The following is a 72,089-nucleotide window of genomic DNA, read 5'->3' on the forward strand; positions in this document are numbered from 1 at the left end:
CAGAAGAAATAGGGCCCCATATAAATGTCCTAAGAAGGCATCAAAGGAAGTCCTCATAAGTCCAAATATCCCAGAACCCATCATAGACATAATAATATGTGAAAAGAGGAACATTTTTGTGTCCTTAAACAAGGAGAATCAGGGCATATTATAGATATAAAGGTGCCCATAATCCTTTTTTATGGAAATGATTGCAAAAATAAAGGCACAAAAAAGTGCATCCGATGGGAACAAATCAAAGAAGAACCCTCATGAGCCATAAATCCCCTACAGACCCATAATACACCAAAAACATGTATATACAGCATATGAATAAGGAGAAATGCATATCCCAAAGATCCCTATCCCCTTCAAGGCTAGAAAGATCAACCAGGACAGCAAATAAACCTCTATGCGCCAACCCTACGTAAAGCCCAAATTTCAAGGCCAAAAAAGAAGCCATCACAAAATTAAACCATCATAGCTAATACATTGACCTGTGGTGACAGTTAACTCCACTCCATGGGGTGTGTGTACATATCATATTCCTTAGCAAGCCAAAGATGTATTATATACACTACCATTTAAAAGTTTGGGGTCACCCAGACAATTTTGTGTTTTCCATGAAAATTCATACTTTTATTAATCAAATGAGTTGCTAAACGAATTTAAAACCTAGTCCAGACATTGACAAGGTTAAAAAAAAGATTTTTATTTGAAATAATAATTTTATCCTTCAAACTTTGCTTTCTTCAAAGAATGCTCCCCTTGAAGCAATTCCAGCTTTGCAGACCTTTGGCATTCTAGCAGTTAATTTCCTGAGTTAATCAGGAGAAATTTCACCCCATGCTTCCAGAAGCCGCTCCCACAAGTTGGTTTGGCTTGATGGGCACTTTTTGCGCACCATATGGTCAAGCTGCAACCACAACAGCTCAATGGGGTTGAGATCTGGTGACTGCGCTGGCCACTCCATTACAGATAGAATACCAGTTGCATGATTCTTCCCCTAAATAGTTCTTGCATAATTTGGAGGTGTGCTTTGGGTCATTGTCCTGTTGTAGGATGAAAATGGCTCCAATCAAGCGCTGTCCACAGGGTATGGCATGGCATTGCAAAATGGAGTGATAGCCTTCCTTACTCAAAATCCCTTTTACCTTGAACAAATCTTCTACTTTACCAGCACCAAAGCAACCCCAGACCATCACATTACCTCCACCATGCTTGACAGATGGCTTCAGGCACTCTTCCAGCATCTTTTCAGTTGTTCTGCGTCTCACAAATGTTCTTCTGTGTGATCCTAACACCTCAAACTTGGATTTGTCTGTACATGACACTTTTTTTCAATCTTCCTCTGTCCAATGTCTGTGTGCTTTTGCCCATATTAATCTTTTACTTTTATTATCCAGTCTCAGATATGGCTTTTTCTTTGCCACTCTGCCCTGAAGGCCAGCATCCCAGAGTCGCCTCTTCACTGTAGACGTGGACACTGGCGTTTTGCGTATTTATTTAATGAAGCTGCCAGTTGAGGACCTGTGAGGTGTCGATTTCTCAAACTGCAGACTCTAATGTACTTATCTTGTTGCTCAGTTGTGCAGCGGGGCCTCCCACTTCTCTTTCTACTCAGGTTAGAGCCTGTTTGTGCTCTCCTCTGAAGGGAATAGTACACACTGTTGTAGGAAATCTTCAGTTTCTTGGCAATTTCTCGCATGGAATAGCCTTCATTTCTAAGAACAAGAATAGACTGTCGAGTTTCACATGAAAGTTCTTTTTTTCAGGCCATTTTGAGAGTTTAATGGAACCAACAAATGTAATGCTCCAGATTCTCAACTAGCTCAAAGGAAGGTCAGGTCTATAGCTTCTCTTATCAGCCAAACTGATTTCAGCTGTGCTAAGATACTTGCACAAGGGTTTTCAAGGGTATTCTAATCATCCATTAGCCTTCTTACACAGTTAGCAAACACAAAGTACCATAAGAATACTGGAATGATGATTGTTGGAAATGGGCCTCTCTACAGCTATGAAGATATTGCATTACAAACCAGATGTTTGAAGCTAGAATAGTCATTTACCACATTAACAATGTATAGAGTGTATTTCTGAATCATTTAATATTAGCTTCATTGGAAAAAACTGCTTTTCTTTCAAAACTAAGGAAATTTCTAAGTGACCCTAAATTTTTGAACGGTAGTGTACCATTTTTGTTTATATTTTTATACAACAAGCCCACAAGAGTAGCCCAAATCTTCTCTCAAATAGTAGCCATATAATGCACCAATTTCCAAACATGTATTTATCACAGATTATCTGAGGGCAGATCCTTGAACATCTGGAACTTGTCTTATCTTGGAATCCTTAAAGAGAACCCATTTCTAGAAGTATACCAGTTCCAAAACCGTCACCTAAATGAGGGATGACAGCAATATACAATTAGCCCAAAAATCCATTAAAGAAAAAATCCTCATTCAGCCCGATCTGAGCAGTAGAGCCTAAATTAAAAATCCAACGGGACTCAGCCTGTAACAGTTGTCTTTTGAGAGATCCCCCTATTCGAAATTGAAATATTTTCCAGTCTCACCACCCTCACATTTGTAATCTTAGCCGAGTGGTCGGCCAGAAAATGAGCTGCCACTGAAGTCAAGGTCTTGCCCTTTATTTGATCCGAACTGGCCAAATTGATAGTGGAAAATTGTTTCTGTATTCCTTGTCGTAATTCTTGGGACATCTGACCTACATAGACCTGTTGGCAAGGACAAACCAGGGCATAAACAACACAACTGGTTTTACAGTATTATGTAAGATCTTAATTTATGCCTAGTGCCAATCCTAGGGTTAATAAAATTGTCCATGGTAGGATGCATATGAGGACAAATGGAACAATTGCCAGAAGAAAAGGAACCCCTAAGAGTGATTCCTCAGTTTAATCTAACAGTTGGTCTTGTATAGTGTCTCCTAGTTAGAAGATCCCTAAAATCAGGGGCTCTCCTCGCAGTAAGACTAGGCTGCTCACTCACAATACCCGACGCCTGGAGGTCTGTGGTCAGAATACCCCAGTGCCTTCGAAGTATCCTCATCACCTTTGTCCAATGACAATTGTACTGGGTGATAAATCATGGTTTAGAATCATGTGTTTTGTTCCGTGTAATCAGCAAGGAGTCCTTTGTATGCTCTTTAGCCCGTTGGTAAGCCATGGAGATACTGTTATGTGGATTTAAGTTTATGTTATGCTGCTATTATTCAGTGGTGTTGTGAAGTCTGGCCTAATCCAGCCCTTGTTCATTTATATAAGTCAGCCTGTCAGTATTTTCAGTTGTCAGGCGGATGCACTTATCAGTTATAATTCCACCATCGGCACTAAAAACCCGCTTTGACAAAATGCTAGTGGCAGGGCAAGCCAGGACCTCCAAGGTGTAGCGAGCCAGTTCATGCCACATGTCCAGCTTGGATGCCCAATAATTATAAGGCACAGAGGAATCAAGGAGGATGTTGGTACTGTCAGCAAGGTACTCCCTCAGCATCTTCCAAAACTTTGCACTCCTTGTGAGAGTATCCCGTGCCTCAGGGCCTGTGCGATGGAAGGGTCTGAGAAAACTCTCCCAGAACTTTGCCAGTGTTCCCCTGCCTCTGCTGGATTGGAATTGTGTCTCTCTCGCCTGTACTCCTTGGTTGTCCAACGAACTGTGACCTCTGCTGCCAGCGCTTTCAGATGGGAATTTTTTTTAATAATTCCGCAACAAGGGCCCTCTGGTTCTGCCCCATTTTAGTAGACCTGTCTGCCTCGGCAATAAAAGATAGAAAATTCTCCTTGTAGCATTGGTCTAGAAGTTTCACCAACTAGTAATGACTGTCAGCCAAAATTTGGAGAACGTGAGGGTCATGGGAAAGGCAGCGTAGCATAAACTCAACCATGCATGCAAGACTTCTAACAGGCAAGACTTCTGTGTCCTCACCAGGAGTAAGATTGACCATGCTCTCCTCCTTCTCCCTGTCCTCAGGCCACCCACGCTGAACAGAATGGTATGACAGTTATGCAGGTAGTGCTGTCTATAGAGCATGGAATTATCTCCTGTTCTTCCTCCTCTTCCTCATTATCACCCAATCCATGTTGGGATGAGATGAGGCTGGGCTGTGTGTAATCACCCTGTATGGTTCATTGCTCCATCCCATCATGCTCCACCTGCAATGCCTCCACGCTGGGATGAGATGAGGCTGAGCTGTGTGTAATCACCCTGTATGGTTCCTTGCTCCATCTCATTATGCTCCACCTGCAATGCATCCTCTTTGATTGTGAGCAGAGAGCATTTCAGAACACAGAGAAGCGGGATGGTGATGCTATTTATGGTGTCATCGCCATTCACCATCTTGGTGGACTCCTCAAAGTTTTGGAGAATGCTACATATGTCTAACATCCAGGTTCACTGCTGAGGTCTTATATGTGGAGTCTGAACTGAATACCGATGGCCTTGTTGATGCTGGTAGTCAACAACTGCCATCTTCTGCTCACAAATCCTTTCCAAAATCTGCAGTGTAGACTTCCAATGCATGGGGACATCACACACCATTTGGTGAGCTGGAAGCTGCAAACGCTGCTGAAGAACGGCAAGGACGGTGGAAGCTGAAGCTGACTTTCGAAAATGGGCACACAGGTGGCGTACTTTGACAAGCAGATCCGGCAGCTCAGGTAGGACCATCCATGTGTGCATTCTCTGGCTGCCACTGTGGAAACTATCCTCAAGTTGGGAAGTCCTCTGCAGCTGGTGTATGACTTTCCACATGTTTTCAGGCTTGCAGCCCCTGCCAGGTGCCTTAAGCCTCAGTTCCTGTGCTGGCTATGCTGTAGTGGTTTCTGTCTGTGCTTAGGGTGCGCGCAGCCACACCTTCTGTTCTTTTATTAAGGGCAGTGTGTGTGCTTGAATTGCTGTCCCCAAGCCGATTGCTGAGGGCAGCTCCTATTTAAAGTTCCTCTTCCCTGTTGGGCACTGCCAGAGCTTCTCATTTCTACCATGTGCCTGATCATGCTGGTAGTGGTTAGGCTGGTAGTTTTGCTCCCCCTGCTGATGCTGGCCTGGCAGGTGGTGCTAATGTCCTTTTTGGGGTCATCGGCAGAGTCTTTCAAAAACAACCAGACTCGGGAAGACCTAAGAGTTGGACCGGCAACTTCCGTTGTGTTGGTGTTATAGGGAATAGTTGCCTGTCTTCTGTCTGCGGCCACTACACTGCTTCTTCCTGCCTGTTGGGGTGCAACCCCTGTCTCCCCCTGTGTGCTGCTGTCCTTGATCTGCATATCCTCTTGCCAGGTTGGGTCAGTTACTATATCATCCACCACCTCATCCTACACTCCCACACCCGGGTCCTCCTCTGACTTTCTGGCAATTGTGTCTCATCATCATCCACTTCTTGTGACACTTTCCCACTGTCGCTTTTAGGTGACCGTGGCTGCTCAAGTATTTGGGCATTGCTACATGCGATCTCCTCTTTTTCACTTCAAGTGGACCGGGCGAGAGGCCGGGTGGGATCAATTGTCTCCAGGCACTCGGCATGGTGGGAGGAAGGAGGATCAGGGTGAGGAATATGTGGTCCAGAATCATGGCTACTGAGACTTGACCGTATGGAAGACAGGGTGATGGTGGTGGTGGTGGCAAAGTGACTGGAAATGTGGCGAACCAGGGGTATGGTTGCCACACTGGCTTTGCCAGGGGAGGGTAAATGCCAGGCTTGGAAGCAGTGATGGGTCTCTCCAGCAGTTAACCTAATGCATGCAACACAGTTCCACTTCGGGCCAGCAGGGGAACACTGAACCAGGATTCTGGAGAGGAGTGTCCTCTGAGGGCCAGGAGGAAGAAGGGTCTGTGGAGGGTGAAGTGTGCAGACGGGAGGAACGAAGCTGAGAGGTTGAGCTGCAGAAGGCGAGCTCGCTCAGCTTGAGAACTGGAGCCTGGTCTCCATGGTGGTACGGATACTGACGGTCCTACCACAGAGACCAGAGGAGTAGGAGGCTGTAAATGCCCTGCTCCCAGCAAAGACTTGGTACACAACAGCAATTGAATAGAGAGCCAGGACTCAGGAGAGGAGTCCCCAAGAGAGGCTACAGCTGTCTGTCATACAAGTAAAGTTCTAGGAACATCTGAAGAGAGGCATTTCAGAGTAACTAAGTACTGGAGTGCTTCACACTACAAAGCGCTAGGAAGGAGACTGCACAGCCCTTCTGCTGAGAGAGAATCCTGATCTGCTTCCAGGCTAACCTGCTCCAATACCATCTGTAATCAGGACTCTGGACTGCATATACTCAGTAAAGGTACAGAAACTACAACCACTGTGTCTTGTCTGTTCCCTACGCTTTCTGCACTGCTACATCCCCGTGCCAGCTACATCTACACTGCCCTGGGACTACAGCTCCACCTGTGGGGAGCTTTACCATCTAAGCTGCACATACCATCAGTCCCAGCGGATCTGTATGCAGCATTGGCCTAACACCATATTTGCCAAACACCACGGGTGGCGTCACAAACTATTCTACCATTAACTACATCTCCCATTGCTTGGGCGCCCAGGGCCACGGACCGGGTCACCGCTGCTGTGACACATTCCCCTGACACCGGCCAGATACCGAGTACCCCACAGCCCTGGGAGGGCGACCCAGAAGCATTATCTGGGTTCAAGAGTGGTGTGCTGCAGTCCTCTTGGGACAGGAAGGTGGGGTGAGAAAATGTGGGTGTTTGTTGTCGCACAATTTCAGCTTACCCATGGACTGTCACGCTCCCGGACGAAGCAAAGGACAAAACGCGCATTGGGTCACAGGGTAGAACCACTGGAGCACCCACACTCTTTCTCATGCTTTCTGGGCCAAGGTAATACTACTTTTCCTTCACAGGTGCAATATAACTTCAGGCTGCAATCTGGTGTATCAGTATAAGGTTCTGATAGGGACACTATTATTATTGATGCTTTTGGCACATGTTCATTTACTTTGGTACCTTCCTTCCATTCCTATCAATGACTTTATTTACATTGAGCCATAAATAATGTTGAATGATTGAAGCTCTTATATTTTTCAACCTGCCTAGAAGCTGATTGACACTGTTTTTTTAACTTTGGTGTCGATTTAGTCGTTCCCCCTCTGTTTGGCGTATGTTTTGTGTATTGTGAAAGTGTTTCTTTTAATCATTTTAATATTTTGCCTAATAAATGTTACATTTTAGTTTACTTACAGTCTGGTTTGCTTCATTTACATAGCAGTTTATTTACTGCTTGCTTGGTGTGTAACTATTTTTACCAGCAAACTGGTGTCAATAACTTCGCTTACACACTGCTACAAAATTTAAAGGGAGAGCAGAAATGGCAGAATTTTCAGTGCACTTTTTATCTCTGATCCGTGTGAAGGACAAACCACAGTTTTCAATAGCTGGCCTGTAGGTAACTAATTTTGCCAGCAAACTGGTGTCAATAACTTCATTACACCCTGCAATAAAATTTAAAGGGAGTGCAGAAATGGCAGAATTTGGAGCGTACTTTTTATCTCTCATCCGTGTGATGGGCAAACCACAAATTTCAATATTTGGCCTTTAGGTAACTATTTTTTGCCAGCAAACTGGTGTCAATAACTTCGCTAACACACTGCAACAAAATTTAAAGGGAGAGCAGAAATGGCAGAATTTAGAGCTCTCTTTTTATCTCTGATCTGTGTGATGGACAAACCAGTTTTCAGTAGCTGGCCTGTTAAAAAAATATTTTGGCCCCTGATATCTGGAGCTATGTGTACAAATATCTGTAATAGCAGCAGCAGACAGAACTGGAATGGACCCTCTTGCTATATGCACTGCAGTCTGCCACATACGTACACTGCCTGACTGCCTGCCTAGCATTGATATCTATGCAGCTTTAATAGTCCTCAGAAGGACTTTTAGTTGAGATGGATATGTGTATATTATATGGTAAACCCACACTAAGTAAGAACCAAGCAAATCTCTCCCTAGCTCATCAGCAGCTCTTCCTACACTGCCTGATCAGTAGACTGTGACGAGCATGGCGGCACCAGGTCTGATATAGACCTGATGACGCTGTGCGGCCAGCCAATCACTGTAATGCCACAAGCAACAACAAAGATATTTAAGTGGATCACAGAAAGTTGACTTTAATAAATTTTCAGTATGGAAATTATGGAAATTACAGCTATTATCAATATTTCTTAGTTGTTTTTTTTATCTATATATATAAGAGGCATCGTGATTACTTGCTAATCCCACCCCCTGCACAGTAGATCTGCCCCCCACCACATCACCACACATAACCCGCCCCCCACTCCATTACCACACACAATCCCGCCCCCACCACATTACCACACACAATCCCGCCCCTCACCACATTACCACACACAAGCCCACTCCCTACCACATTACCACACACAATCCGGCCCCCACACCACATCACCACACATAATTAAATAATTTGAGAGTCTAGGCTCACTTAGCAGGATGTTCCAGTTGTTGGAAAGAATTTTGTGGACATTAGTCCACTGATTGTTGTTTGTCGTGATTATAGCAAGATCCCTCCTAGTGTCACGTACCTGTTTCTGTAGTAGAGCTGATCTCTCCACACTACTGGCATGTTGGTAGGCTTTCAATACTACTTTTTTGGGTAGTTCCTATTTGTAAAACGGAAGGAGAGATCCTTAGCATGATGACGATAGTCTTCCAGAGAACTACAATTTCTGCGGAGTCTCAGAAACTGACCTTTTGGAATTCCATCTCTAAGATGTCTTGGGTGAAAACTGTCGTAATGTAGAAGACTGTTGGTTACAGTTGCCTTACGGTAGAGGCAAGAATTGATCTTCTTCCCTTGGACAGTGAGCTTGATGTCGAGGATGTCTATTGAGGTCTCTGAGAACGTAGAAGTTAATTTAATGTTGAGAGAATTGCTGTTTAAATCCCCAACAAACTGTTTACACTCATCCAAAGTACCAGTCCAAAGTAAAAGGACATCATCGATATAACGTCTCCAAGAAAAAACCTTCTCGGAGAAAAATGGATGCTTAACAACTACTAGCTCCTCCCACCAGCCCAAAAATAGGTTCGCATAAGAGGGCGCTCATCTCACCCCCATAGCTGTGAGATCTGCCTATAAAACTTTCTGTCAAAGGTGAAGTAATTTTTGTCTAAGACAAAATATAACAATTCTAAAAGAAATTTGTCATGCTTACCCTCAGCCATAGGTTGTTTTTCGAGAAAAAAGGAAACAGCTTCTATTCCATGGTCATGTGCGATGTTCGTATATAACGACTCCACATCTAGACCAACCAAAATGGTATTCTCCGGAACAATAAGCTCCTCCAAATATGACATAAGATGTGCCGAGTCCCTAATGAAAGAATTCAAGGAAGAGGCCAATGGATGGAGAAAGTGATCAATGTATATACAGGGCCGCTCCATCAAGCCCCCAATACCTGACACTATTGGCCTACCTGGAGGGTTCGTAGGTGACTTGTGCACCTTAGATAGAATATAGAATGTTGGAGTCACCGGATGGAGAGTAGTCAAAAAGTCAGCTTCTTTCTTATTTAAGACATTATTGTCAAACGCTCTCCATATCAATTGATCAATCCTGTCCTTGAAAATGTCGGTGGGGTCTGAGGGTAGAATGAAATAGTGGTTAGTGTTATTAAGATGTTTGAACACCTCGCTAGTGTACATCTCATGGGGCCAGAGCACGATGTTACCGCCCTTATCGGCTTCTCTTATAATGAACTCATTGTTATCCCGTAAATTTCATAGGGCCTTTTTTTCCTCATAGTTTAAATTGTCTTGCCTATTTTTATCCAACTTCAATTTATCTAGATTAGGGATGGGCGAATCTACTCGTTAGGACTCGTTACTCTGCGAGTAGTAGGGGACTCGCAGGAGTCGGTACTCTGCGAGTTTCCAAGCGATTACTCGCACAGTAACGAGTCCAATGCAAATCAATGGCAATCCTAGTTTTTGCAGAGTTTCTTAGCGATTTTGTGTCAGCAGCTGGACACAAAATCGCTAAGAAACTAGGATTGCTTGTATTAAACTGTGAAAAAACTAGCTAGGAGTTCTCTCCCCAGCACAGGAATCGCTGCAATACTCGCATCCCCATTCTCCTCCTCCCCAGCACAGGAATCGCTGCAATACTCGCATCCCCATTCTCCTCCTCCCCAGCACAGGAATCGCTGCAATACTCGCATCCCCATTTAACATTGGACTCGCTAGACTTGCAATGAATAGCGAGTTTCCCAGTCGGACTCGTTACAGCCTAGCGATTCCGAATATTTCAGGATTCGCCCATCCCTAATCTAGATCTCTACAGACACTGTTGAAATAAATATGTATTACCAGAAACAATGACAGCGAAGTAGATGCCTGTGAGGGGGATCTTCTGGTAAATCTTCTATCATCAGAAGGGCATTCATTCTCTTGCAAACGTTCAAGTAAATCTCTAAATACTTGCTTTTCATTATCTGGAAAGGAGTCCACCAAAGATGGCTGATGGTAGAGGAGTTTAAAAGTCATCTGTCGGCAAAATAAATAGAGATCTTTCACCAAAATGAATTTATTCAAAGTATTTGTGGGGGCAAAAGTGAGGCCTCTGGAAAGTACAGATATTTCAATGTCTGAAAGGACATAGGAGGAAAGCTTTAAAATTTGAAGATTACCTGAAGGGGGCGGACTATCACCACACATAATCCCACCCCCCACCACATCATCACACATAATCCCGCCCCAACCACATCACCACACATAATCCCACCCCCCCACCACATTACCACACATAATCCCGCCCCCCACATTACCACACAAGGCTCCTTTCCCCTCACATTACCACACGAGTCTCCATCCCCACACATTACCACATGAGGCTCCGTCCCCACACATTACCACAGGAGGCTCCATCCCCTCACATTACCACATGAGGCTCCGTCCCCACACATTACCACACGAGGCTCCGTCCCCACTCATTACCACACGAGGCTCCGCCCCCCCACGTTACCACACGCAGCACTTCCTTTTCATTATCTGGAAAGGAGTCCACCAAAGAAGGCTGATGGTAGAGGAGTTTAAAAGTCATCTGTTGGCAAAACAAATAGAGATCTTTCACCAAAATAAATTTATTCAAAGTATTTGTGGGGGCAAAAGGATTGACCAAAGTTTCCATATCAAATTTCTTGATCTTATCCTTACAAATTTTGATATTTTCCTTAATTTTGCCCAAGAGAGCTTGATCATGTTCAATGAGCAGATCCATCAAAATTGTTGAGCATTTTAATAAGCCAGTCTCCCAAGTTTTACGGAAATCTCCCGAGACCTCCCAAGCTGGGAAGATCTGGACCCGTAGGCCCCTAGGTACCAGACCCGCCTTTTTATATCCCTCCAGACTCCTAACGCTCCACCAAACCCTAGTTAGGGATTTATGCAGGTTTATAGCTTCTAAAGACAATGTTTGAAAATCTGGATTACTATCAGTAATGCCATCACTAGCAGAGGGTCCAGATTCAAAAACACCCTCTGCGCTTTTACTCCATGCTGATTCCCTCGCTGCAAAATCCATACTCAAAATAGAGAGATAATAAACAATAAAAGACTATGTAAATCTGTAGTCACAGTGAGTAGATGTGCCGTGCCAACACTCCAGAAACAATGGTCTATAAGGAGACACTTGACATATATACACTTTTTACACAAAATCCTGCTCCCACCACATCACCACACATAATCCTGCCCCCCACCAGATTACCACACATAATCCTGCCCCCCCACCACATCACGACACATAATCCCGCCCCCCACCTCATCACCACACCTAATCCCGCCCCCCACCACATCACCACACAATCCCGCCCCCCCACCACATTACCACACATAATCCTGCCCACCTACCTCATCACCACACATAATCCTGTCCCCCCACCACATCACCACACAATCCCGCCCCTCATCACATTACCACACCTAATACCGCCCCCCACCTCATCACCACACATAATCCCGCCCCCTCACCACATCAACACACATAATCCCGCCCCCCCACCACATCGCCACACATAATCCGGCCCCCTCACCACATTACCACACACAATCCCGCCCCCACCACATCACCACACATAATCCCGCCCCCCACCACATCACCACACATAATCCCGTCCCCCCACCACATCACCACACATAATCCTGGCCCCCACCACATCACCACACATAATCCCGCACCCTCACCACTTCACCACACATAATCCCACCCCCCACCACATCACCACACATAATCCCGCCCCCCACCACATCACCACACATAATCCCGCCCCCCACCACATCACCACACATAATCCCGCCCCCCCACCACATCACCACACATAATCCCGCCCCCCACCACATCACCACCCATAATCCTGCCCCCCACCACATCACCACACATAATCCCGGCCCCCCACCACATCACCAAACATAATCCCGGCCCCCACCACATTACCATACATAATCGCTCCCCCCACCATATCACCACATATAATATTGCCCCCACCACATCACCACACATAATCTCGCCCCCCCACCACATCACCACACATAATCCCACCCCCACCACATCACCACACATAATCCCACCCCCCACCACATCACCACACATAAACCCTCCCCCCACCACATCACCACACATAATCCCACCCCCCACCACATCATCACACATAATCCCGCCCCCACCACATCACCACACATAATCCCGCCCCAACCACATCACCACACATAATCCCACCCCCCCACCACATTACCACACATAATCCCACCCCCCACATTACCACACGAGGCTCCTTTCCCCTCACATTACCACATGAGTCTCCGTCCCCACACATTACCACATGAGGCTCCGTCCCCACACATTACCACAGGAGGCTCCATCCCCTCACATTACCACATGAGGCTCCGTCCCCACACATTACCACACGAGGCTCCGTCCCCACTCATTACCACACGAGGCTCCGCCCCCCCACATTACCACACGCAGCACTTCCTTTTCATTATCTGGAAAGGAGTCCACCAAAGAAGGCTGATGGTAGAGGAGTTTAAAAGTCATCTGTTGGCAAAATAAATAGAGATCTTTCACCAAAATAAATTTATTCAAAGTATTTGTGGGGGCAAAAGTGAGGCCTCTGGAAAGTACAGATATTTCAATGTCTCAAAGGACATAGGAGGAAAGCTTTAATATTTGAAGATTACCTGAAGGGGGTGGACTATCAGAGAGATGATATGGATTTAACGCCTCCGATTGTACCTGGTTACCCTCTGATGTAGTGGGGACCAGTTCTTGTAGTTTCTGCCTTTTCTCTTTAGAGTTGTACTTTTTCCATCTCCCCCTCCTCCCCTTCTACATCGCTGGGTTCTGAGGACAAAAAATCACTTGACGATAATTCATATCTTGATGTAGATTCACTAGTGCCAATATTGGTACTAGTATTTTTGGATTCCATCCTGGTATACCGTCTATTCCCATGATGGGTCCATTTGTATGCCTGATTTTTATTAAAGTCTGATAGGTCACGATGAAATTTCCTTTCCTTCCCATTAATAATCTCTTTTTCAAATTGATCTATAATACCCTTCAGTTTTTGGTAGAAAGGATTGACCAAAGTTTCCATATCAAATTTCTTGATCTTATCCTCACAAATTTTGATATGTTCCTTAATTTTGCCCAAGAGAGCTTGATCATGTTCAATGAGCAGATCCATCAAAATTGTTGAGCATTTTAATAAGCCAGTCTCCAAGTTTTACGGAAATCTCCCGAGACCTCCCAAGCTGGGAAGATCTGGACCCGTAGGCCCCTAGGTACCAGACCCGCCTTTTTATATCCCTCCAGACTCCTAACGCTCCACCAAACCCTAGTTAGAGATTTATGCAGGTTTACAGCTTTTAAAGACAATGTCTGAAAATCTGGATTACTATCAGTAATGCCATCACTAGCAGAGGGTCCAGATTCAAAAACACCCTCTGCGCTTTTACTCCATGCTGATTCCCTCGCTGCAAAATCCATACTCAAAATAGAGAGATAATAAACAATAAAAGACTATGTAAATCTGTAGTCAGTGAGTAGATGTGCCAACACTCCAGAAACAATGGTCTATAAGGAGACCCTTGACATATATTAACTTTTTACACATAATCCCGCCCCCACCACATCACCACACATAATCTTGCCCCCCACCAGATTACCACACATAATCCCGCCCCCCCACCACATCACCACCACACATAATCCCGCCCCCCCACCTCATCATCACACATAATCCCGCCCCACCACATCACCACACAATCCCGCCCCACCACATTACCACACATAATTCCGCCCCCCCACCTCATCACCACACATAATCCTGTCCCCCACTACATCACCACACAATCCCGCCCCTCATCACATTACCACACATAATCCTGCCCCCCCACCACATCACCACACATAATCCTGGCCCCCCACCACATCACCACACATAATTCTGCCCTCATCACATCACAACACATAATCCCGCCCCCCACCACATTACCACACACAATCCCGCCCCCACCACATCACCACACATAATCCCGACCCCCACAACATCACCACACATAATACCGCCGTCCCACCACATTACCACACATAATCCTGCCCCCCCACCACACATAATCCTGGCCCCCCACCACATCACCCCACATAATCCCGAACCCCCACCACATCACCACACATAATCTCGCCCCCACCACATCATCACACATAATCTCGCCCCCCTCCACATCACCACACATAATCCCGCCCCCCCACCACATCACCACACATAATCCCGGCCCCCCACCACATCACCACACATAATCCCGGCCCCCACCACATTACCATACATAATCGCGCCCCTCCACCATATCACCACACATAATATTGCCCCCACCACGTCACCACACATAATCACGCCCCCCCACCACAACACCACACATAATCCCACCCCCCAACACGTCACCACACATAATCCCACCCCCCACCACATCACCACACATAAACCCTCCCCCCACCACATCACCACACATAATCCCACTCCCCACCACATCATCACACATAATCCCGCCCCCCCACCACATTACCACACATAATTCCGCCCCCCCACCTCATCACCACACATAATCCTGTCCCCCACTAGATCACCACACAATCCCGCCCCTCATCACATTACCACACATAATCCTGCCCCCCCACCACATCACCACACATAATCCTGGCCCCCCACCACATCACCACACATAATTCTGCCCTCATCACATCACAACACATAATCCCGCCCCCCACCACATTACCACACACAATCCTGCCCCCACCACATCACCACACATAATCCCGACCCCCACAACATCACCACACATAATCCCGCCTCCCCACCACATTACCACACATAATCCTGCCCCCCACCACATCACCACACATAATCCTGGCCCCCCACCACATCACCACACATAATCCCGAACCCCCACCACATCACCACACATAATCTCGCCCCCCACCACATCATCACACATAATCTCGCCCCCCTCCACATCACCACACATAATCCCACCCCCCACCACATCACCACACATAATCCCGGCCCTCCACCACATCACCACACATAATCCCGGCCCCCACCACATTACCATACATAATCGCGCCCCCCCACCATATCACCACACATAATATTGCCCCCACCATGTCACCACACATAATCCCGCCCCCCCACCACAACACCACACATAATCCCACACCCAACACATCACCACACATAATCCCACCCCCCACCACATCACCACACATAAACCCTCCCCCCACCACATCACCACACATAATCCCACCCCCCACCATATCATCACACATAATCCCGCCCCCCACCACATCATCACACATAATCCCGCCCCCCACCACATCACCACACATAATCCTGCCCCAACCACATCACCACACATAATCCCACCCCCCACCACATTACCACACATAATCCTACCCCCCACATTACCACACGAGGCTCCTTTCCCCTCACATTACCACACGAGTCTCCATCCTCACACATTACCACATGAGGCTCCGTCCCCACACATTACCACACGAGGCTCCGTCCCCCCACATTACCACATGAGGCTCTGTCCCCACACATTACCACACGAGGCTCCGTACCCACACATTACCACACGAGGCTCCGCCCCCCCACATTACCACACGCAGCACTTCCTTTTCATTATCTGGAAAGGAGTCAACCAAAGATGGCTGATGGTAGAGGAGTTTAAAAGTCATCTGTCGGCAAAATAAATAGAGATCTTTCACCAAAACGAATTTATTCAAAGTATTTGTAGGGGCAAAAGTGAGGCCTCTGGAAAGTACAGATATTTCAATGTCTGAAAGGACATAGGAGGAAAGCTTTAAAATTTGAAGATTACCTGAAGGGGGCGGACTATCAGAGAGATGATATGCATTTAACGCCTCTGATTGTACCTGGTTACCCTCTGATGTAGTGGGGACCAGTTCTTGTAGTTCCTGCCTTTTCTCTTTAGAGTTGTACTTTTTCCATCTCCCCCTCCTCCCCCTTCTGCATCGCTGAGTTCTGAGGACAAAAAATCACTTGACGATAATTCATATCTTAAAACAATTAGAAATAAAGCAAGAATTTGCGCTAATAATACCCACATAAGACCACTCTCTATAGGGAAAGCAAAAATTGATGCCAGAAAATTTTTGATATGCGTCTATGTAATATTAACACCCCTTAGTACTGTGGGGGTGTGCTATAAATAAGTCGCTGTAAAAAGTGAGTGGCAGTCTAAAAAATATAACCAGTCTCACTACCCAATAAACATAAATGAGTCTGTCACTAAAGAGAAAAAAACATACTAACCGTCCAGGTTACTGTTCATAGCATGGGCGATAATAGCAATCTTGAGTTCAGAACATAGCAACTCCTCTCCTGATGGGCTTTGATGAATTCCAGTGGTGGTGTAATGTTCAGTCCAAAAAAAAAAAAAAATGCAGGCTAATAGTGGGTAGAATCCAAAAAGGTCACCTCTGCTATAATCGCGGGCGATGCTCCGGCCGGTAGCAATCGCCCAATTCCCCCGATGTTGCACTGCCCGTTATCAGTGGGACATGCAGCGGGAGACGCGGTTAGTGCCGGCAAGGTACAGGACCTTGCGTGACGTCACAGTCATGTGTTGAAACACGTGACCGGCTTAGAAAGAATGACAGGATCAACAACCAATCCTACGCGTTTCGGAGGCTTACTGCTTCCTTCCTATACCCCCACACAGCGCCATTGGTTGTCAAAAATTATTTTTTTCATTTATGATAATTCATATCTTGATGTAGATTCACTAGTGCCAATATTGGTAATAGTATTTCTGGATTCCATCCTGGTATACCATCTATTCCCATGATGGGTCCATTTGTATGCCTGATTTTTATTAAAGTCTGATAGGTCACGATGAAATTTCCTTTCCTTCCCATTAATAATCTCTTTTTCAAATTGATCTATAATACCCTTCAGTTTTTGGTAAAAGGATTGACCAAAGTTTCCATATCAAATTTCTTGATCTTATCCTCACAAATTTTGATATTTTCCTTAATTTTGCCCAAGAGAGCTTGATCATGTTCAATGAGCAGATCAATCAAAATTGTTGAGCATTTTAATAAGCCAGTCTCCAAGTTTTACGGAAATCTCCCGAGACCTCCCAAGCTGGGAAGATCTGGACCCGTAGGCCCCTAGGTACCAGACCCGCCTTTTTATATCCCTCCAGACTCCTAACGCTCCACCAAACCCTAGTTAGAGATTTATGCAGGTTTATAGCTTCTAAAGACAATGTCTGAAAATCTGGATTACTAACAGTAATACGATCACTAGCAGAGGGTCCAGATTCAAAAACACCCTCTGCGCTTTTACTCCATGCTGATTCCCTCGCTGCAAAATCCATACTCAAAATAGAGAGATAATAAACAATAAAAGACTATGTAAATCTGTAGTCACAGTGAGTAGATGTGTCAACACTCCAGAAACAATGGTCTATAAGGAGACCCTTGACATATATACACTTTTTACACTTAATCCCGCCCCCACCACATCACCACTCATAATCCTGCCCCCCACCAGATTACTACACATAATCCCGCCCCCCACCACATCACCACACATAATCCCGCCCCCCACCTCATCACCACACATAATCCCGCCCCCACCACATCACCACACAATCCCACCCCCCATCACATTACCACACATAATCCCGCCCCCCACCTCATCACCACACATAATCCTGTCCCCCCATCACAACACCACAAAATCCCGTCCCCCCACCACATCACCACACATAATCCCGCCCCCCACCACATCACCACACATAATCCTGGCCCCCCACCACATTACCACACACAATCCCGCCCCCACCACATCACCACACATAATCCCGCCCCCCACCACATCACCACACATAATCCTGGCCCCCCACCACATCACCACACATAATCCCGCCCCCACACCACATCACCACACATAATCCCGCCCCCCCACCACATCACCACACATAATCCCGCCCTCCACCACATCACCACACATAATCCCGCCCCCCCACCACATCACCACACATAATCCTGCCCCCCACCACATCACCACACATAATCCCACCCCCCCACCACATCACCACACATAATCCTGGCCCCCCACCACATCACCACACATAGTCCCGGCCCCCACCACATTACCATACATAATCGCACCCCTCCACCATATCACCACACATAATATTGCCCCCCACCACATCACCACACATAAACCCTCCCCCCACCACATCACCACACATAATCCCGCCCCCCCACCACATCATCACACATAATCCCACCCCCCCACCACATCATCACACATAAACCCGCCCCACCACATCACCACACATAATCCCGCCCCAACCACATCACCACACATAATCCCACCCCCCCACCACATTACCACACATAATCCCACCCCCCACATTACCACACGAGGCCCCTTTCCCCTCACATTGCCACACGAGTCTCCGTCCCCACACATTACCACATGAGGCTCCGTCCCCACACATTACCATACGAGACTCTATCCCCCCACATTACCACACGAGGCTCCGTCCCTGCACATTACCACACAAGGCTCCGTCCCCACACATTACCACAGGAGGCTCCGTCCCCCCACATTACCACACGAGGCTGCGTCCCCACACATTACCACACGAGGCTCTGTCCCCACACATTACCACACGAGGCTCTGTCCTCACACATTAACACGCAAGGCTCCGTCCCCCCACATTACCACATGAGGCTCCGTCCCCACATATTACCACATGAGGCTCCGTCTCCACACATTACCACATGAGGCTCCGTCCTCATATATTAACACACGAGGCTCCATCCCCCCACATTACCACACGAGGCTCTGTCCCCACACATTACCACACGAGGCTCCGTCCCCCCACATTGCCACATGAGGCTCCGTCCCCACACATTACCACATGAGGCTCCGTCCCCACACTTTACCACACGAGGCTCCGCCCCCCCACATTACCACACGCAGCACTTCCTTTCTATGTAATTCAACCACTTCAGCCAAGGTAAACGTACATTTAATTGTGCTTACAGAGAAATTTTAACTTAATTTATGTTTCGTCACGAAATTTGATGCTGGAATGAATAAAAATGCACATCTTACTGAATCCAGTTTGTTTTTGATTTTACACTGTGAATAAAATGTATCATTAGTATTATTCAGATTTTTAATGATTATTATTGTTATTAACTTCATTTTAATTTACTTTACCACATGCATAAGCGCTATTGAATGTTGTCATTATTTACTTTAGTTTAATCACCAGCAGCGTTGCTTAGATAGCAATGAGCGTGCCGAGCGTTAGCTGGCTGGAAACAGCTAGTTTATATATAAATGGAATGTCACAAGTTGAGATGAGCAGATATTTTGAAATTCAAATTCAAGAAATTTTCCCGAAAAATTTGATTTCCTGCAAATAAATTCACAAATCTCAATACTGGAAATCTTGTGATTGCTCAGAAAATACACATGGAGGGGAGAAGAGACAGAGACTCTGCTGAGCATAAAAGCTTGCACTCTACAGGAGAGAAAACCTCACTAACCATAATAGCTTGCAGTCTACAAAAACGAGAAAGGACCCTGCTCATCATAAGAACCTATACACTACAGAAGAGACAGGATATTGCTGGCCATAAGAACTTTCACTCTACAAGAGTGAGAGACATACCCAATAACTCTGAGGATGGAAAACAACTCCGCAGTACAAACTGTGCTGCATGGGGAACTGCTGATCTGTGATGTCCCAGGTACTGAGCACCACTGTACAAGATATCATAATTCATAAGATGTCCTATCTGCAGGGCATTATAGGGCGGCTTGAGCAGCAATGCAAAATGGCATTAGCATTATCTCTGTGTGAAAAATGGTGCCGGTCCAGTATTTCTTTTTTTTTTTTTTTTTTTTACAAACCACAAATCAAATTTCATTTCAGGAGATTCTACTTAGGCTCAATCCTCCGTGGATCAATCCACTCATCTCCAGCCACAAGCCTCAACATTCATTGCCTTTTAATAAATAGATACCTGTCATTTGCAAATTTAGTGATACTAAAATGTCAATACAGAAAGAAATCAACAGAAATTATGGTTATTTTGAGAAAATAGTGTATTTTACACGCAAAAGATGAATTAAAATGAATCTCTGTATTTTGTGAGTTTAATTTTTATTTTGTTTTTTTTGTTTTTATTTTGTGGCAAAAGGGCATTTTAGAGACAGTATCCATAAGAAATTAGTTTCACTTAGAAACAGTGAAGTGTTTTACCTTTCTATAAAGTCTTAGTCAGCTCGGCTTTAGGGCATGACATCTAATTACAGGGCATGATGAAATTGCATCTAAGTTGCAATAAAAGCAGTTATAAAGATTGATACTGTCTTAACTCAGTGTTGCATAGCAAGGTGCTTTGTGGCTCTAAAGAAGAAATCCAGACCATGCAGAAAAAGAAGCGCTGTATTAGAAATTTCAAAACACAGTAGTGAAAAATAATATATTTTTTTCCATTTCAGGAAACAAGGAAATCTGATTTTTATGTAACTTTCGCATGTAAATGTGTCACATAGAGCCTCCACAATAGGCTTTTACTGTACAAACAAGGTTGCTAAACACACTGTGATTGATCTACTAAGAAAACTGGGAAAAGGATTAAGAACGAAAAGGGGAAAAACCATGAACTTGGGGCTTATTTATAAACATGTCTTGCATTTCATGAAGAAAAATTATAACATTTCTAACATCTACAAAAGAAATGTATTCAAAACATACTGTAAGAAAATATTGAGCTCTACAGTTATTGCTCCAGTTTATCTGTAGTACAATTATATTTGTAAAAATTGTGCTTAACTGAAGCTTGTAAAGGGACTTACTTTGCTTCAGATATTGTGTGGGGGCAGCGCCCTTATATAAAAGAAGTGTAAAATGATATGCCCCTAAAAATACATTGGCAGGTAGTGTTTCTTGGTTACATAACGGTTAATAAACCATTGCGGGATACACAGTTGTGTGTTCAAGAAGGTTATTTTCAAGGAAGCAACAAGCTTGCTTGTTCACAGTCTTACAGAAGTATAGGAGACAAGTGATAATTTGCTCAAAAATGCCACATTCTGCTCGAACTTTTCTAAGTAGCTTCTCCATCATTGTGTAATAGGCTCTGCGTCACTTTCTCAGCAGAGCATACACAGTATTTGGCCCCCTTCCCATGTCAGTGAAAAAACACATATACGTGAGATTGTCCGTTTTTTCTATTGTTGTGGTTTTCTGTTGATCATCCATGTGTACATGTATACCATCGGTGTGCCATCCATGTGAATGTGTGTACCATCCGTGTAACATGTATTGGAATAATATGCATTCATGAAATTGCCGATAGATTTGATAGATGGATTGATAGATAGATGATAGATAGATAGATATCAGACAGACAGATATACAATTTCACAACCTCACGGCACATTATAAAATTGCACCTTTAGTGCTTTGCATGTGAAGCTTGTTGTACAGCTTTCTATCAACCTAATAAATAAATAAATGAAAAAAGCAAAGGTAAAGCCAACAGCTGAAAGCTGGGACGGTTGCAGACTGGTATTTTTAGGCTGAGAAGGTTCCAATAACCATGGATCTACCTAGTCTGATATTAAGACACAAAAACAGAACACAGTATGACAAACGTGCATAAATACTCTGCTGTAAAACATATGTAACTGTAAGTAGCAAGTGCTAGTAAAAGATGTTAACAAAACCAGGGTATTTTGTTGATACGTTTTTTTGCAAAAAAATGTACGCTAAGCCACTCCGCCGCGTCAAGGCATACCCTTCTCGGAGCAGTCCTATCTAATATATTTAAAAACCTGAACATGTGAATAATACCTTCATGAGCAGGGTTCAGAAAGGTGCTGCCCGGTATGGGCTCGCTGGGCAAAATGGCTTTTTATGCATGTCCCAAAGGAGAGAGGCGGGGATCTCCCAAAGCTTGCATAAGCAAGAAATCAATGGATTCAGAACACATGACACATGCACAAAAACTGAACAGGTCATAAGACCCTGTTCACACCACCCAAGAACTAAGACACAAAAACAGAACACAGTATGACAAACGTGCATAAATACTCTGCTGTAAAACATATGTAACTGTAAGTAGCAAGTGCTAGTAAAAGATGTTAACAAAACCAGGGTATTTTGTTGATACGTTTTTTTGCAAAAAAATGTACGCTAAGCCACTCCGCCGCGTCAAGGCATACCCTTCTCGGAGCAGTCCTATCTAATATATTTAAAAACCTGAACATGTGAATAATACCTTCATGAGCAGGGTTCAGAAAGGTGCTGCCCGGTATGGGCTCGCTGGGCAAAATGGCTTTTTATGCATGTCCCAAAGGAGAGAGGCGGGGATCTCCCAAAGCTTGCATAAGCAAGAAATCAATGGATTCAGAACACATGACACATGCACAAAAACTGAACGGGTCATAAGACCCTGTTCACACCACCCAAGAACTAAGACACAAAAACAGAACACAGTATGACAAACGTGCATAAATACTCTGCTGTAAAACATATGTAACTGTAAGTAGCAAGTGCTAGTAAAAGATGTTAACAAAACCAGGGTATTTTGTTGATACGTTTTTTTGCAAAAAAATGTACGCTAAGCCACTCCGCCGCGTCAAGGCATACCCTTCTCGGAGCAGTCCTATCTAATATATTTAAAAACCTGAACATGTGAATAATACCTTCATGAGCAGGGTTCAGAAAGGTGCTGCCCGGTATGGGCTCGCTGGGCAAAATGGCTTTTTATGCATGTCCCAAAGGAGAGAGGCGGGGATCTCCCAAAGCTTGCATAAGCAAGAAATCAATAGATTCAGAACACATGACACATGCACAAAAACTGAACGGGTCATAAGACCCTGTTCACACCACCCAAGAACTAAGACACAAAAACAGAACACAGTATGACAAACGTGCATAAATACTCTGCTGTAAAACATATGTAACTGTAAGTAGCAAGTGCTAGTAAAAGATGCTAACAAAACCAGGGTATTTTGTTGATACGTTTTTTTGCAAAAAAATGTACGCTAAGCCACTCCGCCGCGTCAAGGCATACCCTTCTCGGAGCAGTCCTATCTAATATATTTAAAAACCTGAACATGTGAATAATACCTTCATGAGCAGGGTTCAGAAAGGTGCTGCCCGGTATGGGCTCGCTGGGCAAAATGGCTTTTTATGCATGTCCCTAAGGAGAGAGGCAGGGATCTCCCAAAGCTTGCATAAGCAAGAAATCAATGGATTCAGAACACATGACACATGCACAAAAACTGAACGGGTCATAAAACCCTGTTCACACCACCCAAGAACTAAGACACAACAACAGAACACAGTATGACAAACGTGCATAAATACTCTGCTGTAAAACATATGTAACTGTAAGTAGCAAGTGCTAGTAAAAGATGTTAACAAAACCAGGGTATTTTGCTGATACGTTTTTTTGCAAAAAAAGTACGCTAAGCCACTCCGCCGCGTCAAGGCATACCCTTCTCGGAGCAGTCCTATCTAATATATTTAAAAACCTGAACATGTGAATAATACCTTCATGAGCAGGGTTCAGAAAGGTGCTGCCCGGTATGGGCTCGCTCGGCAAAATGGCTTTTTATGCATGTCCCAAAGGAGAGAGGCGGGGATCTCCCAAAGCTTGCATAAGCAAGAAATCAATGGATTCAGAACACATGACACATGCACAAAAACTGAACGGGTCATAAGACCCTGTTCACACCACCCAAGAACTAAGACACAACAACAGAACACAGTTTGACAAACGTGCATAAATACTCTGCTGTAAAACATATGTAACTGTAAGTAGCAAGTGCTAGTAAAAGATGTTAACAAAACCAGGGTATTTTGTTGATACTTTTTTTGCAAAAAAATGTACGCTAAGCCACTCCGCCGCGTCAAGGCATACCCTTCTCGGAGCAGTCCTATCTAATATATTTAAAAACCTGAACATGTGAATAATACCTTCATGAGCAGGGTTCAGAAAGGTGCTGCCCGGTATGGGCTCGCTCGGCAAAATGGCTTTTTATGCATGTCCCAAAGGAGAGAGGCGGGGATCTCCCAAAGCTTGCATAAGCAAGAAATCAATGGATTCAGAACACATGACACATGCACAAAAACTGAACGGGTCATAAGACCCTGTTCACACCACCCAAGAACTAAGACACAACAACAGAACACAGTATGACAAACGTGCATAAATACTCTACTGTAAAACATATGTAACTGTAAGTAGCAAGTGCTAGTAAAAGATGTTAACAAAACCAGGGTATTTTGTTGATACTTTTTTTGCAAAAAAATGTACGCTAAGCCACTCCGCCGCGTCAAGGCATACCCTTCTCGGAGCAGTCCTATCTAATATATTTAAAAACCTGAACATGTGAATAATACCTTCATGAGCAGGGTTCAGAAAGGTGCTGCCCGGTATGGGCTCGCTGGGCAAAATGGCTTTTTATGCATGTCCCTAAGGAGAGAGGCGGGGATCTCCCAAAGCTTGCATAAGCAAGAAATCAATGGATTCAGAACACATGACACATGCACAAAAACTGAACGGGTCATAAGACCCTGTTCACACCACCCAAGAACTAAGACACAAAAACAGAACACAGTATGACAAACGTGCATAAATACTCTGCTGTAAAACATATGTAACTGTAAGTAGCAAGTGCTAGTAAAAGATGTTAACAAAACCAGGGTATTTTGTTGATACGTTTTTTTGCAAAAAAAGTACGCTAAGCCACTTTGCCGCGTCAAGGCATACCCTTCTCGGAGCAGTCCTATCTAATATATTTAAAAACCTGAACATGTGAATAATACCTTCATGAGCAGGGTTCAGAAAGGTGCTGCCCGGTATGGGCTCGCTGGGCAAAATGGCTTTTTATGCATGTCCCAAAGGAGAGAGGCGGGGATCTCCCAAAGCTTGCATAAGCAAGAAATCAATGGATTCAGAACACATGACACATGCACAAAAACTGAACGGGTCATAAGACCCTGTTCACACCACCCAAGAACTAAGACACAACAACAGAACACAGTATGACAAACGTGCATAAATACTCTGCTGTAAAACATATGTAACTGTAAGTAGCAAGTGCTAGTAAAAGATGTTAACAAAACCAGGGTATTTTGTTGATACGTTTTTTTGCAAAAAAATGTACGCTAAGCCACTCCGCCGCGTCAAGGCATACCCTTCTCGGAGCAGTCCTATCTAATATATTTAAAAACCTGAACATGTGAATAATACCTTCATGAGCAGGGTTCAGAAAGGTGCTGCCCGGTATGGGCTCGCTGGGCAAAATGGCTTTTTATGCATGTCCCAAAGGAGAGAGGCGGGGATCTCCCAAAGCTTGCATAAGCAAGAAATCAATGGATTCAGAACACATGACACATGCACAAAAACTGAACGGGTCATAAGACCCTGTTCACACCACCCAAGAACTAAGACACAAAAACAGAACACAGTATGACAAACGTGCATAAATACTCTGCTGTAAAACATATGTAACTGTAAGTAGCAAGTGCTAGTAAAAGATGTTAACAAAACCAGGGTATTTTGTTGATACGTTTTTTTGCAAAAAAATGTACGCTAAGCCACTCCGCCGCGTCAAGGAATACCCTTCTCGGAGCAGTCCTATCTAATATATTTAAAAACCTGAACATGTGAATAATACCTTCATGAGCAGGGTTCAGAAAGGTGCTGCCCGGTATGGGCTCGCTGGGCAAAATGGCTTTTTATGCATGTCCCAAAGGAGAGAGGCGGGGATGCTCATGAAGGTATTATTCACATGTTCAGGTTTTTAAATATATTAGATAGGACTGCTCCGAGAAGGGTATGCCTTGACGCGGCGGAGTGGCTTAGCGTACATTGTTTTGCAAAAAAACGTATCAACAAAATACCCTGGTTTTGTTAACATCTTTTACTAGCACTTGCTACTTACAGTTACATATGTTTTACAGCAGAGTATTTATGCACGTTTGTCATACTGTGTTCTGTTTTTGTGTCTTAGTTCTTGGGTGGTGTGAACAGGGTCTTATGACCCGTTCAGTTTTTGTGCATGTGTCATGTGTTCTGAATCCATTGATTTCTTGCTTATGCAAGCTTTGGGAGATCCCCGCCTCTCTCCTTTGGGACATGCATAAAAAGCCATTTTGCCCAGCGAGCCCATACCGGGCAGCACCTTTCTGAACCCTGCTCATGAAGGTATTATTCACATGTTCAGGTTTTTAAATATATTAGATAGGACTGCTCCGAGAAGGGTATGCCTTGACGCGGCGGAGTGGCTTAGCGTACATTTTTTTGCAAAAAAACGTATCAACAAAATACCCTGGTTTTGTTAACATCTTTTACTAGCACTTGCTACTTACAGTTACATATGTTTTACAGCAGAGTATTTATGCACGTTTGTCATACTGTGTTCTGTTTTTGTGTCTTAGTTCTTGGGTGGTGTGAACAGGGTCTTATGACCCATTCAGTTTTTGTGCATGTGTCATGTGTTCTGAATCCATTGATTTCTTGCTTATGCAAGCTTTGGGAGATCCCCGCCTCTCTCCTTTGGGACATGCATAAAAAGCCATTTTGCCCAGCGAGCCCATACCGGGCAGCACCTTTCTGAACCCTGCTCATGAAGGTATTATTCACATGTTCAGGTTTTTAAATATATTAGATAGGACTGCTCCGAGAAGGGTATGCCTTGACGCGGCGGAGTGGCTTAGCGTACATTTTTTTGCAAAAAAACGTATCAACAAAATACCCTGGTTTTGTTAACATCTTTTACTAGCACTTGCTACTTACAGTTACATATGTTTTACAGCAGAGTATTTATGCACGTTTGTCATACTGTGTTCTGTTTTTGTGTCTTAGTTCTTGGGTGGTGTGAACAGGGTCTTATGACCTGTTCAGTTTTTGTGCATGTGTCATGTGTTCTGAATCCATTGATTTCTTGCTTATGCAAGCTTTGGGAGATCCCCACCTCTCTCCTTTGGGACATGCATAAAAAGCCATTTTGCCCAGCGAGCCCATACCGGGCAGCACCTTTCTGAACCCTGCTCATGAAGGTATTATTCACATGTTCAGGTTTTTAAATATATTAGATAGGACTGCTCCGAGAAGGGTATGCCTTGACGCGGCGGAGTGGCTTAGCGTACATTTTTTTGCAAAAAAAACGTATCAACAAAATACCCTGGTTTTGTTAACATCTTTTACTAGCACTTGCTACTTACAGTTACATATGTTTTACAGCAGAGTATTTATGCACGTTTGTCATACTGTGTTCTGTTTTTGTGTCTTAGTTCTTGGGTGGTGTGAACAGGGTCTTATGACCCGTTCAGTTTTTGTGCATGTGTCATGTGTTCTGAATCCATTGATTTCTTGCTTATGCAAGCTTTGGGAGATCCCCGCCTCTCTCCTTTGGGACATGCATAAAAAGCCATTTTGCCCAGCGAGCCCATACCGGGCAGCACCTTTCTGAACCCTGCTCATGAAGGTATTATTCACATGTTCAGGTTTTTAAATATATTAGATAGGACTGCTCCGAGAAGGGTGTGCCTTGACGCGGCGGAGTGGCTTAGCGTACATTTTTTTGCAAAAAAACGTATCAACAAAATACCCTGGTTTTGTTAATATCTTTTACTAGCACTTGCTACTTACAGTTACATATATTTTACAGCAGAGTATTTATGCACGTTTGTCATACTGTGTTCTGTTTTTGTGTCTTAGTTCTTGGGTGGTGTGAACAGGGTCTTATGACCCGTTCAGTTTTTGTGCATGTGTCATGTGTTCTGATTCCTAGTCTGATATTATCAGCTCTCAGCTGTCTGCAAAAAATAGGGGTACTCAACATCATTTTTTAATTCAATGATTTATTAGGTTAATAGAAAGTTGTACCATAAGATACACATGCAAGGCACTTAAGGATGCAATTTTGTAATGTGTCATGGGGTTGGGGTTGTGATATCATATATCTGACAGATATTTATCTATCTGTTTAGATAGAGTGTGAGTTTAAGAAAGCCTCACACTTAAAGCCAAAGCATTGCCATTATGGGGTCTAAATTGCACTTTTTCTCCTTTACAAGCTGGAGTGCTGCCTTCAATTTTTTCTAATATCTATCTATCCAGGGTCAGTCTGGCCATCTTGCAATTCTGGCAAATGCCAGATGGGCTGGTACCATCAGTGGGCCACTCATTCTCCCTAGAGAAGCACTCCATAAGTCCCTCTAATGATTTAATATTTAGATCCATGCACAGGTATTAACACCAGCACTGTGTTCTACCTCCACTCACTCTCCCATGTGACATCCTTTTCCTCCTATTCTAAAGGCAGAATGACGGACCAGCGGCCACACTGACACAGGACTCAGGAGCAGGCAGTAGTTTCCGCTTTTGCTTCAGTCTGCTAGGAATACAGACACCAGGCGCCCCACACAGATACATTCCGGTGGTTGAGTAGAGAGCTTTTTTTTCCTGCCTTTGGGGATATATTGATGCGAGACAATTAAATGCAGGTCCTGCACTTTGAAGATGTGTTGCTCTTTTGTCACAGTTATCACAATTCTGTGGTAATAAAATATATTTGCTCAAGACAAGGGAGGTTAAAGGCCCCATTGTAACGGTCAACGTGTGACTGGACACAGCGCCTCCAGCAGGGCGAATTTATGACACACGTGACCCTGGATACAGCGCCTCCAGCGGGGCGAATTTAAATAATACCGGGACGTGCAGCCGGATACACCGCCTCCAGCTGGCGAATTTAGAAAGTACACGTAAAACTAGATACCCCGCCTCCAGCTGGCGAATTTAAACAATAAGGGGAAACACAGGAACAATTACAGTGGTGGGCCCTGTAATAGGAAATAGGGACGTGGAGACCTCCTGAGCTCCCCTGAGGCAGCGTCCCTGCACTCCTTATGTTCCCTATACAGGCTCCGCACCTGTCGCCGCACGCGAACCTTATGCCCTGACTCGCCCTGAACCTAGTCCCTCGCTAGGGCATTGGCCGGTGCGGAAACTAATCCCACCACTGCACTAGATCACACATAAGGAAAGTCACAAACAGGGGAAATAGAAAACTTAGCTCTCTGTGCAAATGCTCCAGCACAGAGTCCAGCAACCGACTGCAGCCTTCCTCCTGAATAGCTGCCACCAAGTTCAGTCAGCGCTGCAAAGAACTCCCTTCTGTGACTCCTTCCACACCAGGACTCAGATTGAGCTGAGCAATCTCTCCAGCTCCTTCCACCACCAAGGTTGGTTGCAAATGAAACTATCACCAACCATGATTGCATACCCTGAGACTCATTTATAGAGCCTAACACCTGATTTATAATTACAAATTAAACCTAACACTAAGGTGCGATACCACTCCCCACCACCGGGCAACTTAGAATGAAAGACACCACGTGTGATAATTCTAATGGCCACCGGGGGCAATCACGTCACACTTTCCACTTGACAAAGTAAAAAAAATTCACTTTGTCCAATTTAAAACTGTCAGATCATGACACCCATCTCACATAATGAGATCGCTAGCGAGATCGCTGAAAGGTCACCAATTTTGTGATGCAACAGCTATCTCGCCAGCGATCTCTCTATGTGTGACACATAGCGGCGACCGGACCTCCCCCGCTGGATATCGCTGATCGTGCGCGAATATCCTGGGTCATTTTTTCATCGTTGGAGTTCCGCTGGCCAGCGCGCATCGCTGTGTTTGACGCCGACGAGCGACCTCGTTGGCGATGCAGAACTCAGGGATGCAGGCGTGAGTCATTCAGAATAGCTGTTGTGTGACAAGGTACCAACAACGGCCAAGGTCGTTATATGGATCGCCTTATCGTTGCTGCGTCGTTGAAGAGATATGCCTGTTTGACAGCTTACTAGCGACCATGTAGCAATCCTTACCAGGTCGTATCATTGTCAGGATCACTGGTGCATCGCTATGTGAAACGGGACCCTAAGTCTTTCATTGCCTCATTAGAAATGACTGAGAAAACAATTCTTTTAGGTAGCCAATGAAAAGGTTAAACCTTGCAATTTCTGTAAATGGCTTTTATAATCCATGGACCACTAGGAGACACAGACAGAAAAAAGCCCCTGTGCCAAAATAATATATAGGCCCTTGCAGTGCAAGAGATCCTATAAATGCACAATTTCACCTGCTTTGGTGGTAGAAATGAGACCCTTTACCTCTTGGACCCCTGTGCGCCCTCACAGGTTGCTCCAATAACATGTCCGCCCCTGCCCAGGACAGTGCTTGTAGATGATGTGTCTCTTTGTGTTGCTGTTCCTGACTCTAAGGCTGGCCATAAGTATTAGATGGCTGTTGGGTGAATGCTGCTTCAGCCAACATTCCCATACACAGAAGCTCTCGTTCAGCTGAGTGCTGGAAAAGGTCACTTTTTATGTAAGTCTATTAAGGCCTATTTCACACCATCACTTCCATCTCCCCAAATCTGCAATGTCATAAATAACTGATTTGTTTTTCATCCAGTTTTTTAAAATATAATAAATTACATCAGACTGCATTTTTGCACCCTGTTAAAAAAGCAGATCAAAACATATATGCGAACAAACAAATGTCAGATGGCTGCCTATTTAGCATACAATTTTTCTATTCTGTTTATCGCAACTGTTTAAATATGTTTTTCTACAATTTAAAAATATGGTATGAAAAAAAGCCCATCTCTGCTCATGATCACCCTGATTGTCTTTTTGGATTTGACTCGACACTGTAGAACCGGTTTCCAACTTCAATATTTTCTTATTATACATGAGAAAATTCTATGTTTTTACTGGGTGTTATACTTATGCTTTTGATTTCTTTCATGGGCCTTTGACATGCATTTGTGAGTTTGATCCGCAAAATTAATCAAAGTAAGTTTTGCCTCCATTTATTTTTTTTTGCTGACAGTCAATCTGCAGAAAAAAATGAATATGTAAAAATGCACATTAATTGCAATAAGTCTGTGATTCTTAACAGCACACCTGTTCTTGCGCCCTAAATAATGATAATTATTAAATGGTTTGCAAAACAACCTATTTCTTATTTATTTATAACAAGGTTCTTGATACTACACAGACAGATAATTTTTGTACAAAAGCCACAGCATCTTTTTTTTGCACCGCCTGTGTATAAACACCATAAACACATGGATATTTGCCCTCAAAAGGGATAATTTTTGGACTGATTTCTTAATTTAAAAAGTAGATTCTTTTTAAAGCAGACTGTTGGTTACCATCAGTTGCCATCTGATTTCCCATAGCCAGAAAGGCTGAGGTCACATTGACATTTCTTAGGCTGATTTTGCCTTATAGAGCTAGAAAACCGTGCAATAAAGTAATAGGAGACTTAAGAGTTTTACATATTTTTTTCTCCACATTTAATGGCTTGGTTGCACTTGACAGTCATTTAATTTTGAAAGTGGGTGGTGTAAACCCAAATATAAGAGAATCTGTCATAACCACAAACACTATTAACCTGCAGATATAGGGTTAATCTGTAGGTTATAGCGCTCTAAAGCTGCCTGGCTGCCTCACTGCCTCACTGAAAACTTAGCTTCCTGGAGGAATATAAATTCCAAATTTCAGTCAAAGGCATTTAGATGCGGCTTCGGTTATTGCTCAGAACACAGTGCGCAATGTTTGTAACAAAGTTACCCATTGACTGACATTCTGTGCATTGACTGACATCCTGCTCTATACTAATGGTCTGCTGAGCTGGCTGTCAATCAAGCAACTAAGGAACTCATATTTCCCTGTTAATACACAAATTCCTCAACCTAAAAAAATTCTTAATAATTTTGGTAAAAATAGTTTTTTTTCTGACAGATCAAAATTGGCATGCTGGCAGGAAAATTTATATTCCCAAATCGGTAAGGTTTTTGTATAGTGAACGGTTGTCAACCATATGTGAGACAAGTTGACCACTATGCATTCCATGAAGAGTCAAAACTTCTCCAACAGTATGACCCCAGCACAGAGCAGGTCAGAAAGGGAAAAAATAATTTTAAAATTTTTAAACTAAAATTCATTGAATTCTTTGAATAAAATTTTCTGTGCAATGCCAGACTTAAAGAATCATACCCAACCCATAGTGTTGCAGCCCAGTGGATGGTATGTAGTGCGTCATGATTAAGATCGGAAGGCTATTAATGCTGCTGTGATTGCTGTTTGATTTAAATTCCTGAAATAACGTCTGGATAATAAAGTCTGGAATCAGAGTGCTGGACTTCATCTTTTCCTAGTAAAGTTCTAAAGTTGAGGTTCCTTTACAATAGTTAAATCATTATTGTTGTCAATGATTCTAATTTTAATCATTTTAAACTCTTTTCAACACTGCTGCTTCATAAGAGACAGAAGCTTAGAAGACTGTGAAATGTAAGCAAGTATCACAAGTAGAGTTGAGCGATACCAGCCGATACTTGAAAATATCGGATCGGAATGGATCGGCCGATCTTAAAAAAAAGTATCGGTATCGCCGATTCCGATACCGGGAACCAATGCAAGTCAATGGGGCCAAAATATCGGAATTAAAAAAAAACCTTTCTTTCCTTGTAGGTTAATTCTACATGAAGAAAAACAACTAAGAATAATGTAGAATGTATTGTGGGAGGTGGAGGAGACATTAAAGCCATAGAGGTTTAGCCCAATCAAATGGAATAGCAGGAATTAAACTTTTTTTTTTAAAGATGTTAGGAGTTACAAAGATATTGACTATGTTAGCCTCATTTATATTTTGCCAGACATGTATGTCTTCTTCTTCTACTTCCTTTTTTTACATTCTTCTTCTTCTTCTTCTACTTCCTTTTTTTACATTCTTCTTCTTCTTCTTCTACTTCCTTTTTTTACATTCTTCTTCTCATTCCTTTTTTTACATTCTTCTTCTTCTTCTTCTACTTCCTTTTTTTACATTCTTCTTCTTCTTCTTCTTCTTCTTCTTCTTCTTCTTCTTCTTCTTCTTCTTCTTCTTCTTCTTCTTCTTCTTCCTTTTCTTACATTCTTCATATTCTTCTTATTCAACAATTATTATTCTACATATTCAGCTTCTTCATCTTCTTCCTATTCTTCTTCATCATATTCTTGTTTGTGTCAGGCATTCCTGTAGTTGTTATCTAGAAAAGTTAGAAGTTTACACCTTCCGTTCTGCCTGTCACAAAAGATTTACAACAGGATTTGTCCGCGTTCAGTTTGGCCTGCAGAAGCAGGCCTTTTCCAGGGGCACCACGAGGAGGAACGGACTCACCCCCATACACTGCTTAGTCTTCTTCTGCTTATAAATAAGATAATATCATTTGCTCAGAGTATTAGTCTTATGCTTAATGTTCTTCTGCTTTGTTTTTTTTATGCTTCTTTGTCTTCTCTCTCTTGTTGTTCTGCATCTTGGTGGTTGTCTTCCTGTTCTTTGTCCTCTTGAACCAGCTGACGGTACTGGCACCCGGAGGGGCAGCAGAAGGAACAAGAGCTAATGGCACTACCGAGGACCAGCTGACGGTGCTGGAACCCGGTTACTAAGCAGGAGGTACCTGTGCTACAAAGCACTACCAAGGACCAGCAGACGTTGCCGGAACTCGGATACCGAGATGGAGGCACCTAGGCCAAACGCTCTGACGAGAACCAGCTGACGGTGCTGGAACCCGGAGGGGTAGCATAAGCTGCAAGAGCAAATGGAAATAGCGAGGACCAGCTGACAGTGCTGGCACCCGGAGGGGCAGCAGAAGGAATAAGAGCCAATGGCACAACCGAGGACCAGCTGACGGTGCTGGAACCCGGTTACTAAGCAGGAGGTACCTGTGCTACAAAGCACTACCAAGGACCAGCAGACGTTGCCGGAACTCGGATACCGAGATGGAGGCACCTAGGCCAAAGGCTCTGACGAGAACCAGCTGACGGTGCTGGAACCCGGAGGGGTAGCATAAGCTGCAAGAGCAAATGGAAATAGCGAGGACCAGCTGACAGTGCTGGCACCCGGAGGGGCAGCAGAAGGAATAAGAGCCAATGGCACAACCGAGGACCAGCTGACGGTGCTGGAACCCGGTTACTAAGCAGGAGGTACCTGTGCTACAAAGCACTACCAAGGACCAGCAGACGTTGCTGGAACTCGGATACCGAGATGGAGGCACCTAGGCCAAAGGCTCTGATGAGAACCAGCTGACGGTGCTGGAACCCGGAGGGGTATCAGAAGTTACCCCTGAAAAGCAAAGTTGGCATGCCGCAAGCTGGCCGCAGTTACCGAATCACACAGTCCTACAGGGGGTGCTTGTCCTACTGGCACTATGGAACAAACCTTTCTTACCAGAACCCGCAGTCCACATAGGAAGCACCTAAACTGCTGGCACCCTAGCCTCGGCTAACCCAACCGCAACACGACATGGCAACTTGGGGTGGCAAACTGACATTGACACTTCCCGGAAACAGCAGGCAGGGCTGGAACCAAGCTGGGCAGGAGGGAGTACCCGTGCCAAAGTCAGTTATGAGCAGCAACTGGCGATGTTGGAGCCCAGGACAAGCACTTAGCAGGCTGAGGCCTGATGTGCTGTCAATTGGGAGGCAGCAGGACAGATTGCCATCAAAACAGCAGGGGAACAGCTGACGTTACTGAACCCCACAAACACAGGAGCTAGTGTTTTACTCTGTGAAGACGGCACTTCCGAGCAACAACTGGCTGTGTTGAAGCCCAGGGACAAGCACGGAGCAGGCTTAGGCTGCATTGAAGAAATTTTAAGATCGGTTGTAGACTACTAATTTGAACCAAGCTCCACTTAGGCCTGTGGATTCACTGATTTTCGTATTTCCCCTGTCCTCCAACCCCGCCAGTTACAGCTCCGAAGTGGCGTCTGCACAATCCACACTTGTTCCTGTGTTACAGGTGTTCAGTCCGGTCAGTTAATCCCCTGATGTGTGTCCGGCAATGTCGCCTGCTCTGTCCACATTCCGATAATGGGAATGTGGACAGAGCAGGCGACATTGCCGGACACACATCAGGGGATTAACTGATCGGACTGAACACCTGTAACACAGGAACAAGTGTGGATTGTGCAGACGCCACTTCGGAGCTGTAACTGGCAGGGTTGGAGGACAGGGGAAATACGAGAGACAGTGGAGCCACAGGCCTAATTGGAGCACGGTTAAAAATCAGTAGTGGTACGACTGTGTAGGCAGCAGGAGACTTTGCCATCCACACAGCAGGGGATCAGCTGACATTACTGAACCCCACTGAGACACGGGAGCAAGTATCTCTTTCCGTGTGGACGGCACTTCCGAACTACAACTGGATGTGTTGAAGCCCAGGAAATAGGAGGGTGTAGGCAGAGGCCTACTGAATTTTGAATGAGGTGACAGCAGGAGAGACTGCCATCCACACAGCAGGGGATCAGCTGACGTTACTGAACCCCACTGAGACACGGGAGCAAGTGTCTCTTTCCGTGTGGACGGCACTTCCGAACTACAACTGGCTGTGTTGAAGCCCAGGAAATAGGAGGGTGTAGGCAGAGGCCTACTGTATTTTGAATGAGTTTACAGCAGGAGAGACTGCCATCCACACAGCAGGGGATCAGCTGACGTTACTGAACCCCACTGAGACACGGGAGCAAGTATCTCTTTCCGTGTGGACGGCACTTCCGAACTACAACTGGCTGTGTTGAAGCCCAGGAAATAGGAGGGTGTAGGCAGAGGCCTACTGAATTTTGAATGAGGTGACAGCAGGAGAGACTGCCATCCACACAGCAGGGGATCAGCTGACGTTACTGAACCCCACTGAGACACGGGAGCAAGTATCTCTTTCCGTGTGGACGGCACTTCCGAACTACAACTGGCTGTGTTGAAGCCCAGGAAATAGGAGGGTGTAGGCAGAGGCCTACTGTATTTTGAATGAGTTTACAGCAGGAGAGACTGCCATCCACACAGCAGGGGATCAGCTGACGTTACTGAACCCCACTGAGACACGGGAGCAAGTGTCTCTTTCCGTGTGGACGGCACTTCCGAACTACAACTGGCTGTGTTGAAGCCCAGGAAATAGGAGGGTGTAGGCAGAGGCCTACTGTATTTTGAATGAGTTTACAGCAGGAGAGACTGCCATCCACACAGCAGGGGATCAGCTGACGTTACTGAACCCCACTGAGACACGGGAGCAAGTATCTCTTTCCGTGTGGACGGCACTTCCGAACTACAACTGGCTGTGTTGAAGCCCAGGAAATAGGAGGGTGTAGGCAGAGGCCTACTGAATTTTGAATGAGGTGACAGCAGGAGAGACTGCCATCCACACAGCAGGGGATCAGCTGACGTTACTGAACCCCACTGAGACACGGGAGCAAGTATCTCTTTCCGTGTGGACGGCACTTCCGAACTACAACTGGCTGTGTTGAAGCCCAGGAAATAGGAGGGTGTAGGCAGAGGCCTACTGAATTTTGAATGAGGTGACAGCAGGAGAGACTGCCATCCACACAGCAGGGGATCAGCTGACGTTACTGAACCCCACTGAGACACGGGAGCAAGTATCTCTTTCCGTGTGGACGGCACTTCCGAACTACAACTGGCTGTGTTGAAGCCCAGGAAATAGGAGGGTGTAGGCAGAGGCCTACTGTATTTTGAATGAGTTTACAGCAGGAGAGACTGCCATCCACACAGCAGGGGATCAGCTGACGTTACTGAACCCCACTGAGACACGGGAGCAAGTGTCTCTTTCCGTGTGGACGGCACTTCCGAACTACAACTGGCTGTGTTGAAGCCCAGGAAATAGGAGGGTGTAGGCAGAGGCCTACTGTATTTTGAATGAGTTTACAGCAGGAGAGACTGCCATCCACACAGCAGGGGATCAGCTGACGTTACTGAACCCCACTGAGACACGGGAGCAAGTATCTCTTTCCGTGTGGACGGCACTTCCGAACTACAACTGGCTGTGTTGAAGCCCAGGAAATAGGAGGGTGTAGGCAGAGGCCTACTGTATTTTGAATGAGTTTACAGCAGGAGAGACTGCCATCCACACAGCAGGGGATCAGCTGACGTTACTGAACCCCACTGAGACACGGGAGCAAGTGTCTCTTTCCGTGTGGACGGCACTTCCGAACTACAACTGGCTGTGTTGAAGCCCAGGAAATAGGAGGGTGTAGGCAGAGGCCTACTGTATTTTGAATGAGTTTACAGCAGGAGAGACTGCCATCCACACAGCAGGGGATCAGCTGACGTTACTGAACCCCACTGAGACACGGGAGCAAGTATCTCTTTCCGTGTGGACGGCACTTCCGAACTACAACTGGCTGTGTTGAAGCCCAGGAAATAGGAGGGTGTAGGCAGAGGCCTACTGAATTTTGAATGAGGTGACAGCAGGAGAGACTGCCATCCACACAGCAGGGGATCAGCTGACGTTACTGAACCCCACTGAGACACGGGAGCAAGTATCTCTTTCCGTGTGGACGGCACTTCCGAACTACAACTGGCTGTGTTGAAGCCCAGGAAATAGGAGGGTGTAGGCAGAGGCCTACTGAATTTTGAATGAGGTGACAGCAGGAGAGACTGCCATCCACACAGCAGGGGATCAGCTGACGTTACTGAACCCCACTGAGACACGGGAGCAAGTATCTCTTTCCGTGTGGACGGCACTTCCGAACTACAACTGGCTGTGTTGAAGCCCAGGAAATAGGAGGGTGTAGGCAGAGGCCTACTGTATTTTGAATGAGTTTACAGCAGGAGAGACTGCCATCCACACAGCAGGGGATCAGCTGACGTTACTGAACCCCACTGAGACACGGGAGCAAGTGTCTCTTTCCGTGTGGACGGCACTTCCGAACTACAACTGGCTGTGTTGAAGCCCAGGAAATAGGAGGGTGTAGGCAGAGGCCTACTGTATTTTGAATGAGTTTACAGCAGGAGAGACTGCCATCCACACAGCAGGGGATCAGCTGACGTTACTGAACCCCACTGAGACACGGGAGCAAGTATCTCTTTCCGTGTGGACGGCACTTCCGAACTACAACTGGCTGTGTTGAAGCCCAGGAAATAGGAGGGTGTAGGCAGAGGCCTACTGTCTTTGTAATGCGGAGACAGCAGGAGAGACTGCCATCTCCACAGCAGGGGAACAGCTGGCAGTGCTGAACCCCACTAACACTTGAACGAATGTGTTTGGCTCTGTGGAGACGACACTTCTGAACACCAACTGACGCTGTTGGAGCCCAGGATTAGGCGAGGAGCAGGCTGGGGCCTACTGGATTTTGGCAGGTGAAGGCAGCAGGAGACTTGCCATCTCCACAGCAGGGGAACAGCTGGCAGTGCTGAACCCCACTAACACTTGAACGAATGTGTTTGGTTCTGTGGAGACGACACTTCTGAACACCAACTGACGCTGTTGGAGCCCAGGATTAGGCGAGGAGCAGGCTGGGGCCTACTGGATTTTGGCAGGTGAATGCAGCAGGAGACTTGCCATCTCCACAGCAGGGGAACAGCTGGCAGTGCTGAACCCCACTAACACTTGAACGAACGTGTTTGGCTCTGTGGAGACGACACTTCTGAACACCAACTGACGCTGTTGGAGCCCAGGATTAGGCGAGGAGCAGGCTGGGGCCTACTGGATTTTGGCAGGTGAAGGCAGCAGGAGACTTGCCATCTCCACAGCAGGGGAACAGCTGGCAGTGCTGAACCCCACTAACACTTGAACGAATGTGTTTGGCTCTGTGGAGACGACACTTCTGAACACCAACTGATGCTGTTGGAGCCCAGGATTAGGCGAGGAGCAGGCTGGGGCCTACTGGATTTTGGCAGGTGAAGGCAGCAGGAGACTTGCCATCTCCACAGCAGGGGAACAGCTGGCAGTGCTGAACCCCACTAACACTTGAACGAATGTGTTTGGTTCTGTGGAGACGACACTTCTGAACACCAACTGACGCTGTTGGAGCCCAGGATTAGGCGAGGAGCAGGCTGGGGCCTACTGGATTTTGGCAGGTGAAGGCAGCAGGAGACTTGCCATCTCCACAGCAGGGGAACAGCTGGCAGTGCTGAACCCCACTAACACTTGAACGAATGTGTTTGGTTCTGTGGAGACGACACTTCTGAACACCAACTGACGCTGTTGGAGCCCAGGATTAGGCGAGGAGCAGGCTGGGGCCTACTGGATTTTGGCAGGTGAAGGCAGCAGGAGACTTGCCATCTCCACAGCAGGGGAACAGCTGGCAGTGCTGAACCCCACTAACACTTGAACGAATGTGTTTGGCTCTGTGGAGACGACACTTCTGAACACCAACTGACGCTGTTGGAGCCCAGGATTAGGCGAGGAGCAGGCTGGGGCCTACTGGATTTTGGCAGGTGAAGGCAGCAGGAGACTTGCCATCTCCACAGCAGGGGAACAGCTGGCAGTGCTGAACCCCACTAACACTTGAACGAATGTGTTTGGTTCTGTGGAGACGACACTTCTGAACACCAACTGACGCTGTTGGAGCCCAGGATTAGGCGAGGAGCAGGCTGGGGCCTACTGGATTTTGGCAGGTGAAGGCAGCAGGAGACTTGCCATCTCCACAGCAGGGGAACAGCTGGCAGTGCTGAACCCCACTAACACTTGAACGAATGTGTTTGGTTCTGTGGAGACGACACTTCTGAACACCAACTGACGCTGTTGGAGCCCAGGATTAGGCGAGGAGCAGGCTGGGGCCTACTGGATTTTGGCAGGTGAATGCAGCAGGAGACTTGCCATCTCCACAGCAGGGGAACAGCTGGCAGTGCTGAACCCCACTAACACTTGAACGAACGTGTTTGGCTCTGTGGAGACGACACTTCTGAACACCAACTGACGCTGTTGGAGCCCAGGATTAGGCGAGGAGCAGGCTGGGGCCTACTGGATTTTGGCAGGTGAAGGCAGCAGGAGACTTGCCATCTCCACAGCAGGGGAACAGCTGGCAGTGCTGAACCCCACTAACACTTGAACGAATGTGTTTGGCTCTGTGGAGACGACACTTCTGAACACCAACTGACGCTGTTGGAGCCCAGGATTAGGCGAGGAGCAGGCTGGGGCCTACTGGATTTGGGCAGGTGAAGGCAGCAGGAGACTTGCCATCTCCACAGCAGGGGAACAGCTGGCAGTGCTGAACCCCACTAACACTTGAACGAATGTGTTTGGCTCTGTGGAGACGACACTTCTGAACACCAACTGACGCTGTTGGTGCCCAGGATTACGCATGCCGCATGCAGAGGCCAATGGGCAGCGGTTTTTATGGAGGTTGTGGACTACTACTGATTCTAACCATGCTCCACTTAGGCCTCTGGCTCCACTGTCTCTACTATTTACCCTGGCCTCCAACCCCGCCAGCTACATCTCTGAAGTGGCGTCAGCACAATCTACACTTGTTCCTGTGTTACTGGTGCTCAGTCCCATCAGTTGATCCCCTGATGTTTGTCCGGCAAGTTCGCCAGCTCTGTCCTCATTCCCACTACTGGTTATGGGAATGTGGACAGAGCAGGAGACCTTGCCGGACACACATCAGGGGATAAACTGATGGGACTGAGCCACAGGAACACAGGAACAAGTGTAGATTGTGCTGACGCCACTTCAGAGATGTAGATGGCGGGGTTGGAGGTCAGGGGAAATAGTAGAGACAGTGGAGCCAGAGACCTAAGTTGGGCACGGTTAAAAATCAGTAGTGGTTTGAATGTTGATGGAGCTGGTGACTCTGCCGTCCACACAGCAGGGGATCAGCTGGCATTACTGAACCCCAGTAACACAGGAGCTAGTGTGTTTCTCTGTGCAGACGACACATCTGAGCGACAACTGGCTGTGTTGAAGCACAGGGATTATAGTTCAGGTGGTAGAAAAATGAACACACCAGCAGACCTGGATACAGTTGCCAACCACTAATTTAGTCTGTAAGAGGAATGGCAAAGTCTTTGGAGATCCAGGCCTTGTTCATTTTCAGAAAAGTCAGCCGGTCAACATTATCGGAAGATAGTCGCGTGCGACGGTCTGTTAGTACACCACCTGCGGCACTAAAGACACGTTCCGATAATACACTGGCAGCAGGGCAAGCCAGCACCTCCAATGCATACTGGCTAAGCTCTGGCCATGTATCCAGCTTAGAGACCCAAAACTTGAAGGGGGAAGAGCCATCTGGGAGTACAGCGACAGGGCAAGACATGTAGTCTGACACCATCTGACGGAAGCGTTGCCTCCTGCTGACTCGAGGCGTCGCTGATGGTGTAGACAATTGTGGTGGACACACAAAACTTTGCCACATTTGGGCCATAGTGGTCTTGCCTTGTGCTGCGGCACTGCCTCTGCTCCCTCTTTGTGCAGAGTTTCCTCCACTGCCTCGACGCACAGAGCTGCTTTGTAAAGCACTTGCAACAATGCTGTCGGGTGGAATGGAAAACATTATGGACTGCACCAGTGACTCTTCGTACTCCCGCATTTTACGCTCCCGGTTCAACGTTGGTATGAGCCTTTGTACGCTGTCCCGGTAGCGAGGATCTAGGAGGGTGTACACCCAATAATCAGCCGAGACGAGAATGTGGGCGATGCGGCGGTCGTTTCTCAGGCACTGCAGCATGAAATCAACCATGTGCTGCAGACTCCCAACTGCCAAAGAACCGCTGTCCCCTGTTTGAGGCGTGACCTCGACCTGCTCTGCATCACCCCACCCTCGCTGTACATACTGAGTAGAGGTTTGTGTACCTCCCTCCTCTGGAGAGATGTCTTCCTCCTCCATCGACTCCTCCTCATCCTCCTCACAAAGTGTCCCCTGCCTAGGCCTTTGTGAGGAAACACGTAGCGCAGACTGTCCAGAAGCAGATGGCATTTGGGACTCCTCATCCTCCACCTCTTCTGAAACCTCATCCCTTAGTGCTTGCAGTGTTTGTTGAAGCAGGCAGATAAGGGGGACAGTCATGCTGACTAGTGCATCATCTGCACTCGCCATCCGCGTGGATTCATCGAAGGCACGCAAAACGAGGCAGATGTCCTTCATAGAGGCCCACTCAATGGTGCTGAAGTGTGAACGGCGCACAGTGCGACTTGTTTGCGCCTGATGCAGCTGGTACTCCATGACTGCTGCCTGCTGCTCACACAACCGCTCCAACATATGTAACGTTGAATTCCACCGGGTGGGTAGGTCACATATGATGCGATGTTCTGGAAGGCCAAATCGTCGCTGCAGAGCAGCGAGGCGCGATCTTGCCGTGCTGGAACGTCGCAAGTGAGGGCACTCTATGCGGACCTTGTGCAACAGTGCATCAAGATCCGGATAGTCCCTCAGAAAGCTCTGCACGACCAAGTTAAGAACATGTGCCAGACATGGGATGTGTGTGAGGTTGCCTAGGCCAAGAGCTGCCACCAGATTTCGGCCATTGTCACACACTACCAAGCCCGGCTGGAGATTCGCTGGCCCAAACCACACATCGCTCTCCAGCTTGATAGCATTCCAGAGCTCCTGCGCTGTGTGGCTTCGATTCCCCAAAGAAATTAATTTGAGTACAGCCTGTTGACGTTTGGCCACGGCTGTGCTCATATCGGTCGTAACAGGCTCCTGCTCTGCTGTTTCTGAGGAACTTGAGTAGGAGGAGGAGTCTATGTGTACAGACTGGAGTCCTGCAATCCGTGGCGTTGGAAGAACACGTACAGCGCCACTCTCCAGATCCGTACCCGGCTCCACAACATTGACCCAGTGGGCAGTGAGGGAAAGGTATCGTCCCTGTCCATGGTTACTGGTCCACGCATCGGTGGTCAGGTGGACCTTGCTACTAACGGCGTTTAGTAGCGCATGTTTTATTTTGCCCTCAACATGTTTCTGCAGGGCAGGGACGGCTCGCCTGCTGAAATAAAAGCGGCTGGGCACGTTGTATTGGGGGACTGCCAATGCCATTAAGTCCCGGAAGGTGTCAGTGTCCACCAGCCTGAATGACAGCATTTCAACTGCCAGAAGTTTGGCAATGCCAGCATTCAGAGACTGTGCTCGGGGATGGTTTGCCGAGTAAGGGCGCCTTTTATCCCATGCCTGTGCTACCGATGGCTGTGATGGATGGGAACGTGCTGTTATGGGTGGAATCTGACAGGGTCTCCGGACAACAGTGGCAGAGGTTCTTCCTTGGCGATCCTGTGAGGAAGCCGAACCAGCAGTGTGTGAGCTGGAGGAAGAGGGCCCAACACGAACTGAAGAGGTGGTAGGTGGTGCTGTACGTTGGCCTACGTCTTGAGGGTGTCTATGCAACTCCAACTCGTGCTTGGTGCGCACATGTTTCCACATATTTGTGGTATTGAGGTTGCTGACATTTCTCCCTCTTTTGACTCTCTGATGACACAGCTTGCATTTGACAAAGCAAATGTCATCTGCAACTGTGTCAAAAAAGGACCACGCACTGCAACTCTTGTGAGCGCCCGGTTTGCCTTTGGAAGGAGGAATGCTCCTAACGGGTGCCGAAGTGGAGGGTACAGGCAACCAAGTCTTCCCCCTCCCTCTGCCTCCTGTTTTGGCCGGTAGGGGAATCTCTTCCTCCGAGCTGCTCCCACCACCTTCCTGTTGCTCACGCCATGATGGGTCAAGGACCTCATCATCTTCCCTCCCCTCTTCAAACAGCTGCTTCTCCGGGGTTGTCTCGCCAGCACCGTACGCACCAGAAAGTGGCAACTGAGTCTCGTCATCATCTGATGCGTACTGAGGTGTGCTGACCATAGGCACTGGCCCACTCGCCTCTTCAGATTCAGAGGGACAAAGAAGTTGCGCATCACTGCATACTCCCTCTTCTTCACATTCAGGAATGCTGCTTGGCTGGCCCCCTCTTTCCAAGCCAACAGATTCCGAGAACAGAAGTAGAGATTGTGATGGCTCCTGTCCATGTCTCTCTGACTGCCTGGGCACTTTGGCAGGTGGTGAAGAGACAGATGGTTGCTCTTCGGTGCTCTGACCCTGAGAGGATGCGGAAGTAATTGAAGTCGATGCGTTAGCTGCCATCCATCCGACAACGGCTTCAATTTGTTCCTCCCGCAGCAGTGGGGTACGTTGAGGTCCTACAAAGCTGCGCATAAAGGACTGTTGCCTGCTAAAACTGGGGGATGCTGATCCACTGGTGCCCGCAGCAGGCCCAGAATCCCCACGTCCTCTACCTGTAGAATCCCCAAGTCCTCTCCCTGCAGAATCCCCACGTCCTCTCCCTGCTGAAACTCCACGCCCACGCCCCCGCGCCTTACTCCCTGCCTTCTTCATCTTGCAAGACTGCTTAAGATAGGCAAAAAAGGACAAAGGGGGGCCTTAGTGTGCTTATTCCTGAACAGCTGGTTACAGGTACAAGAAACACTAATTTTATGAAGTGTGTGTGTGTGGACTAGACTTTAATAGGAGCTGATGTGGCCTACACAAGTTCAAAATGTAGTGTTTGGTGAACTTTTTATGTGGTTTCTTTGTTTGAAACAAACTCAAAGTATGAGAACAAAGAATTGAAACTGATAGTATCACCAACTTTTTGGAGCTATTACAATGCAGGCAGGTAACCTACAATGCAAAAGATGAGGCTCCAAAAAAATTGGGTAATACTAATCTGGCTGCGCCGGCAGGGCACAAGCCAGAAAAAAAGGCTCCTCTATCTACTCCTATATAGTGTTTGCAACCAACCAATGTTGATGGATACGGATGGATGCACACTAATAGGAGAAGAAAAAATGAGCTGCACTCAGAGACAAATATGTGTGAGGCAGTGACGCACGTTGAGCGTCCTACAACCAGACGTAGCTGCAGGACACTCTACTCAGCGTGAGCTGCACTCACACACAGTCAGAGACCTCTCAGACAGCCGTCAACAGTGCAGCTAAGTGGGCACTGGCACTGACAGGCTGCAGAAAGGCTCCGCTGTGTACTCCTATATAGTGTTTGCAACCACCGTAGATGGAGACGGATGGATGCACACTAATAGAAGAAAAAATGAGCTGCACTCAAATAAAAATATGTGTGAGGCAGTGACGCACGCTGAGCGTCCTACAGCCAGACGTAGCTGCAGGACACACTACTCAGCATGAGCTGCACTCACACACAGTCAGAGACCTCTCAGACAGCCGTGAACAGTGCAGCAAAGTGGACACTAGCACTGAAAGGCTGCAGAAAGGCTCCGCTGTCTACTACTAGTGTTTGCAACCAACGTATATGGATACGGATGGAAGCACACTAGATTGAAATTATTTAAAAAATGCAGCTCAAAAAATAAAAGATGTATGAGGCAGCAGTGATCACACTGGGTGGCCTACAGCCTGACGTGGCTGCAGGACCCACTCCACAGCGTGAGCTGCACTCACACAGCCCTTGCAGACAGCTGTGAAAACAGCGCTGCTAGGGAAAAGCAAGCTACAGTGGTGGTTTATGTAGCCTGGATAAAGCACAATATTGTTTTTAGAATCGCTATTTCTAACTGTCCCTCACAGTCTTCTACAGCAGCCTGTCCCTAACTGAATTCACAGCAGAGTGACCAGAAATGGCGGCTGCGGTGGCTTTTATAGTGCATCATGACATCATTTCGGCAGCCAATCACAGCCATGCCAATAGTTAACATGCCTACATGCCTAACAGGATGTGCCCACACTTCGGAGGATTCCCATTGGCTTAATCAAAGCAAGCAGGCTCATAGCATGATGGGAACTTCCTATTCCGATTCCGATCCCGGAATCCGATATGAAAAAAGTATCGGAATTAAGTATCGGAATTCCGATACCGCTGATATCGGCCGATACCCGATACTTGCGGTATCGGAATGCTCAACACTAATCACAAGCATAGCATTATTTATGATAATTAATTAAAGTCTTATAAACAACCTGTGTGGCAACATACTATAATTTTTTGTTACACTATTATTATAGTTTATGAGCTGTACAATTAATCTGAAATAATTTAGACGTTCCCTAATTTATATTAATACACCACTCCAATTATATACTTTACATAATGCATAATAATCACATTTGCCCTATAATTTAAAAAATAAATATTTACATACTGTTTTATACTACCACTTATCTAATTGTAGCACATGTAACAAGCTGTTAGAGCACAACATATAAATATCTTGGGAATGGGATTGATCAGATTGATTTCAGATAAAAAAATACATTAATCAAAATGTTCTTTGCTAATTATTGACTACTAGATGGTTGCCCGATTCTAACGCATCGGGCATTCTAGAATATGTATGCAGTTTATTTATAAAGATTCCCCGCCAATATCGCTGATTGCGGCAAATCCGTGCAGCAGGAGATGACCTAGCGCCACAGATCCCCCAACGGTAGCGGTGGCGTGCGTAGTTCGAATTCCGCTCCAATTCGTGGCCGGACTGCGCCTGTCTCTCTCCGCTCCACAGATTTCCAGGCGGTGGCTTGCGCCGGGCGCGACCAATCAGCAACTCGGGATTTCTGTTAAAAACAGAGAGACAGACAGACAGAATTAGACGATTATATAGTAGATTGGTGAAGGAGTAACTTTGCATTTAGGTTACAAAAAGATATCATGGACAGTATGATAAGGACAGTAGTGGCCAAGTATGTCTTAAATAAAGCACAGACAGAGGAAGATAAAAAACAGAAATTACATATCCATACTATACAACTCCACTCAGCAGAACATCAGTAAAAGAGAACAGATATGGATGTTCCGGTACAAAAATGCCAATAAAAACTTCCCTTGTAACCTAACTTTGTGCAGCAGAAAGTTATACATTTAAAAAATGGACCTGTTTAAATGCTTCTAGATTAACTGTATGACAAGAAAATAATAATAATGTTTAATATATAGATCTTAAAGTTTCAAGATTTTGTATTGAGAAAAGAAAAACTTTAAAGTCAGACCAATTCTTTGCACAAGAATGGAGACAGGCAGCAAGCCAGGAAGACCCACTGCATATCTAGGTGTCATGATGAGAGAAAAAAGTTGACATTCCCCATAGAAGTCTGGACACCAACTCTAGGTTAGGTTAATAAGTCCATGTTTCTCAGTTCATGTTTTCCCCAAAGAAATTATTTTCTGAACTGATCCGATGCCAACAGCCATATATATGCCCATGAAATGTCAGAATTCATGTCAAGAGACCCGTAGGCCATCCAGATAATGTAAACTGTACATGGTGAGAAAATTTGGACATGTTAAGCTCATTGCTTTCAAGCACAACAGTATTATGATTACTTTTAATCTCTTAATGAAAATAAATATATTTTTTATTTTATTATTCTTTCCTATCTAAGGGAGTGATAAGGGGGGGTTTATTACTATTTTTTTATTTTGATCACTGTGATAGGGTCTATCACAGTGACCAAAATGAACCAATAGGAGAAATCTTCCTATTGTTGCCGGGTGCTGTCCGGCAAATCTCAGCGGGTGCATTGCGCATGCGCCCGCCATCTTTTAACCAGAGTAAGATGGCGGCGCCCATGGGGGAAGGCCTGGAGACAGAGAGATACTGGGAGTGACACTGGGAGGTACCGGGGGGAGGGGGTGGAATTGGACAACAGGGGGAGCGGAGGGCAGAAGAGGGAGCGAAGGACAGGATGGAGGAGAGGAAATACTTATGGCGGCAGCAGATCGCGGCCGTCAGTCGGTGGCGGGGGCAGATAGTGGTCTCCAGCCATGAACAATGATATTGCAGCATCAGCCATGGCTGTATTGTAATATTTCACCAAGTTTGTGGGGGTTCAAAGTTCTCATAACACATCTGGATGAGTTCCTTGGAGGGTCTAGTTTCCAAAATGGGGTCACTTGTGGGGGAGCTCCAATGTTTAGGCACACAGGGGCTCTCCATATGCGACATGGTGTCTGCTAACGATTGGAGCTAATTTTCCATTCAAAAAGTCAAATGGCGCTCCATCCCTTCCAAGCCCTGCCGTGCGCCCAAACAGTGGTTTATAACCACATATGAGGCATCAGTGTACTCAGGAGAAATTGCCCTACAAATTTTAGGATCCATTTTATCCTGATGCCCATGTGAAAATGAAAATATTGATGCTAAAAGAACATTTTTGTTGGAAAAATAAAAATGTCCAGTTGCTTTAGTTCCTGTGAAGTACCTGAAGGGTTAATAATCTTCTTGAATGTAGTATTGCGTAGCTTGAGGGGTGCAGTTTTTAGAATGGTGTCACTTTTGGGTATTTTCTTCCATATAGACCCCTTAAAGTGACTTCAAATGTGAGGTGTTCCCTAATAAAAATGGTTTTGTAAATATTGTTGTAAAAATGAGAAATCGCTGGTCAACTTTTAACCCTTATAGCTTCATAACAAAAAAATTTTTTTTCCCAAAATTGTGCTGATGTAAAGTAGACATGTGGGAAATGTTATTTATTAACTAATTTGTTTCACATAACTCTATGGTTTAACAGAATAAACATTCAAAATTTGAAAATTGCAAAATTTTCAAAATTTGGCCAAATTTCCAATTAATTAATATGCTTGGATAAAGCACTCTGTGTACAACAAGCTTCTTTATCAATGACCTTTTGAGGCTTACCCTCTTTGGGGAGTGTGTCAATGACTGCCTTCTGGACATCTGTCAAGTCAGCAGTCTTCCCCATGATTGTGGAGCCTACTGATAGAGACTAAGGACCTTTTTAAATGCATATGAAGCCTTTGCAGGTGTTTCTTGTTAATTATTCCAATTTACTGAGATAATGACTTTTGTTTTTTCATTGGCTGTAAGCCATAATAATCAACATTAACATAAATAAACACTTGAAATGCATCACTCTGTTTGTAATGACTCTATATAATATATGAGTTTTTGTGTTGAAGAACTGAAATAAATTTTTTGATGATATTCTAATTTTGTGAGAAGCACCTGTATGTATTGAATCAGACATGTGATGTTTTTTTGCCATTTAAATCTTCAACTCATCACATAAAAAACTACTCTGTCAGCATAAATTAAAAAAATTATATCTCTCAGAATGTGTCAATGAAAAATCTATTTTGGATAAATCTTTGTTTTTAGTGTGCAAAAATAACAAAATGTAAAAAACTATATTAAACTGGTATCATTATAATCATGCTGACCTTAAGAATAAAGTTGTATTATCACTTTTACTGCATAGTGCATAGGATAAATAAGCTATCCAAAAAGGATCGTTAGGTAGAAATTGTATTTGTTAGAAATTTCAAAACAATTTGAGGTGTCGATTTTGTATATTTACCTCTTTTGAGAATGAAATATGTTAAGGCCCTGTCTCACATAGCGAGATCGCTAGCGAGATCGCTGATGCGTCACAGATTTTGTGATGCAACTGCGATCTCGCTACATGTGACACATAGCGGCGACCGGCCCCCCGCTGGATATCGCTGATCGTGCTCGAATGTCCTGGGCCATTTTTTCATCGTCGGCTGGCCAGCATGCATCGCTGTGTTTGACGCCGACGAGCGACTTCGTTGGCAACGCAGAACTCAGGACGCAGGCTAGAATCGTTCAGAATAGCTGATGTGTGACAACGCACCAGCGATCCTTACCAGGTCGTATAGTTGTCAGGATCGCTGGTGCATCATTGAAGAGATCTGCCTGTTTGGCAGCTTACTAGCGACCATGTAGCGATGCACCAGCGATCCCTACCATGTCGTATCGCTGTCGGGATCGCTGGTGCGTCGCTATGTGCAACGGGACCCACAGTCTTAATTGACATTTTAGTAAATAAAAAACACGTGTGGGTTAAACATGCACACTATACCCCGTAAAGAATTTTGTGAGAGGCTTTGTTTCCAAAATGGGGACCTATGTGGGAAGTTTCTGATGTTTTGGAACTTAGGAGCTTTTTAAAAGCAACATGGTGTCTGCAGTCCACTCCTGCCAAATTTATGGTTCAAAAATAATACAGTGCAATTTTCTTTCTGCGCCATGCATGTGCCCAAACATTACTTTTCAACTACATAGATTCTCCTATTGTCCCTTGTGAAAATGATTAAAGGGAATCTATCATCCCCTGGGACATATATGACTTATTAATACGGCATACAGGTAATAGAAATGTTACACTAGTCCTACCTGTATGCCTCATATTAGTGGTCTTGTTGCTGAGAAATTTTAGATTCTTTCTTTATGTTTCTTCCAGGCTCTGGAGTCACTGGAGTGGAAGTCACTAGAGTGGAAATTGCCGCTGCCTGTGCAGAAGTTCCTTGAATGCAGTGCCCATAGAATGCAGGCTGAGGTATGTATTTCTGAGGGAGTGCAGGGCGCAGGATTCCGGGGATGAAACTGACGCTAATGGGAGGGAGTAAGTAAGTAAGCATTACACTGAAGATAGGAATCAGGGATTTCATCCAGGCACCGCACACCCCGGAGCCTGGAAGAAATCATTAACATAAAAAGAGAATATAGCATTTCTGAGCAACAAGACCATTGATATGAGGCATACAGGTAGGACTAGCTTAACATTTGTATCACCTGTATGCCCATATTAAGAGGTCATGTAAGTCCTGAGGAGTGACATATTGGAGCTACAGTGGCTTGCAAAAGTATTCACCCCTTGGCATTATTCATGTTTTGCTACCTCACAACCTAGAAATTCACTTGTTTTTTAAGGTTCATGTAAAGAACATGCCTACAGCTGTGAACATATAGTTTTCTTTTTATTGTGAAGAAAACAACAAATAGGACAAAATTACTTAAAACTTCAGTGTTCATAACTCTTCACCCCTTTAAAGTCAGCACTTTGCAGAGTCTCCTTTTGCAGCAATTACAGCTGGATAAGTCTTTATGTGCTTTCCACATCTTGCCACTAGGATTTTTGCCCATTCCTCAAGGCAAAACTGCTCTTTGAAGTTAGATGGTTTCCTCTGGTGAACAGCAATCTTCAAGTCTGACCACAGATTCTCAATTGGATTAAGGTCTGGGCTTTGACTAGACCACTTCAACACATTTACAAGTTTCCCCTTAAACCACTCGAGAGTTGCTTTAGCAGTATGCTTTGGGTCATTGTCTTTTTTGAAGGTGAGCCTAAAGGGCCTGTCACACTAAGAGATATCGCTAGCAATATCGCTATAACTAGTGACGTTATAGCGATATTGCTAGCAATATCGCTATGTCTGATACTTACCTACGACCGGCTCCCCCGCTGGTTATCGCTGGTCGTGTGAGAACGTCCTGGACTGTTTCTCGTCATCAGCTTCCTGCTGGGCTTCCTGCTGTGACGACGAGCGACGCGTGGAGCCGGGCGGGAGGATGTCAGGATCGCCTAGTGTGACAGGTAAGTAGCGACCCCCGTCCCCAGCGATGTCGCTGGTGAGATCTGCCTGTGTGGCAGCTCACTAGCGACCACTTAGCGATGTACCAGCGATCCTGGCAGCGTCATATCACTGGTCGGGATCGCTGGTACATTGCTAAGTGTGACAGTACCTTAAGTCCCAGTCTCAAGTCACTGACAGACTGAAATAGGACAGATTTTGCTCAAAATATCCACTCAGACCATTTTAGCTGTCCCTGCTACTGAAAAACATCCCCACAGCATGATGCTCCTACCACCATGTTTCACTGTGGGAATGGTGTCCTTGTGGTGATGAGCTGTGTTGGTTTGGCTCCAGACATGATGCTTAATTTGGTGCCAAAATGTTCAATTTCGGTCACATCTGACCACAACACCTTCCTTCATATAATTAGGGAGTCTCCCACATGTCTTTTGGCAAACTCAAAACAAGCCTCACAATTTTTATGTGTACGTAAAGGTTTTTTCTTGCCCACTCTTCCATAAAGGTCAACTGTATGGGCTGTACAGCTCATTGTGGTCATATGGACAGATACTCCAGGGTTACCATTGATCTCTGTGCTACCTCTCTGCTAAATGCTCTCCTTGCCTAGGCTGCTAGTTTTGGTGGGTGGCCCTCTCTTTTCAGGTTTGTTGTGGTACCGTGCCCTTTTCATTTAATGATAGTGGGTTTGATGGTGATCTGGGGAATGATCAGAGATTGGGATATCTTTTTATAACCCAACCCTGACTTTTTTGGAGATATCCTTGGTCTTCATGGTGTTGTTTGGTTAGTGGTGTCTCTTGCTTAATGGCACTGCAGCCTCTGTAGCCTTTCTGAAAAAGTGTCTATATACTGATGACCATGTGACACATAGATTGCACACAGATGTATTTCCTTTCAGTAAGCAAGTGACTTATGAAGGTAATTGGTTGCACCAGATTTTTTTAGGGGAATCATCACAAAAATGTGAATATATATTCACATGACAATTTTTAGTTATTTGATCTCATAAATTTAATTTATGCCTTTATTTTTCTCACTTCACTTCACCAAGCTGAGCTGTCATGGAGGGCCCCGCAGGGCCTTAGGTTACTCAGTACCAGGTCCGTTAACTTCGATGGGGGATGTCATGGTGGCAGTGACCCGGTCCGTGGCCCTGGGCATCCAGTAATTAAATTGAGGAAAGTTGTGTGATGTTGAAGTGTGACGCCACCCATGGTATTTCGCAATGAGTGGCCGACGCTGCGTTTTGGTCCTATGGGGCTGTTGGTGACGCAGCAAAGAATGGTTCAGCTCCCCACAGGTAGAGCGGGGGGCCCCAGGGCAGAGATATTTGAATAATGGTTCAGATGGCGGTGAATGTAGAGGTGCAGAGAAATAAGAGAAGGACACAGAAAGGTGCAGGTTTCTTTAACTTTAAATTGCAAGTCGTTGCAATCCGGGGTACCACATACAGGTGATGGATCGAGTCTGGCTCACCTGGAGGCATTCAGGGGATTCACCCTGCCAAGTGGGGTTTGGGACCTTCCTTCTGCGCTTTGCTTTCGGGTCCCTGCTGTTTGTAACTAAGCTGCAACCCTCTCTCTTGTGTGATGGTTTCTAACCTGTATGGCTGACAGCGTGAGCCTATATCACGGGTACTGTCCTTTTCACTATCAGCCCCGGGCTCTTGATCTGCTGCCGTGCCTTCAGGTGTTCAATGTCGCCAAGGAACTTGCAGTCCCCTGTACTTACAGATTCGGCGATCAGGGCATACAGCTCCTGTTCAGCCTAGGACTCTGGCGTCCTTTTTCTATATCATCGCTTTGCTCTGGGGTCAGCTATATGCAATTTCAGCTTCCCCACAGCCTCTTGTCTCTGCTCCTGTCCTTTTCCCTCTTTACAGATCGACTCTCCCTCACCAACTGACTGGATCTTCCAGAAAGATCCTTTACCTCAGGCTTAACTGTCTTGTCATTAGCTCAGGTGCTCTCGTTTCCATGACAACTCCCCTGTTTTCTCTCACAGCTGACTGCTTGCTGACTCACTAACCCCCTCTGCTGGCCAGAATTTATAAGGCAGCTCCCCTTTCTGACCTGCAGCAGGAATTGTCATGTAATCTATGTTACCTGGCATGGGGGCCCCCCTCCTGCCTCCAGGCACGACTTTACCCTTTAGAGGGAGGCAATGTCACTGTGACAACCGGACTCTGGGGTGCCACAATCACACACAAATTAGATTCCAAAATATTTAAACACAGGTTGTAATATAGCAAAATAAGCAAAAAGCCAGGGGTATGAATACTTTTGCAAGCCACAGTAAAACAACTTAAAATAAATAATATTGTTTTCTTTTCACCTCCAAATATTATATATTTCTGTGATGCACCTGTGGGTTCTTTAGGCTATGTGCATACGTATGCAGAAAATTTCTGCATAAAATCTTGAATCCTTCCCAGAAAACGCGTTTTTTTCCGCACGTTTTCTGTGCATTTTTTCCGAAAAAAGCGTGTTTTTTTGCGGTTTATTTCCGCGGGGTTCCAAACCCATAGAAAATAGCTAAAATGCGGAATTTTCCGCAAATTAATGAGCATGCTGCGTTTTTTACCGCAAAGCGTTTTTTTCGCGGTAAAAAACGCGTACATCTGCACAAAAATTGCGGAATTCATTTAAATGAATGGTAAGCTTCTTTTAAGCATTTTTGACGTGGTTTATTTGGTAAAACCGCAAAAAAAACGCTACGTGTGAACACAGCCTTATGCTCGCCACACCCCTGAATGAAATAATTGAGGGTTGCTGCACCTCAGGGGCTCTTCAGTATTACATGACATCCTCAGTAGAGATGAGCGACTTTGACTTTTTTAGGATCGAGTCGGGTTTCATGAAACCCGACTTTCTCAAAAGTCGAGTCGAACAAAATCGGCCAACTAAAGGGAAAAGTCGCGGTCCGACTGAAAAACGAAACCCAATGCAAGTCAATGGGGAAGCAAAGTCGACAGGGAGTGGAGGACAGTAAATACACCTACAGTGCCCATTTCAATGCCAACAACATCAATTCTTATTACTGAAGCTTGTCAACCTTAATTTACTTTATAATAATAGTTACGCATTGAAAACTGGGGGTTATTTGGCTAAAGTTGTGGGGGGGTAGGGCTGGCTCCAGGTTTTCGTGTGCCCCGGGCGAAAGAGTGTCAGTGGGTCCCTTTAACACATACCATAATTCATGATGCTCCGATACGGCAGAGAAATATTGGTATAGTACAATGAAAAATACTTCACTTCTTACATGACATGACTGATATCTATTTTAAATTCTACAATAGCTCAAAAAACAGACTGTATATTAATCCATACAGTATTATGGCCACCACATAGTGCGCCATAAAGAATAACGAGCCCCATATATTTCTCCATACAGAATATTTGGTCCCATATAATGTTCCATACAGTATATGATGAGCTCCACATAATGCTACAGTATATATTGGTCCCCATGGATGATGCTCCAGTGTCTTATGGGCCCAAATAATGCTCCATATATAATGGGCCCCATTTCTAATGCTCCAGTGTATAATGGGCCCCGTAAATGCTGCTCCAGTGTCTGATGTCACCCATTTGGAATGCTCCAGTATATGATGTGCCTCATGGATGATGTTCCAGTGTATGATGGGCCCAAATAATGCTCCATATATAATGGGCCCCATTTCTAATGCTCCAGTGTATAATGGGCCCCGTAAATGCTGATCCAGTGTCTGATGTCCCCCATTTGGAATGCTCCAGTATATGATGGGCCTCATGGATGATGCTCCAGTGTATGATGGGCCCAAATAATGCTCCATATTCAGGGGTTGGACAAAATAATGGAAACACTTGGAAACATCAACAAAAGTTAGTTTAATATGGTGTAGGTCCACCTTTTGTGGCGATCACAGGCTCAGTTCTCCGAGGTATGGATTCATAAAGGTGTGAATTGTTTCCAAAGGAATTTTAGCCCATTCTTCAGTTAAAACACCATCCAGTTCTTTGAGCGACGATGGCGGCGGAAATCGACGTCTAACTTGAATCTCTAAAATCGACCATAAATGGTCAATAAGGTTGAGGTTTGGGGATTGTGGGGGCCAGATGAGATGCTCAACTTCTTTAGAATGTTCCTTGTGCCATGATTTAATGATTCTAGCTGTATGAATTGGTGCATTGTCATCCTGAAAGATGGCGTTCCCCTCCGGGAACAGTGCTTGAACCATAGGATGCACTTGGTCGCCCAAAATGCCTAAATAATCTCGGATGTTAATTCTTCCATGAAGGGATATCATTGGCCCGGCGGATCTCCACAAAATAGCACCTCAGATCATCACAGAACCTCCACCTTGTTTTACGGTTGGGAGAAGGAAGCTTGAATGGAATGCTTCTTTCGGCTGTCTCCAAACTTACACTTGGCCGGAGGTCGGAAATAGGGTAAACGATGATTCGTCTGAGAATATCACATTTCCACTGCTCGAGGGACCAATTCTGGAGGTTTCTACACCACTCTAAATAAATGCTTGGAAACATTTGTCATTGAGAGCAGCGGTTTTCTAATTGCAGCTCTTCCGTGGAATCCAGATTTGTGCAGCTCCCGACGAACAGTTTTCGTGGAAACTGGGTTCTGTAGGTGTTAATTGAGCTCAGCAGTGATTTCGGAGCCGTGGTCATGCGATCCTCTCTCACAATTCGCTTTAGAGTCCAACGGTCTCTCTCAGTCAACTTAGACTTTCGGCCGGACCTGTACTTTGCTGTGGACGTTTTTCCTTCTCTTTCAAATGCAGTCATTACTTTGGAGACAGTACCTCTTGACACGCCAAGCATTCGGGCACTTTCTGTTACACTAGCGCCAGCCATATGAGCACCAACAATTTGGCCTAATTGAAAATTAGAGAGGTATGCCATTTGTATCAGGTTCTCTTCAATGTTCTTACAATTCTGCAAAAGAAACAGTTAATTTACATACACATATCACATAACACAAATAATCAACTACAAAACATTACCATATGTCACGGTTTGCATGTTTATAACATGTTCGAAGATTATGATACCAAAACGTTAGGTGTTTCCATTATTTTGTCCAACCCCTGTATAATGGGCCCAATTTCTAATGCTCCAGTGTATAATGGGCCCCGTAAATGCTGCTCCAGTGTCTGATGTCCCCCATTTGGAATGCTCCAGTATGTGATGTGCCTCATGGATGATGCTACAGTGTATGATCGGCCCAAATAATGCTCCATATATAATTTGCCCCATTTAGAATGCTCCATTATATGATGGGCCCCATATCTCATTCTCCAGTGTCTAGTGCTCCTCAAAATTTGCCCCCAACCTTTAAAAAAATTAAATACCTCTCCTTGCTGGGCACTGCTCTACTATGGACTCCTCAGTTTCACCATCTTCCAGCTCTCTGCACTTTGACTGTTTAGGCAAAGGGCATACAGACGTGATGTCATTGCGCTCTCTGACCTGAATATCACTGTCAGGGAATGCGGAAGACGTCACAGTGGTGGGGCAGGGAGAGGTAAGTATTGCAAGTGCTGTGGCCCTTAGCAAGCAAGGAGGGCCCACTCATGGGCGACGGCACTGGCACAGGGCCCCTCATAGTATGCCGGTGTGTCTGACGGCAAGTGGGCCCTCCCACCGGCAGAGACACTCTTGCGTACTATGAGGGGCCCTGTGCCAGCACCATTGCCCATGAGTATGCCCTCCACCTGCTCAGGGAACCGGCATTTTCATCTGTACCTTCCTCTGTATCACTGTGTAAGGTGGCATAGTATGCGGGAAGGGGCATCTGAGTTTCATCAGGGTCAGATTCTGGCTCTGTAGAGTGCGAGGGGAATGTAGTGCTGTGGATGAATGTACCACTGGTTCAGGGCAACGCCACTTGCCCGGGTGCGCCAGTTGGTGACCCCGGCCCTGGGGGGGGGCAGCCTAGTTAGGGAGGTTTAAAAAATGTCATATGTTTATGTGGAGGCTGGACATTCAGCAGCTGCAAATGGAGGAACAGAGAAGTCGGAGGAAGAGGAGGACAAAAGCGAGCCATTTTTCTTGCAACCTATGTGTCATCAGGGGAAGGTGGGACAAAATCCTTTGAACCCCATGCATGGTTCATTTTAATGAAGGTTAGATCATCAACATTTTGGGTCAACAGACGGGTCCTTTTTTTTGTCAGGATTGATCCAGCAGCACTGAAGACTCTTTCAGATAACACACTACCAGCAGGGCAAGCGAGCTCCTGTAAGGCATATTGTGCCAATTCAGACCAGGTGTCCAGTTTACAGGCCCACTAGTCAAAGGGGAATGACCTGTGAGGGAGAACATCGATATGGGATGAGAAGTAGTTTGTAACCATAGTTGACAACTGCTGTCTCCTGTCACTTGCAATCGATGCAGTATTACCAGTCGTGTGAGCGGTACTTGAGAAATCAGTCCACAACATGGTCATGAAACCCCTGTGTCCAACACCACTTCTGCTGTGTGCACCACGAACACCTCTTCCATTTTTCCCTCTATGGCTCATGGGAGAACCAGCACCGCTGCTGTGTGCTGGGAATGCCTCCAACAAACGGTTTACCAGAGTTGCTTGTTTGTTAGCCAAAATTAGCTCTAGGTTCGCCTGTGGCATGATGTTCTGTAATTTGCCTTTATAGCGTGGATCCAGGATGCTGGCCATCCAGTAGTCGCCATCCTTCATCATTTTGGCAATGCAGGGGTACCTTTTTAGGATACACAAGGCATAATGACACATGTGGGCCAATGTTCCAGGTGTCAATGATGCACTGCCAGTGGTGGGTGGAGGAGCACTTTCTGGCAAATCCACATCCCTCCAGTCATGCTCAAACCCTGTACCTGACCTTGGCACGCCATCATCAGAGTCTGATGTCCACCTTTGGAATGCTCCAGTGTATGGTGGGCCTCATATATCATTCTCCAGAGTATAGTGCTCCCCAAAAATACCTGTCACAACATTGAAAACTATTAAATAAGTCTCCTCGCTAGGGTATCCCTGTACTAGTCTGGACTCCTACGCTGTGTGCTGGGAATGCCGCTGTGTGCTTTGAATGCCTCAAACAAACGGTTTACCAGAGTTGCTTGTTTGTTAGACAATATTAGCTCTAGGTTCTCCTGTGGCATGATGTTTTGGAATTTGACTTTATAGCATGGATCCAGGATGCTGGCCAACCAGTAGTCATCATCGTTCATCATTTTGGCAATGCGGGGGTCCCTTTTTAGGATCTACAAGGCATAATCAGACATGTGGGCCAATGTTCCCGGTGTCAATAATGCACTGCGAGTGCTGGGTGGAGGAGCACTTTCTGGCAAATCCACATCCCTCCAGTCACGCACAAACCTTGTACCTGACCTTGCCAAGCCAACATTTTTTCTTGCCCCCTGAGAAGCATCCTCCTCCCCAAAATAATCATCCCCATCATCCTCCTCCTCTTACTCTTCTTCCTCCACCTCGTCCAGGTCAGTTGCCCTCGCTGACAATGGCTGACTGTCATCAAGGCTTCCCTCCTCCTCTTCCTCCTCCTCTGCTGCAGACGCATGATTCTTAATGTGCATCAAAGTTTGCATGAGCAGACGCATAAGTAGTATGCTCATGCTTATGATGGTGTCATCTGCGCTTACCAGCCGTATGCATTCTTCAAAACACTGAAGGACTTTACAGAGGTCTTTCAGCTTTGACCACTGCACACCTGACAACTCCATGTCTGCCCTCAAACTGCCTGCCCGTGTATACTCCCACAAATGCATTACAGCCTGCCTCTGTTCTCACAGCCTCTCAACCATGTGCATGGTGGAGTTCCACCTTGTTGCAACGTCTATGATTAGGCGGTGCTTGGGGAGGTGGAGCGATCGCTGCAGCTTCTGCATATGACTGGAGTGTATAGCAAGTGACGGATGTGCGAGCACAGTCTTTGCACCTTATGGAGCAGGGCTGTTAACTCTGGATAATTATTTAGGAAGCACTGCACCACCAGCTTCAAGGTGTGAGCCAGGCAAGGTATGTGTCTGAGTTTTGCAAGGGCTATATCTGCCACAAAATTCCAGCCGTTATCACTGACTACCTTGCCTGGCTCAAGATGTAGACTGCCCAGCCATGACTCAGTTTGTCGCTGCAAGTAGTCGGCCAGTACCTCTGCGGTATGTCTTTTGTCGCCCAAAGACATCATCTTTAAAACAGCCTGCTGCTGCTTACCACTAGCTGTTCGATAGTGGGACACCTCGTGCGCAACACTGGCAGCTGCGGATGGAGTGCTCGTGCGACTGCGCTCTGTTGACGAGCTTTCGCTTCTGGAGGAGGAGGGTCGAATGCCTACAGCCAACTGTTTCCTATACTGTGGGCTAGGCAGCACTGTTCCACCACCGCTGTCCCCTGTGGGGCCTACATCCACCACATTAACCCAGTGTGCAGTGATGGACACGTAATGGCCTTGGCCTTGCCTACTGGCACATGCATCTGTTGTGAGGTGCACCTTTCCACTCACTGATTGTTTGAGTGCATGGACATTGTCGTCTTTCACATGCAGGTGGAGGGCAGGGATGGCTTTTCGAGAAAAGAAGTGCCGACTGGGTAGGTCATAGCGTGGGACAGCGTAGGCCATGAGCTCTTGGAACGCTTCGCTTTCAACCAAATGGAAGGGCATCATCTCTAATGAGATCAGTTTGGCAATGTAGGCATTCAAAGCCAGTGTACGCAGATGAGAGGATGAGTACTTTCTTGTCCTACTCAGAGTGTCTGGTAGGGTGAGCTGGACTTGAGAGCTGCATATGGGGGAACTAGCGGTGGACCTGATGGACTGAGAGGGGGTTGGTGATGATGATGGCCTTCATTCAGTCTTTTGTTCCAAAAACATTGTGATTCCCTAACTGCTTTGGCCTTGCGATGATACCTCAACATTTCTTGCTGGTGGTGTGCTTACCGGTGGCCTTTCAGTGGGGGAAGTGATGGAGCGTTGCTGGCTACCTTCAGTTGGAGCAGGTGCACATGTGCTACCTGAGGTTTTGTAGTCCGTCCATGCTTGCAAGTGCATGGCGGTTAAGTGTCTAAGCATGCAAGTGGTGTTTAAATTTCGGAGATTTTTACCTCGGCTGAAGGTCCTTCAGCACTTCTTACAGATAACCTTTGCCTCATCAATAGGATTTTGGTCAAAAAAGTGCCACACTGCACTCTTCCTACTATGGTATAAATTTTCAGGGCTTGCATGCTGTGCTAATTTGACCATCTGGCAAAGCTGTCCTGCAACTCTTTTGTTTTTTTTAACAAGTTTTGGAACAGCTAAGGGCCTGCCAGATAACCGCTGCTGCTATGTTGATGCCTGCTGCGAATCCTTCTCTTCTGAGCTATTGCCAGTGGCACCCTCTTCCCCCAATGGATGCCAATCCGGGTGAACAACTGGGTCATCCATCACCTCCTCTTCAATTTCATCTGCACCTTCCTCTGTGTCACCGTGTAAGGTGGCATAGTATGCGGGAAGGGGCACCTGAGTTTCATCAGGGTCTAATTCTGGCTCACTAGACTGCAAGGCAAATGTATTGCTCTGGGTCAATGTACCAGCAGAATCATCTAGCAGTGGCTGTGCATCAGTGCACTCCATGTCAGATTCATCTTGGACTGGGTCATTCAGGATTTGACTTGATAACCCTGGCATGGTACGTGAAAAGAGCTCCATGGAGTAATCTGAAGTGTGGGCTGCCGCATCCTTCACTTTTGGTGTGGGTGAAGGACACAAGGAAAGTTGTTGTTCCTGACCAGAAGCCTGCACTGATGACTCAGTCATTGCAGTTTTTGAAACTTCAGAAGAGGAGGCAATAGAGCTGGAGGCTGTTTCGGCAATGTAAGCCAAAACCTGTTCCTGATGCTCTGTCTTTAAAAGCTGTTTACCTACTCCCAGAAAAGGGAACCTTAAAGGCCTTCTTGTGCCAGGCAATGACGCAGGCTCAACACCTCCTGCCTTAGCTGCTATTGTGCTTTTGACATAACCAGCAGATGCACCACTATCAGTACTAGCTGCGCCCCCCCGTCCACGTACGTGGCCTCTTCCACCATACTTCCTCATGTTTGGAAAAATGTACCAAAAATACCAGCAGAGATATGGTACTGTATGAGGAGCGTACAGCTGTCTAAGGTGTATGGAAAAATTTAAATCTCCGTATATATTTTTTTAGTCACAGACGCTCTCCCAGTATGTATTTGACCGTAATACAACCAGCAGATATACGGTACTGTATCAGAAGTGTACAGCTGTATACGTTTTTGGGGAAAATGTCAATCTCAGTATATTTGTTTCCGGAGTCACACACAGACGCTCTGCCATTATGTATTTGACCGTAATACAATCAGCAGATATATGGTACTGTATGAGAAGCAGACAGCTCTATCCGGTGTATGGAAAAATGGAAATGTCCGTATATGTATTTCCGGAGTCTCACACACACACGATATCTCTGTATAGATGTGACCTTAATGCGAACAGCAGATATATGATACTGTCTGAGAAGCAGACAGCTCTATACGGTGTATGGAAAAATGGAAATGTTCGTATATGTGTTTCCTGAGTCTCACACACACACGCTGTCTCTGTATAGATGTGACTGTAATGCGAACAGCAGATATACGATACTGTTTGTGAAGCAGACAGCTCTATACAGTGTATGGAAAAATGGAAATGTCCGTATATGTATTTCCGGAGTCTCACACACACACGCTGTATCTGTATAGATGTGACGGTGATCTAGATATACGATACTGTTTGAGAAGCGGACAGCTCTATACGGTGTATGTATGGAAAATTTTAAATCTCCATCTACTTTTTTCCGGAGTCACACACACACGCTGTCTCTGTATAGATGTGACCGTAATCCGCAAAAAGCAGATATACAATACTGCTTGAGAAGCGGACACCTCTATACGGTGTATGTATGGAAAAATGTAAATCTCTGTGTATTTTTTAACGGAGTCACACACATATAGCATGTATTTGTCCATGTATTTGTCCATGATACCAGCCGATACACGGTAGCGTGTGAAGAGAGTACACCTCTATACGGTGTGTGAAAAAATGAATGCTCGGTAAAGGCCCTTTTACATTTAGCGATGCACCAGCGATCCGACCAGCGATCCGACCCGGTCAGGATCGCTGGTGCATCGCTAAATGATCGCTAGTGAGCTTTCATACAGAAAGATCTCACAGCGATGCAGCAGCGATGCAGCGCACGATACTTACCTGTCACACACAGCGATCCTGACGTCCTCCCGCCCGCATCCAGCGTCGCTCGTCGTCACAGCAGGAAGTCTCAGCAGGAAGCAGACGACGAGAAATGGAGCCGGACATTCTCGTGCGATCAGCGATGGACATCGGGGGAGGCGGTCGCTGGTAAGTATCACACATAGCGATATCGCTAGCAATATCGCTTTAACGTCACAAAACCAGTGACATTTTAGCGATATTGCTAGCGATATCGCTTAGTGTAAAACCCCCTTAACTGTGCAGAAAAAAGGAATAAAAGTATATCCCTATGCTAAGATAGGCAGAATTAAGATGGCAGTCGGCGTTCAGGGCTTTTATAGCCACTGTGACGCCACAGAAAGCCAGCCAATCACTTCAATGCCCTACTCTAAGATGGTGGTGGCCGCTGCCCATGTCATCGTGTTGCCCACAGTGTGCGTCCTTGATCATTGGCTGAGAAAAGGCGCTGGAAGCATTATGGGAAACGCGACTTTGGCGCTCGAGTTGGCGACCGCATGGCCGACCTCACGCTATGGTCGGGTTTCGATCGGCGAAACCCGACTTTAGCGAAAGTCGGCGATTTTTTAATTTGACCGACCCATTTCGCTCAACTCTAATCCTCAATATATTCCAGCCAAAACACACACCAATAATCAAATAGCACTATTTCCTTTCTAATCCCTGCCATTTACCTAAACATTAGTTTTTGACCACATATTGAGAATTGCCACATTTAAATTGGCTAATTATAGTGTCTTAGTATTTTCCTGTTGCCCTTGTGAAAATGACAAATTTGTGGCTAAAGCATATTTTAGAGCAAAAAAAAATTTATTACTCAGCTTTGTATAAATGTCTGTATTGTACCTGAAGGTAAACAAATTTCCTGACAGCAGTTTTGAATAATTTGAGGAGAGTAATTTTTAAAATATTATAATTTTTGGCTTTTTTCTTCAAAATATAAGCCCCTAAAAGTAATTTCAAAACTGAATAACTCCATAAAAAATAGGATTTGTACATTTCTTTGAAAAAAATAAAAAATTTGCTGCTAAAATTTAACTCCTTTAACAATCTAACAAAACGATGTTAGAAAAATATTGCTGCTTATGGCAGACACATTAGACACATGGGAAACATCTAGTAAGTATTTTTTGTGCTATCACTATCTGGTTTCATTGTTTCAAAATTAAAACTTTGCGTACATTTCCATCAAATTTAAAATATTGCAAAAAGTAAATTATGTAATTCTAAATGTACCACTAATTTAAAGCACAATGTGTAATGAAAAAAAAAAAACACTATCAGAATCAGTGTGATATGTTAAAGTATTCCAGAATTAACATCACATAAGTTGACACATGTCAGATTTGAAAACTAAATTATTACTTTTAACAATGTTTTACAGTTGAAAAGTTAATAAAAATCTGAGTTACTATAACTTGCATTAAAGTAAACTCATTTTATGTTGCAACTGTGGCCTAGTTGTTTGCACTGATGCGTTGCAATGTGGGGGTCCTTGGTTTGAATCTGACTGACAACATATGCATGTAAATTGTATATTTTATTTGTTTTTGCATGGGTTTCTGCTAAACACTTCAGTTTATTTCTATTCCCCCCCAAAAAAAAAAACATTCTGATAAGTTATTTGGACTGTGAGCCTGAAAAGTTGCAGGAACTAAAATGAAGGATTACAATCTCTGTGCAGAATAGTGAAGCTATTCAATAAATAAAACATAAGAAAATAAGTGTTCAGTTTTTCTGCATTCCCACCAAAGGAAAAATAAAGAAGTGCAGTTACGCTTCAATTAAAGAAAACCTGCCACCGGAAAAAAATGCTCTTAACTGCAGATATGGGGTTAATTTGCATGTTAATAGCGTTACTAATCTGCTTGGCAACCACACTTAGCCAAACGCAGTGGGGAGAACAAGAACTTTATTCCCCCTGCAGCATTCGGGTTTCAAATATGGGGTGGTGCCCACTCTGGTTCTGTCATTACTCAGAGTATATAGGGGATGGCTGTAATTGTCTCGCCCCTGGCCCGGACTGTCTTCCGGCCCTAATGCAGAGCCAGTGTCAGTCAGGGTCGGGATCACGGTTACAACTACTGCTCTGTATACTCGAGCAGTGACTGAACCTTCCCAGCGCCCGCACTAAAGGGCCTGTCACACTAAGCGATATCGCTAGTAATATCGCTATAACGTCACTGGTTTTGTGACGCAGCGGCTATATTGCTAGCGATATCGCTATGTCTGATACTTACCTCCGACCGCTCCCCCGCTGGTTATCGCTGATCGCGCGAGAACGTCCAGGACCGTTTCTCGTCGTCAGCATCCTGCTGGGCTTCCTGCTGTGACGACAAGCGACGCGTGGAGCCGGGCGGGAGGACGCAGGATCGCCTGGTGTGACAGGTAAGTAGCGACCCCCGTCCCCAGCGATGTCGCTGGTGAGATCTGCCTGTGTGGCAGCTCACTAGCGACCACTTAGCGATGTACCAGCGATCCTGACCACATCATATCGCTGGTCAGGATAGCTGGTACATCGCTAAGTGTGACAGTACCTTTAGATGAGTGCTGTGGGGAGAAAATTAACTTTATTTCCCCCAGTGAGCATTTGTGTTTCAGTCACAGGGACGGCGCCAGTCATCACTCTGAGAATACAGTCATCAATCTGAGAATACAGAGCGATGGCTTTAGCTGCGCCCCCGGCATTGACTGACAGCTAGCTCCAATGCAGAGCCAGTGTCAGTCAGAGCCAAAGGGTGCAGTTACAGCCACTGCTCTGTATACAAAGAGCAGTGATCGCCCACGCCGGAACTGCCTTGTGGACTGAAAAAAGTTAATTTTCTCAAAGCAGCGTTCGGCTAAGTGCGGGCTCCAAGCAGGTTAGTAACGCTATTTACCTGCAGATTAATCCAATATTTCCAGGCTAATAGCGCTTTTTTTTTTCTGGTGACAGGTTCCCTTTAAGAAGATTGTCCATAGAAACATTTGGTCCTCCAGATTGTGGTATCCCCTTTTAATACTTCTTTATTGTGGAAAATAATTGAGGGCCTGAACAGGACATTATCAAAAATTATCTACATGTTTTCTAGTAGGAAATGGTCTCTATAGATCTGTATCTGGGATCATTAGATACTCTGTCAATTGCCACATGGTGTCTTCAAAAAGGAATATATACTCTTAAGGTACTGTCACACTTAGCGATGTACCAGCGATCCCGACCAGCGATATGACGCGGTCAGGATCGCTGGTGCATCGCTAAGTGGTCGCTAGTGAGCTGCCACACAGGCAGATCTCACCAGCGACATCGCAGGGGATGGGGGTCGCTACTTACCTGTCACACCAGGCGATCCTGCGTCCTCCCGCCCGGCTCCACGCGTCGCTCGTCGTCACAGCAGGAAGCGCCGCAGGAAGCTGACGACGAGAAACAGTCCAGGACGATCTCGCGCGATCAGCGATAACCAGCGGGGGAGCGGGTCGTAGGTAAGTATCAGACACAGCGATATCGCTAGCAATATCACTATAACGTCACAAGTTATAGCGATATTGCTAGCGATATCTCTTAGTGTGACATGCCCTTTAGAGGAAGAATGCTTATACTCATAAGATAAACTACAATTACATTTTTAATATCTATGTTAATAAGCCAATTATGTTTAATTCAAGTGATTTCACATATGAAGATATGTTAAGTATTGAAGAGTGCTACTGACAAATGCTTGTATTATTATATTGCATTGTGCACATATCTAGAAATGATATGACACATTTCATGTACAGCACGTGCTTTGTTATTTACATGCTGTATGTATAAATCCTTGTTTTCGTTCTGTACTACATAGTGACTGGTAGGATAGGAGAGCGATATGCCATGTATGGTGTTTCCCCATTGCTCGGAGTCTGCTGTAGTAAAGCGCAGCCATGCCTTGTGCAGCATTTCTGAACACCTTTCTGACATCTATAAAAGAAGGTGATTTAGAGATATATAATTCTAGACGAGATCCATTGCTTTTACTTAAATCCACAAGCCTTTAATGTGAGGATCACATCTCCCTCTGCCACAGAATCCTCCTCTCCAGTAATTGCCTGTCTGCATTGTTTGCAGATTGGATTATGACAGGAGTGTGATATCCTGGTATATCACAAGACTTCTTTAAGGAATTCTATTGTTGAAAGAACAAGTGACATGGGAGGAGTAGATACTGGATACAATATAGTAATGATTTTGTTCTCTCTTTTGTTCCAACACTAGAATCAATTGCATCTCCTACTGTCAATTATGTGTCCTCCCCATCTTCTTTTCTTCCTATGGCACATAGACATTGAACAGCTAACTCATCTGGAATTTACGTCTGAGCCTGTTAGTACCTAGATAAAAATCTACACATTCAAGTTACTCAGAAACATTTGTTTCTTTTTTTATTTGGTCTCATAACTCTCATCTGTGATTTATTTCTCTAACTATCCAAGACAGAATTGTTCTTTATCATCATGACATAATTATTTTCAGGGAGCAAACCTGCAGCACTTTCATATAAGGTAAAACACATGTAATTTATCCGAAAACATTCAGTTACAAGTGCTGAACTAATAATAATGAATAATTTTAAAATACACAAACAGTAGTTAAATAAAAGTAAGAATCATCTTTATTATTAGAAAAGATTTGCAGATTTCATCAGATGTATTATCAATGAATATTGTAGACCTCAGACCTTACACTATATATATATTTAAAAACAATTACAAAAGAATTGTTAAACAGTGATACTCCAATACTGACACCAGAATGAGGCGTCAATAGAGTTGAGCGAAACGGGTCGAACAATTTCAAAAGTCGCCGACTTTTGGCAAAGTCGGGTTTCATGAAAAGAAACCGGACCCTAGGACGAGGTCGGCCACGAGGTCGGCGACTTACGCGCCAAAGTCGCGTTTCAAAAGTTTGCTTAGCGCTCTTTTTCAGCCAATCAGGATCCACGGACACTGTGGGCAACGTGATGACATAGGCAGGGGTCACCATCATCTTTCAGAAGGGCATGCAAGTGATTGGCTTGCTTTGGTGGGCGTCACAAGGGTTATAAAAGGGCGTGCACGCCGACCGCCATCTTACTTCTGCCGATCTTAGCATAGGGAGAGGTTGCTGATTCTGTAGGGAGAGCGTTAGGCAGGGAAGAAGAAAAAAAAACTGCTTCTGCTGCTAGCGATTTTGCCTGTGCAACACACCAGTCACTGTGAGTGCAGTGCAAGGGGAGGCTATATTGTGGTGTATCAGTGGTGTTGGTTGTTAGGCTGCCTTCTAAGGCTTCCTGACAGCTGCATTGCTGTTTCCCCACTGCTCTGCAAACTGCTTTTTTAAAAGCAATCCCAATTTTTTTTTTTGTCCTGCTGAGGTACTGAGCGTGCATTTATTCACACCATACAGCGGTGTACGCTCCTCACACAGTACCGTGTAACGGCTGTTATCACAGCCACAGTGAAGCTATCTGTGTGTCACTGTGGAAGGATAAGTGGAGGACTTGTTCCGTTCTTACAGACCTACACTCTAGGGAGATTCCTATTCTGCCCTATTCTACAATTCACTTTTTTCACACCTGTGCCATCGAGCCTGTGACATAGCGCTCTGATATTCAGTGGGCCTCACACAATCCAAAAGTGTCCAGTGTCCACAAGTGTCTGCAGAAATTCAAAATCTCCCTTATCCTGTAGTCACTTTTTTCACACCTGTGTCATCGAGCCTGTGACATAGCGCTCTGATATTCAGTGGGCCTCACACAATCCAAGTGTCCAGTGTCCACAAGTGTCTGCAGAAATTCAAAATCTCCCTTATCCTGTAGTCACTTTTTTCACACCTGCTGCATCGAGCCTGTGACATAGCGCTCTGATATTCAGTGGGCCTCACACAATCCAAAAGTGTCCAGTGTCCACAAGTGTCTGCAGAAATTCAAAATCTCCCTTATCCTGTAGTCACTTTTTTCACACCTGCTGCATCGAGCCTGTGACATAGCGCTCTGATATTCAGTGGGCCTCACACAATCCAAAAGTGTCCAGTGTCCACAAGTGTCTGCAGAAATTCAAAATCTCCCTTATCCTGTAGTCACTTTTTTCACACCTGTGCCATCGAGCCTGTGACATAGCGCTCTGATATTCAGTGGGCCTCACACAATCCAAAAGTGTCCAGTGTCCACAAGTGTCTGCAGAAATTCAAAATCTCCCTTATCCTGTAGTCACTTTTTTCACACCTGCTGCATCGAGCCTGTGACATAGCGCTCTGATATTCAGTGGGCCTCACACAATCCAAAAGTGTCCAGTGTCCACAAGTGTCTGCAGAAATTCAAAATCTCCCTTATCCTGTAGTCACTTTTTTCACACCTGTGCCATCGAGCCTGTGACATAGCGCTCTGATATTCAGTGGGCCTCACACAATCCAAAAGTGTCCAGTGTCCACAAGTGTCTGCAGAAATTCAAAATCTCCCTTATCCTGTAGTCACTTTTTTCACACCTGTGCCATTGAGCCTGTGACATAGCGCTCTGATATTCAGTGGGCCTCACACAATCCAAAAGTGTCCAGTGTCCACAAGTGTCTGCAGAAATTCAAAATCTCCCTTATCCTGTAGTCACTTTTTTCACACCTGTGCCATCGAGCCTGTGTCATAGCGCTCTGATATTCAGTGGGCCTCACACAATCCAAAAGTGTCCAGTGTCCACAAGTGTCTGCAGAAATTCAAAATCTCCCTTATCCTGTAGTCACTTTTTTCACACCTGTGCCATCGAGCCTGTGACATAGCGCTCTGAAATTCAGTGGGCCTCACACAATCCAAGTGTCCAGTGTCCACAAGTGTCTGCAGAAATTCAAAATCTCCCTTATCCTGTAGTCACTTTTTTCACACCTGTGCCATCGAGCCTGTGACATAGCACTCTGATATTCAGTGGGCCTCACACAATCCAAGTGTCCAGTGTCCACAAGTGTCTGCAGAAAATCTAAATCTCCCCTGTCCTATAGACACCTTGTACCTTGTTTTACTTTACTATATAGCTTGTTGGATTTTGTCTACATTTCTACCAAAAATCTGATGGTAGTGGCAAAAGCAAAATAGGACCGAATGCAGGAGGTGTTGAGCCTGCGTCATCGTCTGGCTCCATAAGGCTTCGAAGGCTTAGTTTTCTAGGAGTTGGCAAACCGCTTTTAACGCCAGAGCATCAGGAAAAAGTTTTGTCTGACATTGCTGACTCAGCCTCCAGCTCTATCGCCTCCTCTTCTGAAGTTGTAAAAAGTAAAAGCACTGAGTCGTCATTGGAGGCTCATGTTCATGAACCACACCTTTCCTTGTGTCCTTCACCCCAACCAAGATTGAAGGATGACGCAGGCCATACTACTGATTACTCCATGGAGCTGTTTTCACATACCATGCCTGGATTATCAAGTGAAATGGTGAATTACCCAGGCCAAGATGAATCTGACATGGAGTGCACTAATGCACAGCCGCTGATAGATGATTCTGCTGGTACATTAACTCAGAGCACTACATTGTCCTCGCAGTGTACAGAGCCAGATTCTGACCATGATGAGACTCAGGTGCCCCTTCCCGCACACTATACCACCATACACGGTGACACAGAGGAAGGTGCACATGACATTGAAGAGGAGGTGATGGATGACCCAGTTGTTGACCCAGATTGGCATCCATTGGGGGAAGAGGGTGCTGCTTCCAATAGCTCAGATGAGGAGCATCCACAGCAGACATCGACATCGCAACAGCTGTTATCTGGCAGGCCCGGAGCACTCCAAAGACAGGTTCCAAAAATCAAAAGAGTTGCTGGACAGCTTGTCCAGAGGGTCAAAACATCACAGCGTGCTAGGCCGCAAAATGTCTGCCAAAGTAGGAAGAGTGCAGTGTGGCACTTTTTTGAACAAAATCCTCATGATCAGGCCAAGGTTATCTGTAAGAAGTGCGCAAAGACCTTTAGCCGAGGGAAAAATCTGAAAAATTTGAATACCAGTTGCATGCTTAGACATTTAACCAGCATGCACTTGCAAGTGTGGACACAACACCAAACCTCAAGTGCCACATGGGCAACTGATCACAAAGAAGGTAGTCGGCAACGCTACATTGTTTCCCCCACTGTAAGCCCTCTGGTTAGCACAGCAGCAAATGTTGAGGTGTCGTTGCAAGGCCACAGCAGTCAGGGAATCCCACTGTTATATCAACGAAATACTGAATCTAGGCCATCAGAAAGAACACCAACTCCATCACCATCATCAACCCTCTCTCAGTCCGCCCTGTCCACCGCTACTTCTACCATACGCAGCTCTCAAGTCCAGCTCACCCTCCCAGACACTATGAGTAGGTCAAGAAAGTACTCAGTCTCTCATCCGCGTACACTGGGTTTGAACGCCCACATTGCCAAACTAATCTCGTTTGAGATGATGCCCTATCGGTTGGTGGAAAGCGCAGCTTTCCGCGAACTCATGGCCTATGCAGTACCACGCTATGACCTACCCAGTCACCACTTCTTCTCTCGCAAAGCCATCCCAGCCCTCCACCATCATGTGAAAGACCGCATTGTCCATGCACTTAAGCAGTCAGTGAGTGGAAAGGTGCACCTCACAACTGATGCATGGTCCAGTCGGCATGGCCAGGGCCGTTACGTGTCCATCACTGCGCACTGGGTTAATGTGGTGGATGCAGGGTCCACAGGGGACAGCGGTGGTGGGACATTGCTGCCTAGCCCATGGTATAGGAAACAGTTGGCTGTAGGCGTTCCACCCTCCTCCTCCTCCTCCTCCTCCAGAAGCGAAAACTCGTCCACAGAGCGCAGTCGTACGAGCACTCCATCTGCAGCTGCCACTGTTGCACATGAGGTGTCCCCCTATCGAGCAGCTAGTGGAAAGCGTCAGCAGGCTGTGTTGCAGATGATGTGTTTGGGCGACAGACACACCGCCGAGGTGCTGGCCGAGTACTTGAAGCGACAAACTGAGTCATGGCTGGGCAGTGTACATCTTGAGGCAGGCAAGGTAGTTAGTGATAACGGCCGTAATTTTGTGGCTGCCATAGCCCTTTCAAAACTCAGCCACATACCTTGGTGGCTCACACCTTGAACCT

The sequence above is a fragment of the Dendrobates tinctorius genome, unplaced genomic scaffold (assembly GCF_039654945.1).
Source record: "Dendrobates tinctorius isolate UK_male_01 unplaced genomic scaffold, ASM3965494v1 ptg000102l, whole genome shotgun sequence".
In the NCBI taxonomy this organism is placed as follows: Eukaryota; Metazoa; Chordata; class Amphibia; order Anura; family Dendrobatidae; genus Dendrobates; species Dendrobates tinctorius.